Source organism: Carya illinoinensis, chromosome 16 (genome assembly GCF_018687715.1).
Source record: "Carya illinoinensis cultivar Pawnee chromosome 16, C.illinoinensisPawnee_v1, whole genome shotgun sequence".
In the NCBI taxonomy this organism is placed as follows: domain Eukaryota; kingdom Viridiplantae; phylum Streptophyta; class Magnoliopsida; order Fagales; family Juglandaceae; genus Carya; species Carya illinoinensis.
This window is the reverse complement of record NC_056767.1, coordinates 27,650,796-27,722,884: the sequence shown is the minus strand read 5'-3', so window position 1 is coordinate 27,722,884 and position 72,089 is coordinate 27,650,796. Positions and strand designations below refer to the sequence as shown.

Here is a 72,089-nt window from a genome sequence, read left to right as displayed (position 1 = left end):
ACCTCTCCGGATATACAATTCGAGGAAAAAGAACATATAGTGAGATCTGCTTTTTCACCAGATGCATTATATGAATGGAATATAGATGGATTATCTGAATATGAAATATCAAATCATTTTCAAGAAATGATTATGGTAGCTAATGTTTATAAAGCCAGTAAGAGGTCAGATCGTCAAGTAACACATGTTCTAGTTACAGGTTTCACTGGCCAATTAAAAGGCTGGTGGGATCATTATCTTACACAAGAACAAAGAATAAGAATATTGAGTGCTTATAAGCATGATGAAAGCATGCAAGAAATTAAGACAGAAGATGGTCAACCTATAGAAGATGCTGTTAATACTCTAATATTTATATTAACAAAACATTTTGTAGGTGATCATTTCAAATTTAAAGAAAGAACTATGGATTTATTAATCAATTTAAGATGTCCTAGATTACCTGATTTTAGATGGTATAAAGATGTCTTTCTAACTAAAGTTATGATCAGAGATGACTGCCAACAACCATACGGGAAGGAAAAGTTCATAGCCGGACTTCCATATTACTTCGCCCAAAAGGTATGAGAATTTTTAGTAAAATCAGATGGTACTATTGATTTTATTAATCTTACATATGGAGATATAATATCTTCTATTAATAGAACTGGTCTGATTATGTGCAATGACATAAGATTAAAAAAGCAAATGGAAAAAGAAAAGACATTTGCTACAAAAGAATTAGGTACCTTTTGTGAACAGTTTGATTATTCTCCACTATTAGCTCCCTCTACAAGACATAAAAAAGGAAAAAGAATTTATAAAACTTATCCAACTAAGAAAAGAAAATATAAAAAACCTTACAAAAAACCAAAAGAAAAACCAATATATAATAAACTAGTAAAGAGTACAAAAAAGTTTAATAAAAAGAAAAAACAAATTATATGTTATAAATGTGAAAAAGTTGGACATTATGCATCAAATTGTAAGGTTAAAAAAAAAAATTAATGAATTAGATATACCTGAAGAAGTAAAAGAAAAGTTACTAAATATTTTTATACAATCAAGTGAAGAAGATGAAATCTCTTCAGAAGAAGATGAAATTTATCAATTGAATCAAGTTTCTCAGAGCAATCTTCTGATAATGAGACAGAAAAATATGAAATTCATGTTTGTAATTGTTTAGATAAAAATAATTGTATCTGTAATAAAACTATTAATGTATTATCATCACATGAAAATATTATATTAGAATTAATAGATAAAATTAATAATCCGTAGGAAAGAAAAGAATGTTTAGAAAAATTAAAATATACTTTTAGTAATCCCAAAATTAACCCAATTCAACTCCCTCATCATATGATTTTCTAGAAATAGTAAATAGATTCCAATCAGAAAAATAAAATATTACTTTAAAGGACTTACATCAAGAAATTAATGAAATAAAAAAAAAATTTGAAATTTGAAAGTTTCCAATACTAAACTTAAAGTTTCTAATGAATAATTATTACAAGAAATTATACTGTTAAAAATAGATAAAAATAATGACACTTTTAAAAAAGAACAAGAAGAAAGCTCAGCAAAAATTACTAAAAAAGAATTAGATAATTTTATAAACATATTTAATAAGATGAATTTTAAAAAATGGTATACTAAAGTAACTATTTCCATTAATGAAGAGTTCTCTTTTTCTGTAATAGCTTTATTAGATACAGGTATAGATCTAAACTGTATACAAGAAGGGATAATACCCTCTAAATATTTTGAAAAAACAAAAGAGACATTATCTCAAGCTAATGGAGCAAAATTAAACATAAGTTATAAATTATCAAATGCACATATATGTAATGGTGGAATTTGTTTTAAAACAACATTCATTCTAGTAAAAAAATCAACACCAAAGTAATATTAAGAAACCCATTTCTTACTTTACTTTAACCTTTCTCTGTAACAGAAGAAGAAATTTCTACTAACGTATTAGGAAAATAAATTCAATTTAAATTTTTATTTCCTCCAGTCTCAAAAGAAATTAATTCTTTAAAAGAAACCTCATTAACTAAAGAAATTAATTTTTTAACAAAAGTTAAAATTAAAAGAAAAGAAAAACAAATAAATTTCTTAAAACAAGAATTAAAATATAAAAGAATTGAAGAACAATTAAAAGATCCTTTATTAATTTAAAAAATTAATAATTTTAAAAATATAATTGAAAAGGAAGTATGCTCTAATTTACCTAATGCATTTTAGAGTAGAAAACAACATATAGTCAAATTATCTTATGAAAAAGAATTTTCTGAAAAGAATATTCCTACTAAGGCCAGACCCATTCAAATGAATAAAGAATTATTAGAATTCTGTAAACAAGAAATTAATGATTTATCAGCTAAAGGACTTATTAGAAAGAGCAAATCACTATAGAGTTGTGCTGCTTTTTACGTACAAAAACAAGCAGAATTAGAAAGAGGTGTTCCTAAATTAGTTTTAAATTATAAGCGTTTATATAAAGTTTTACAATGGATCAGATACCATATTCCTAATAAAAAAGATTTATTATCTCGACTTTATGCTGCTACTATATTTTCAAAATTTGATATGAAAAACGGATTTTGGCAAATCCAGATTGCTGAAAAAGATAGATACAAAACTGCATTTACAGTCCCTTTTGAACATTATGAATGGAATGTTATGCCTTTTGGATTAAAAAATGCTTCTAGTGAATTTCAAAATATTATGAATGAAATATTTACGCATTTTACTCATTTTTCTATAGTTATATAGATGATGTATTAATATTCTTTTCATCAATTGAACAACATTAGAAACATTTAAATACTTTTGTTCAAATTATTAAACAAAATGGATTAGTAGTTTCATCATCTAAAGTTAAATTGTTCCACAACAAGATTAGATTCCTTGGACATGATATTTATCAAGGAACTATTACCCCAATAAGTAGGGCTATAGAATTTGCTAATAAATTTCCTAATGAAATAAAGGATAAGCAACAACTACAAAGATTTCTAGGAAGTCTAAATTATGTTGCTGATTTTTTATCAAGCACTTAGGCTTTTATGTAAACTATTATTCAAAAGATTAAAAAAGAATCCACCCCCATGGACAGAAGAACATACAAATATTATAAAACAAATAAAGGCTCCTGTTAAGAAATTACCATACTTAGGACTCCCATCTCCTGATGCCTTTAAAATTGTTGAAATAGATGCCTCCGATCTTGGTTATGGAGGAATTTTGAAACAAAAATTATCAGATGAAAAGGAACAGATTATTCGATTCCATTCAGGATGCTAGAATTCTGCCCAAAAGAATTATAGTACTATTAAAAAAGAAATTTTAGCTATTGTATTATGCATTTTTAAATTTCAAGATGATCTTTTGAATAAAATTTTTTTACTCCGAATAGATTGTAAGTCAACCAATGAAGTTTTAATAAAAGATGTTAAAAACTTGGCTGCTAAACAAATTTTTGCAAGATGACAAGCTATTTTAAGTATTTTTTATTTTGATATTGAGCATATTAAAGGAGATTCTAATTCTCTTCCTGATTTTCTATTCCGAGAATTCTTACAGGGAAAATCATGTCTTCCTCAAAATCCAAAGTGAAATTCAAATCCTCCTATGCCAAATCACCTTCTCCTCCTTATCCTTCACCCTGTCCTTCTATCACACCAAAACCCTATATAGTATTAGGGACATTACCACAAAACATTAGACCATCCTATAATCTATTTTCACTATTATCCTCTTTAAAATTACCCACATACTCAAAAGCTGTTTCTTCTTCTAGTTCTACTCATTCTCAAATTATCTCAAAAATTACTTGACGCTTTTCTATTACCAGATTGGCATTATGTTCTCCAAAACATTACCAAGACTCAGAACTTTTATGAATTTACTTTAGTAGACACTGATTCTATTATTATCTCTGAAATCCCCTGCTCTCTATAATCTCAACCTTCTCCACCTGCAACTCCGATTATTGCATTCTATAAAGTTACTATTAAACAGGTTCTTACCTTAGAACAATGGGGAAAAAGCCCATATTTGACAAGAAGATTTTCTCAGTCATATGATTAGCAAGCATGGAACAAAAGCCCTTATTTCGATTACTATGATTATCAGCAAGCATGGAACAAAACATTCTTATGACAAAACAAGAATTTACGCCATTCTTAGTTTCTCCATTTTGATAAATTATAGGAAATTAAAACTCTACTACGGTGGTTCCTATTATGGTGGGATCAATTTGGACTAGAATCTCTCATTTTTCCTCCACCTCTCCATGAGAGTCTTCAAGTTTTTACATTACAAAATGATTGTCCACCTTCATTATCACACTGTTCACCACTTCTCACTTTCTTTCTTAAAACCAAATTAAATTGGATCATGAAGTGGGAATATTTCATTAAATCTCATCCTTTTCTCAAAAACATTATGTTCTTAGCCTGCCAAGTCTCTATAAAATAGTGGAAAAAGTATAATTATGATCATGTTGTAAAAATGTTCTCAAAGATTACCAAGGCCCCTGAGGTTCTTGTTCAAAGAAACAGATTCCAAGCTCAATTAGCAACAATTACTAATAAAAAAGATTTGAAAAAATTAGTAGAAGCAATGTCACAAGTATCAGACAGTGATGAGGAAGAAGACCAACAAGTCAGATTATCTCCAGCACAGCAAACAACATCATCGCCACTACAACAGGCCTCTCCTTCTCAACAGGCCTCTCATTTTCATGACAACTCACCATGTTATTCCTCCCAAATGATGGATTCTCAATATCTGTATGAACTGGAATTGGCAAATTATAACCCTCAGATTATGTAATTTCAAAAAATTATCGTCCTTTCGTCCAATATCAGAACACTGTTCAAGATGCTCATCAGTCAAGAATCATCCAGCTGTCTAGTTACTGTTTAGCCGCCCATGTTTAATAAATGTAGCCGCCTATTTACTGTGTATGAGTTATTGGCAAGAGTCACTATACATGTTAGTAATATTATTGTAAAGTACTATTTTGGAGTCTATAAATAGGCAGTTTGTAAGTGAAGAAAGGCATTCAGAAATTTCCATCTGAAGCCATTCCTAGTCCTTCTCTTTTGTTACTCTCAAAACTTCTCTTTTGTAAACTCATTTTCATGTCTTCTGCCTTTCAATCCTTTGAGAATTAATCTCCTTGTAAGTATTATGTTTTCAATAAAGTTAATTTTATCTTATATTGTTCTTTACTTTTATTCATGTCCTTATTTTCTGCACTTCATACATTTGATTATTAATATTTATTCTATTATCTGTTAATATATCTATTATATTATCCATTATATATCTATTATATATATCCTAGTATACGTAGTTTTATATATAATATATATTATAGTTATTATAATACATAATATATTATATATTATAATATATATATAACTATATATATTACATAATTTACACCAGACATTCGAATGTCATTTGTTTAAAGTTCGGACGTTTCATATTAATGTCTGCACGTATAACACAATACGTTTGAACGTATATCTGTATACGTTCGAACGTTAACTGTATATAAAATCCTGCCTGACGGTAGGACCTCCTCATTTCTCACACAAACCACTCCGAATATCATTCCCTCCGCCACGCACGTCGTAGTCATACGCCACCGCAATCGTCACTAAAAGGTAATGTGTCCTCCCAATCTCATGTTTCTCTCCAATTTAATTGGTGGGTTTCAAAAATTCAAAATGCACCCTAGGCCAGATTTTCTTCTTGATTTTCCTGCCATCATTGGTTGTTAAACGGTAAAATACCACCGTAGAAACATTCCCCATAGTCTATAAATGTGTTTTATGGTTTATTTTTGCTTCGAAATGTGCGGAAATGACTGAGTTGACTTAGCCACCCTGTCTCGTAACGTTTGAACATTATAAAGAAACGTCTAAACGTGTGACGTTATAATTTATTTACGTCCGAATGTTACGTTGTAACGTGCAAACGTAAATTTGAACATTCAAACTTTTTTATCCAACGTTTTTAGAGCACGTTGGATAAAACATCCGAATGTAAACCGTTCGTCTACTTCTGTTAGAAAAAACGTTCAAACATGTGACGTTTGAAGTTCATTACGTTCGAACGTTAAAAATAACGGTCGGACGTAATCAACCGAATTTATACTATTTTTTATCAAACATTTAAAGATGATGTTGGATAAAATGTTTGCACGTAAATAAAAAGTTCGAACATAAATATAGGATGTTCGGATTTGATTTACGTTCGAATTTTTATCTAGATATGTTCGAATATATTTCTGGGTAGAAGTTACGTTCGAATTTACATTCAGACGTAAATTTGTTCTGCCAGTTTAGCTATCATCGTTCGAATGTTAATGGTTTATGTTTGAATACCTAAATTTACATTCAAACGTACAGTCATTGTACATTCAGACGTAAATTGTTTCTAATTATGTTAATTTTATCGTTCGAATGTCAATTGAGTGACGTTCGAATGTATTTTCATTAAATTTATTTTATATTTTCTCGTCTTATTATTATTATTTTGGGTATTTAAATAGTGAAATTGTTTAATATATTTACTGTCAAAATTATGTAAATTTATAATGATGATATTTTAATTGTGTATAATCCATATATGTCGTAATATGTATATATATGTAATTCTAATGATTTTTTTTTATATATTTTAATTTGTATTTTTTTTCTCAGGATATAGCTTACTATATGACAACTAGGAAACGAGGGATTGATGGAGGCAATCCTGACATTGCTCGACTGGGGGTACGAACTGTTATGGGTGAACGAGAAATACTTATTAATGAGTTCAATGAGCTCAGCTGGGAGCGGAAGATGCTAAGAGACGTCTTCGTCATGAGAGGCTGGGGCCCAATATGTACATTGAGGGGAAGATTTACCCCTCAATAGTTCGAGAGTTTTACATTGGGATGACCACCATACCTAATGATGCATCATCTCATACCCTCACTTTACGCGGTGTACAGTTTGAGTTCTCGATGGATGTTATCACTGAGTTACTCCAGATTCCGCATATACTGCATGAGGCGACAACTGCTCAAGTTAGTGACATAAAAGCTGCATTTGCTCCTAGCACATTTGAAGCAGATCTAGCCACTTCTGCTTCATCTACGGGCCCGGTTGATACTATGCCTAGTGAACAGGGAGATCGGCCCGAGGGCGAGGATATTGCTCCTGAAGTTAGTGATGACGAGCGGGATTAGGATTTCTACATTCTCACTGGCAAAGACTGCACGAAGCTCGACAGGCCGAACTCATTGAACCAGAATCAACTGCTGCTTTTCTTTTGCATGTTGTAAATTTTGTTGTAACAAATGTAGACCCTATGGCATATAAGACCACATTCAGTCGGGCTCGCGCATAGTTTCTGGTTTGCTTGGCACTTGGAGAGCCCATTGACTTGCCACTCGTTATATTTGAGCGGATCCGTTACGAGGTCAGCATTGTTACAACGGACAATCTCCCATACGGAGTCATCATCAGCCGCTTATTACTAACCCGAGGAGTGCCACTCCAGGCGAAAGAGATGATGCTAAACCAGATGAGCCCCATCGACATGACCACACACTGTCGAAGCATTAGACAGGGGAGAGGCTCAGCTCGGCGTCAGTCTGGTCCTATATCAGATCTTGTTCCTCCGACCGAGTCTGGGGCCGATGTTGCTCGCTCGTCTACGAGTACTAGTTAGCAGCCAACGGTTGCATCTGCAGGGGATGTGCGACTTGCTTGGGTTGATGCAGTGATGACATATATGAAGGCACACATAGACTGACAGATAGATAGACAGATTGCGCATATAGATTAAGATGTCGCAAATCTTATAGATGTGCTAAATAATAAGGTTGAGACATTGACTGAGGAGTTTCGATCTTTTGTAAACCAGCAGTTCTGAATGTCATTTGTAAAAATTAATCATATTTTATTTTCTATTTTCGATATTTGTAATGGACAATATTATTTAATGTATATATTGTAGTTTAATTTATATTCTCAATTTTCTTTAATATTAGCTTATGCAACCTTAATATTAAACAAATATATATTATGATTAATTTCTGCAAATTAACATATAACGTTCAAACTTTACAACTTTACGTTCGAACTTTGGCGCTAATAATTGTTACGTTCACACATAAGTACATATAACGTTCAACGTTGGCGCTAAATTTTTTTATGTTCGCACGTAAATATACATAACGTTCGAACGTTAAGGTGATGTGCGAATAAAATAACTAAAACGTTCGAACGTTAAAAATTTCTTCCCCAACATTTAGTGATAGTTCCCACAAACCATCACAGAAAAAGCCTTTTAGTGACGGTTTGAAGACTATCAGTATCTTCAATCCGTCACTACAACAAGCATATTTGTTGTAGTGACATATCCTACTTTGGGTTCTACTCAAAGAAAGAAGTGGTGAATTCAATACATGAATTAATGAGTAATGTTATATACAGTCATAAAGTGTGTAACGCACACTCTATTAATTTAAAAAAGAATAGAGTATGTTATTAAAAAAATAATTTTTTTATATAAATCCTATATTTATTTACTTATTTTCATATGAATGCACGTCACTTACACATTCTATAACTGTATTTAACATTTTTCTAGATCAAAACAGTACTTATAGCATTTAGATTTGTTTCTGTGAATTTCACGGATGGCAATTCACTCTAAAAAAAAATTATAAGACCACTTCATCATGTGTCTATTCGGGAATATTGGGAAGAGTTCAAATTTCGGAAAGAGTTAATTAACATGTGAGATAATATTATTTACAATTAGTCAAATGGAGATGAACAAATTCACACATGGATCATGTCACATGAAATTATTCTTATAGAGTGGGAATTATTGGGATCCCATATGCATCATGAATACCGAATGATGTGGGGTCGAAAGCACAAATGCAAATTAAATAGTACATTAATAAAGTGACGAACTACTCATCCTTATTAGAATATCAAATCATGAATAATTCTAATCTAATAATATTGAAAAATTCTATACACCACACAACTATCTCACGTTCATCTCACTACAGAAAATATGACACATTTATCACTATTTGATGACCATTTATTAGACGATTATTTTATTAAGATATAAAACATATAATAAAACCTACCCCTTCCTACTAGCTTAAACTTTTTGGACAAATAGTGATTTCGCATAATATTAGAGCAGAGGTTCTGAATTCGAACTCTAACTCCACGCTCTAGCTATCTGATTTAATCAAATATTTCACATGTTGGGCCACCTATTGAGAGAGAGAGTCTGACCCATACGTGATGAGAGTGTTAAGATATAAAATATATAATAAAATTTACCTCTTCTTATCAGCTTAAGCTTTTGGGATAAGTGATGATCGATTTCACATATTTATCTAATGATAATAAATATGTCACATCTTACCTAATGGGATAGTGGTATGGTAGTGTATATTACTCAATTATATTAATCTTGCTGTAAATGTAATTAAGGGTATAATTACTTCGAGAAAATGTACGTGACGTGCATGTCTCTTGAGAAGTAGCATGCATGAGGAGATCCTGGTTTTTTCTTGGAACTCCAAATTTGAAATTTAGCATGGAAACGAACACTTTTACACCAATGGATTCAATAGCGTTCAAACCACCAATGGATTCAATAGCGATCAAACAAAATAAACATGAAGTGATGTATGCATGGGAGTATCTCTTTAATTATTAAGAACGAATTAATGTCTCTTGAATATTATTCAATGAAATCATGAAGAACGAATACAGAATCAGTGCCTTGTTTTCATTGCAGATTTACTTATTGCTTAAGTTTTTTGTTAAGATGAAATATAAATAATTAAATTTACTTCTTCTTACTGATTTAAACTTTTGAAATAAATGAAGTGGCATAGACCGGCGCTCCCAATCATGAAAGGCTTTGCTTCTTTTAGCCAGACGCACAACATAAAATGGTTATCACAACAACCACCTTGACGACTAGAGATCATGAATTACGGACGATTTAGGCCTCGTTTAGAAAATTAGATTGGAAGAGAAATTGTGAATTGTAGTAAAATAATTTTTGAATAGTATTAAATGGTTTGAGTTAAATGTTTTATTGGATATTGAAAAATAAGAGAGAAAAATTTAATAAAAATATTATAAAATTAAGAAATTATTATAATATAATTTTTGTTTTGGAATTATATTTAAAAAAGTTAATTTTTTTTTTTTTGGTGTTGTTTGTAAATTTTTTAAAAAGTTATAATAATTAGATAATGATTAGATGAAAAATTAAATATTTAAAATTAAAAAATATTTATATTTATGACATTTAAAAATGATATGTGATGAGTCGATGAGCTTCCAAACAATGTCTTAGTCGAATTTTTCGAGGAAATTATGAATGAACAATGACTACTACTCCAAGACTAAGATCCGTTTGAAATTTAGATTTAACTGAGTTTATCTTAATTTAATCTAATTTTAAATTGAATTTAATCTCTAAATATTTATCTCTTGTTTTTTATCTGAGTACACGTGTCCCTTCCAGGGAATACCTCGATCTAACGGGTAGAAAAAGAGGTTCTTTTTGCGGTGCCGGAGAAAAGTCACCCTGGAAGATGCTCCACACGAGGACATGAGTGATGAGATGAGCAAGGGGTGAATTGAATTTCTCGAGTTGATGCGACTTGCAAGAGGTCATGGCTAGTTTTATTTTTTTATTTTATTTTTTATTTTTTAAAATTCATTTAAACTCAAAGTCTGTGATAGTTAATTTTTTTTTTTAACTTAATACTTTTTTTATATACGGGACATAATTTTTTTTAATTTTTTAAAAATATATTTTAATTCATATTAATATTTAAATATATTTTAATTTATCTTAAATAAATTTCATAAAATTCACTTTATAATTTTAACTCATTATTATTTATAAATAATTCAATTCATTTCAACGTCAGAATAAAGATGGATGCATAGGTAAGATCACTCTGCAACTGGTCCATATGGTGCTAATTTCTAACGATCACTAACTGGAAAAAAAGTCCTGTTGCTCACCTGATTTTTTGGCCACAAGTTTCTTAGGGACTAAGGAGGGATAAAAAGTCATCCAAGTCTCTTCCACAGACAACGATTTATACATATAATATTGAAATTTAGTAAGAAATATATATATACATACATACATATATATATATATATATATATAAAAGATATCTTATCTATTTCTAGATTTTGATAGACCAATTACTGGCTTTTCTTGTGGAGGAACGAGAAAATGCGCTTTCAACTTGCCGATAACATTCTCCTACCAAAAGACCAAGATTAGATAAGAAGGGGGTGCTTGGTGGGGGTATTATAAGGAAAATATATATAATTAAAAAAATAATATTTGTAATCTTATATATATATATATATATATATATTAAAAATTCATATAAAAAATTACTTTTTAATAATAAACTTCACGTAAAAAAAAAAAAAAAAAACTTTAAGAAGGACCTAACCTTACTCTCTAATCAATTGCTCAAATATATAGAAGATAAAGCGTGTGAACGACACCATGGAAGACTCTGTTTGGTGCTGGACAGATTATTAGATCCCAAAGATATAATAAGCATTCGTTTGGAAAAAGCTTTTATCCTAAAGTTCTATCTCATCTCATTTTATTTTATCTCATTTTATTTCCTTTCTAAACATCACTCAAATATATATATTTTCAAATTAATTATTAAAACTTTTTCAAACAAATCATTATACTTTTAAAAAAAAAAACAATTCAACCTTTTCAAATCTCAAGACAAAAATAATATTAAAAAATTATATTATAACAACATCTTAAATTATAATATTTTTTTTATTTCATTTCTCAAAACTCCATAAAACATTACTCAAACTATCTAATTACTATTCACAAACTATTTTACAGCTATTTACAAAATTCACATCTCATCACACTCCCTAAGTTTGTCCTAAGCCTTGTTTGCTCTATAAGTATATCCATTTGTAAGATTTTTTTTTTTTTCGTATTTATATACTAATCAATGTCACTACAACAAATTCAGCTTTTTGCCACAAATTTTTTTCCTGCAGAAGAAAAATTGCAGCTAATACATATGTTTTCTCACAAAATTCAATTCTCCAAAAATGTCAAATGAATTTGTCAATAAAAATGGGTATTTTCAGCAACATATATTCACCGCAAATTGTTTTGTCACAATAAGTCAAATTCTTCACGTTTTGTGTTTGTTCTAACGACATTCAGTAGTCACTGAAGGTGGTTTCCATTAATAAATCACTAAATCTTTTTGTGACAAGTAAAAGTCGTCATTATAGTCGAGTTATATAAATAGCCCCTACTTAGCGCCCGCGGGACCTTTTCCCTCTCTTCTCGTCAGTCGCGCTACCCTCTTCGTACATTCTTTTTCCATACCATATTTTGGGCAAAACTCACAGCCCTAGCTCCGAAAATTCCTACTTCTCATCAAAGATTGTAAATGCAATTGCTGCCGTAATCCATCTGTGATGAACCAGCAACCACTGAATCTCAGTCAACGGTGATGGCACAATCCAGCTTTTCGATTGATTTTGCTACCTTTGATTCGCAGTAGTATGGGAGATTTTATGGTTTTTAGCTGTCTTTGCTAGGTCATCCCCTTCCCTTCACTGATCCTTCCAAAAATCTCCCATATGTTTCAGCTCCATTTACTGTGAGCTATCAACAATTCGTGCATGGAAGGTACGGTTAGGTAAACAAGCTTTCGTTTTTTGGTTTTTTGCTGCCCCTATTATGCTATATTTCTCTATTTGTGAGGCTTCAATTTGTTGCCAAGTAAGATGAAGGGATAAAGTGGTATTTCTTGCTAGGTTTAAATCACACGATCGTATATCATGGCATTTTATATACTTGAGAAATTTATATAATGCAATAGTCTGGGACACGGCAGATGTGAGAAGCTTTTATAACTGTTTTTTTGATTCAGTTAATTTGTGAGTTGTTGTCATTGTATATTTAATTATTGCTTGAAATGCTGAGTGAAGATCCGGATTACCATCTATTCTTCACCGTTCTATTACTTGTCTATGTTTTTCTCTCCTTCTTCACTGGCATGCCGTCTCTTTTCATTTCTTCACTTTTTTCTCTTGGCTTCAGAATTTTGGTTCCTACAACTTACAAGGTGGATATCTTGATCAAACCTGAACCCTCTGTATATATTGTTCTTCTTGATGCCTTGATTGAGATCTGATCAAATCTTTAATCTTAGTGGTCTGTTATGGGGGTTCGTCCATTTTGTTTCCTAAATTACAGTTTTTGTTTGGGAGATTAAAACTGGACTATATATATTTTTGTACCTTTATTGTTTTGCTAACAGTTCTCGAAAATGTTTGTTTTGGATATATATATATATATATATATATATTTACTAACATGTCAGTTATAACGAAGTGAGGTATTGTTTTCTTGTTATCTAGCCTCATGAAGTTTCCCGTTTGATTGATTGCAGAGTAGCATGCAAGGGTTCGGCGTCGATATCCCTGGTTCCAATTTGTTATACCCTTTGTGATTGCTTGGGCTCTTGCCTCCATCATCGACAGTATGATTACATTCTATCAGAACATCCTAGTGTAATCGGATATAGTTATTCCCTTTTATCAGTTGCTACAAGGTTATAATTATCTTCAGCTGCCTCATTGATTTTTAATAATTGCTTTGTGCTTTCTGTTAGTATTTACATAATGAACTTAGTACTTCTATATATGTGCTTCTATGATTGATAGGATGGTAGCCTGGGTTTATGTAAATACTATTTTATTGAGAAAGTAATTTTATTGAAGGTGAAAATTTATTTATCCATGTCATTTTTACAATTTGGTGAACCTATAGTTTATATTAAGCTACTCCTTCAATTAAACATGATTAGTTATGTGCATTTGAATGGACTGTCACCATTTAGTCTGCCTTTCTTCTGCTTATATGTCTGGAGTCGTGTGATGGTTGCCAATTGGCAATTTAGGCAATCTCATTTCTGTTACTTAGCCTTTTGGATTGTCCCATATAATTTAGTCTGACAGCAGCCTCTGGTATAACCCTCATTGTGGATTTGACTCTCCTTCACATATAGCTATAAAACACCATCTGCACACATTTCTCAAAGCATTACATGTTTTGTTCTGTCATGGTAACTTATGGGCCTTTGACTTCTAAACCATTTCTTACTTCAGACTTCGCTAATGATGGAGTGTTGAATGTATCATGTTAATTCGACTTCCATTTGTTGACATTATCTCTTGATTCTTTTTTTAATTTATAAAATAATGACTTCCAAGATGATACAGTTTTTTTTTTTTCTTTTATGCTAATGCATTTGTGGAGCCTAACCTATTCTTAAAGTGTGTATGCACATTTGCATACACACTAAAGGCTAGCCCTTTTTGCCTACTTTAAGTGCATGCTATTTAATATCATTGACCTACTATGACAAGTTATTTTTCCCCTGTTGGCTGTTTTTTTTTTTCCTGAATTTTATAGCCTTCTAATCTTACAAAATGTTTTTACCTACCCACTCAACGAGCCAGTTAGAGGAAATGTTGGATTCATTTAGAGCAACAATGTCAATCATTGTATAGAAACTTCAGTTTTTATTGGCTAGGTTAACTATTAATTTATTTAACTAATATGTGAAGTCTATTTGTAACATATTAAAAAAATTGAAGCAAATAGGCATGCAACTTGTGCTCATTTTATTATTATTTAGACTTTAAGATAGGCAGTCCAATCTTGACAAATCTATTTAGATGTCCATGTTCTATATAGATTTGTTAACATTCCACTTGCTAATGGAATCTGTTTATCATCATCTACCGAATTGATGTTCCACTCATCACTTCACAAGAAATTATCCTTAAGATGGGGAAGACATACAAGTCTTCCGCTATTTGCATACCATCCTATTTATTGAAGAGTAATATGTAATTGGTTACCATCCTTATAATGCTAATAGGCAGCTTATCTTCTAAACACCTCTATTTACTTTTTCTTTTCATAAAACATTTGCTGAAAAATTTCAAAGGAGAGCCATCATTGAGAGGACTGACTGAATGAAGTTGGAAGCTTATATTCTCTCCCTTTGATGCAGTATTTGACTCTATAGCTTTGTGCACCTCAAAGTAATGCTTGGTCTATTAAGATAAGCATTTAAATCACAAGTATGTGTGCACATATAGACTGGATATTTATATATCCAAAACAATAGCCTACTATAAAATGATTACCAAGTTGATATGGTATGATGGACCTTGACATGAAGTAAAACTCCATCTGAAGGCTATATCAGAAACATAGCCTTCCCAATCTTGTATTTTACCACAAAATACAAAGCTTGGAATGCTATGGACAATTCCAGAATACCCATTTTGCCAATACTATTCCTTTTTCGTATATAATAGCTTCTACTGTGCCTATATGCGAGCACACCTATGTTTAGTATCATCATGAACTGCTTCCCCATTTGTAATATGGACTGATTTAGCAAAATGGAATATGACGATGAACTGGGACCTATATGATTTTTTCAATTTAAACAACCCACAATACATATGACCAACAATGCCGAAGCCCAGTTACATCACTACTCACTCATTGTTTGTTTATCTCTCCCATAAAAACATTGCTGAAGAGCAGCAACTAATAGTGCTTCCAGTATACAATAGGAGCCTATCAACTCTGGAAACCATACAGCTACTGGTAAATTTTCCTTACATGATGAATATTTTTCACCTCATTTTGTGCCATGTAGTGTGTGGGATTTGATAGTGGTCAAGGTAGGCTAAACCCTTTGGATTTTTTTTTTTTTTTTTTTTTTTTTTTTTCAGGCTTCCACGAGTGGCTGTGGCAATCTCCAAAAATGGATTTTAGCTCACCAATTATTGCTAACAGACTTGGTGTAAGTTCTCACCAATTATAATAATACATAGTGTTTTGCGTCTGCTAAAATATTGTACGTTCCTACTACAATATATCTGATTAGGGTTATTGAGGTGTAACTTGGCTTTGTAGTTTGGTCATTGTATGAATATGGGGTCACCTATATTTGGGTTAGTAATGTGGGTTTGCATGCATTAGATTCAGGATTTCAGTTATCTACTTCTAGTTTTAATCTAACTCATCAATGTAGTAGAGTTAAACTGCCTTTATAACTACTTCTATTGTACTAAACTGTTTGGAAACATTGGATGTTGTGTAATTTATATATTGGTATAGCTCCTGCAATACCAAGAATGGCACCCAGTGGGTGTATGCCCCTTCCCGAGACTGATATGAGGTATGAATCTTCATGGAGTTGTAGTTTTTTGTTGTTTTTCCAAGTGGTTGTATGTTTGCTGTGATAACTAACACAACAAAGATATGATACTATGTTTTCCATTATTCTTTTTCACATTTGTTGTGACAAAGGTTAGGTTGTAAACCAGACATTAGGAGCTACTCCTACCAAATCTGTATGGGTTTTAAATGGTATACATGTGTCTTGGCTGGAAGCCTAAACTGATGGATTGTTATGATAAACACTATTTTTTGGAGATCCGGGCATGGTCATTTGGAGACATGATAATATGCAGCAGCTTATATTGGCAGCCTAATGTAGTGCCCTTATCCCTTTGAGAGATATTTATGTAGTTATGTACCCACATATATATATATATATATATATATATATTTCTGGCAATCCCTTCCATTCGACTGGAATTGCTCTTGATTGGGTTGGGCCAATCCCACTTGAAATAGAAAACTATCTTGTTGGCATTGGGCTTTAATGTTTCCAGCTTCATGAACAATAATCTTAAATTATTGAAACATCAATTATAACATGCATGACTCCCAGCTAAACTAGGACTCAAGTTAAAAAATATCCTCATTAAATCACTCTAGGGTGCTGCGAAAGTAGAAGAGATGGGAAACAGCAGCCAGGAAAAGTGAGTTTCAGATGCACTATATCACAATTGCCAGATTTTTTCTCTCTTAATGAACATACTTTCGCAGTCTGCAGTTGCAACGCCTTTATGGGATAAATGTTTTGTCCCTTTGGACATACATTTATTCATTACAGATCAGGGATTGCCTCCATCCATTTGCATTCATCATCATAATTGAGTTATAATTCTCAATAGAGTGGAGTTCATAGTTAGCCTCTTTGTTTTTAAACTTAGCTTTGCTAAGCAGGTCTAGTTAAGCACCTCCTTTTAATGTCCTCAATCAACAAGCCATACCATAAGTAGTTCCCACCATTTGCCAACAACTTTAATAATCTCCTGTTTGCCTGGCTATACCCTCGAATGTTCTAAGTTAAATCACAAGCAATTAGTAACTTGGTCGTTGAATACATTTGCCGGGTTTCATGCTAAACTAAGCATTAGAATTATGTTGTAATTTCCAATTTTGTCAGCATGGATTTGAGTTATTTGGCTTGGTTCATATATAGAACTGAGTGTGGGCTTCGCTTACAGCCCACTTTTCCCTACATTTGCTTCTTACCTTGTTGGATATCAAGGTAAGTAGCAGATTGTTGATGTCCTAATACTATTTATTCATAGTTTGCAAGTCTTCTAACAAAAGGTTATCCACACTAAAAAGGTTTTATTTATGGACTTATACCTTGTTATACGTAAGCCAGTGTGTGCCTCAGGATCTTATTATTAACTTTAAAATCGTTTCCTCCAATTTTGTTTTTGTTAAAAAAGACTATAAATGTTCAAATTGATTGAATCCATATTTGGCTGAGTTTTGTTGTTGTCTTGCCCCCCTTTTTAAATGGGCAATGATATTTCACATATTGTCATGCATGCAGCGAGGGAACTCTAGATCACTCTCATTCCTCATCGGCTGCTATTGGGTTTGTTATCTCCTCTTTGGTCTCCAGTTTGTTTATTGTTTTGTTTTTGTTTTAAAGTTTTTTATATGAATTTCGTTGTGAGCTTTTGTTTTTGGTTTGCCTATGTACTTGTACATTCTTATTCTAGTTTATAACGATGTTTGCTTCCACTCAAACTTTCCTTCATGAGAATGCTTTCTGTGCTAGAATATGGAGGGGCATTCCCACCTAATGATTCTAAACTAGAGAATTAATACTGAGAACACCGAGTGTGTTGTCTCTCGTAGGTGCATTAATTATACATGGCAAAATGGACAAATCTTGCCTTGTACTATTGTAGAACATCTGAAGCTTCCCATTCAGCTATTGTTCTAAACAAACCCAACCCCTCTAGCTTCGAGTACCTACACCCAAAATGCTATTAGGTTTCAAAAAATATATGCACTTGGAGGTGACTCCCACTCTCCAACTTAAAAAAAAAAAAAAAAAAAAGCAAACCTTCTATTAGTTACACCCATTGTTATATATGAGCAACAAGGCGAGTGGGAGTGAAGCTTCGAACAACTAAACTCAAGCATCTGAATGCTTTCTAGCTTTCCCTTATCGTAGTTTATATTGAATTTGATAAACTACTGCTGATGACCAGCCTTAGACATAGTTATAGATTATATGCAGTAATCTATAACTCTGGAAAATTATTGTTGACACAAAGTGTCCCTTCCATTTTGTGTCTATGCTCCTTAATGAATCCCATTGGTTTTTATGCTCATTTGTGCTTATGTGCACATGAATGTCATACTATTGTGATTTAACCTTTTGTGTTTACCTGATATTTTTTCCTTGCTAGCTTGCATATCAAACACATGTAGGGTTTGTAATTGTGTAGAAGATTATATAATTCAGGCATTTTCATGCATCATAGATAGGTTAGTGTGTGCCTTGCAATAAACTTACTTCTCGGTCGTCATCATCCATGCAACTTCCCTCTGCAACATTTTTTTTAACTGTTCTACATGGCTGAAAGTTGTTTTATCCATTTAAATTTGTCAGGACGTAATTGAAAAGTCATATTCATCTTAAGTTATATCAAGAAGATTTTGATTAGGCTATTTTTTTTTTTACCAAGAATTTAATGGATAAATCTTGGATGCATATTGAAGATAGATTGCGGTCCCATGATTATGCCAAATAAGTTAATCATTTCTTATCCATGGTTCAATCTAATGCGCCAGCCAGTGACGCCATTAGGTGTCCCTGTTGGATATGTCGTAATAATTTTTTCCAACCATTTACTGTTGTGAGGGATCATCTGTTCTTGCGAGGGATTGATAGAAGTTATAATCAATGGATATTTCATGGAGAAGATGATCCTTTTCAAGTGAACCAATCAGATGATGAGGATGATGGAGATGATTTTGGTGAGTACATTGATGACGTTGATGAGATGTTAGATGACATCCGGGTAGGATCCTTCGTGGAAGGGGCAACCGGTTTAAATTCTGATGGCAGTGACAATGATAATGCAGAACCCAACGTTGGGACTTCAAGACACCATTCATTTGAACAGTGCGTAGAGGATGCACGGCGTCCACTCTATCCATCGTGTACAAACTACTCAAAGCTATCATTTATGGTGAAGTTGCTTCACATCAAGACTATCGGTGGTTGAAACGTAAAGTCATTTAACATGGTGCTAAAGTTATTGAAATCTGCTTTCCCGAATGCTCTCTTGCCTGAAGACTATAATGATGCATGTCAGCTAGAGCATGTATTGGGATTTAGTTACACCAAAATACATGTATGCCCAAATGATTGTATCTTATTTGGGAAAGAAGATGCTCAGAAAGATTAGTGCCCTACTTGCATCTAGATGGGTCTCAATGACAAGTAAACACCGGGTACCTCAGAAAGTGATGCATTATTTTTCATTGAAGCCTAGGTTGCAACACCTTTATATGTCGAAGAAGACAGCACAAGTGATGCGATGGTATAAAGAGGGGCGTATTGATGATTCGAGCTGTATGAGGCATCCAATTGATTCTAAAGTGTAGAAAGATTTTGATAGGAAACATGATTGGTTTGCCAAAGATGCTCATAATATACGTCTTGGACTTGCGAGTGACAGATTCAACCCGTTCAATAACATGGGCAAGCCTTATAGTATATGGTCAGTTATACTTTTGCCTTACAACTTGCCACCTTGGTCTTGCATGAAAGACCCATACTTTCTACTGACATGTTTGATACCTGGTCCTAAATCATCAGGAAATGATATCGATGTCTTCCTGCATCATTTAATTGATGAATTGAAAAAATTATGGGAGGTTGGTATTGAGACATATATGCATTCAGTTCCGATATTTTCCGATTACATGCATCTTTACTCTGGACTATAAATGATTTTCCTGCATATGCCAATCTTTCTGGGTGGAGCACCAAGGGGAAGTTGGCATGTCCTGTATGCACTGTAGATACTGATTCTACATGGTTGGCCTATGGGCATAAATATTGTTATATGGGCCACCGTCGATGGTTGGCCCCGAAACACCCTTGGAGAAAGAATAAACGTGCTTTCAATGGTGCCAACGAGGTTCAAGGTCACCCAGCAAAACTTACGGCCCAAGCTGTTCTTGAATCATTACGCATGGTCTCCAATGTGCAATTTGGAAAAATTTTGCCGAAGAGGAAACGGGCACCACAAGAATTAAATTGGACAAAGAAAAGCATCTTCTTCGATCTCCCATACTGGCAAGATGTGGAATTGAGGCATAACCTAGACATAATGTATATTGAGAAAAACATATGTGATAGCGTATTGAGCACCTTGCTGAGTATTGTTGGAAAGAGTAAGGACACTACAAATGCGCGTAGGGATTTGGAACATCTCGAATTGAGGAAGGAATTACACTTATGTCTGGATGGTGATCGTTGCCGAATGAGTCTTGCATGTTACACACTAAACCATAATGAGAGAATATCCTTTTGTGAGTGGGTGTCACAAGTTACTTTTCCAGATGGCTTCGTCTCTAATATTGCTCAGTGTGTGAATATTCGTGAAGGCAAAATTATAAGAATGAAAAGTCATGACAGCCACATTTTTCTCCAACGGTTGCTTTCGGTCGTGATTGGTGGTTTTCTGCGGCCCAACATCAAGCTAGCTTTAACCGAGTTAAGTACATTTTTCAAGGAATTGTGTGCTCGAACATTGACTTATGAATCATTGTATCGGCTCCAGGCAGATATTCCTATCATCCTATGTAAACTTGAGATGATATTCCTACCTGCATATTTTGATATAATGGTGTACCTTGCTATTCATTTACCGGACGAGGCATTACTTGCTAGACCAGTGCAATACAGGTGGATGTATCCTTTTGAAAGGTACCTGGAGAAGTTCAAGCGTTATGTCCGGAACAAAGCCCGTCCTAAGAGTTCAATTGCTGAAGTATATGTTCATGTTGAGTGTTTGACGTTTTGCTCAATGTATCTCAATGACATTGAGACCAGATATCAATGAATTGGAAGAAACTTAGACATTTCAAAACAGCTTAATGAAGAATCTTTCTCTATATTCTCACAAAAGGTACGTCCGCTCGGGGAGGCCAACATTCACATGCTATCCGAGAAATTATTTTCAAGAGCCCACTGGTATGTTCTCAATAATTGTGGCGAGATCGAGCATTACCTCGAGTAAGTGGTTAACATTTTGTGTAAAGCCCAGAGTACTGATCGGATACAGATTACATCGTGTACTGATACGACTATATTTTGCAATGAGCATTATAACATGATTACACGGGAAGTCACAACCAACAATGCGCGCAGGCACCAAGCTCAGTTCCCTGGGTGGTTTAAGAAACATGTACGTATTTCTATTGATTCATACAACCTTCTCGAAACGTACCCCGGTTGATGTGCATGTCATTTGAATTCGACATAAAAGATGCTACACACTAGTAAAAAAAAAATAAAAATAAAAATAATACAAAATTGACGAAGCCACATGTTTAAAACCAATATGTTATATAATTGTTCTAGCTATTGTATAATTTTATTGGTTTTGTCTTTTGATTGGAATATAGATTCAAGAGAAGCATGTGATGGATCCAGCCAGTGTACCAGATGAAATATATGCACTTGCATGTGGTCCCGACAAGTGGGCTGCGTCGTATGCTGGTTGTATAATGAATAGAATTAGGTTTCAGACAAAGGATCGAGAGGGGCACCGACGAACTCAAAATAGCGGTTTGGTGGTCCGTGGTGAACATCAATCAAATCCCATTGACTTATATGGGGTTTTAAATGATATTATAGAATTAAGATATATGGGTTGGCATAAGGTCTATTTATTTCAATGTGATTGGTGGGATGTTAGTGATAAGCGAAAAGGGATTCGCGTTGGCGACCATCTAACAAGCCTGAACACTTCTAGAACGTGGTATAAAGATGAGCCTTTTGCTCTAGCTTGCCAAGCCCAGCAGGTGTTTTACTTAAAAGATATTAGTGTGGCGGGCAATTGGTATGTGGTCCATAAGATAAAAAATAGGAATGTATACAACATTCCTTTAGTTGCGTCGGTTGACGATGCGAATGATGGTGCAGAGTTTGGTGACGATGACGCTTTCTAGGAAGATGAAAATATTGCTAGAAACGTGCCGCATGCCCAATGAATCCATTGAACATGGTAGATGAAGAACGAGTAGTGATTGACCCTTCGACCATATTAGAACATCAACCATCTGCTTTACTTGACCACGAGGCATACCTCGAGGATGATGGTGTTGATGATGAGCTGGGAATCGACGATGTCGATTCTAATAGCGACGGAAGCGATGAAGGCAGTATTGCATTTGCCGATGATGTAACCTCAGACTCAGAAGATGGTATGCCCTAACTAATGTTATTATATGGTTTTCTCACAATGCATGTTCTCCTTCTTTAGTTATTATTACAAAAAAGTTTTATTTTTAAAAACTTGCTCAATGTATCAAAAGGAATAAATAAGTACACTGAAGGTATAGAAGAAAACACCTTCACCATAATAAAGCACCCGTAATGGTTTATAAACAGCCTTTATAATTAATTAACAAACCTGTACCCACAACCCCCAAAAATTACACTGAACCTCAACCCCTTATTTCTTGGATAACTAATGTACTGATCCAAACCTGAACCCCTTGTGGTTCCCGTCTTCACATGACCCTCTCTCTTGAGTTGACGTGTTTATTAATGTACATACATTAATAACAGGATAAATATGTGTGCTTTGATATAATCGTGAGGGTTGAATGTGGTAAATGGCCATTTGCAGTTTGATATTTATGTGGCATGTCATCCACAACCAACTAGAGTCAGTGACCATTGCCGAAGAAACGAGGACATCAGCTGCTGGATTTTTAGCTCATCCTTCTTGTTGTCAACCTCTTACTCATGTATAAAGCTCTATCTTATTCGTTATGCTCTGATGAAAGGTGTTGAGCAAAGTATCAGAACAAAGGTTTGGTGTTTCCTTCATTTTTGTAAGAATTCCCATCTATGCATCTGTATGCACGGGAGGTTTGTGTATAATTGGGCAATATTATGTTGCTCCACTTTATAGAATTAACAAAATGACTTAAATGTGATAGTCTCCAGGGGACTATTTGTTATGTTGTTAGGCAAGGTATTGGTTAAATATATTCATCTGATTTAGCATATTGCATGTATCTTGGATTGATCATTTACTTATGTTAGGAATATATTAATGAAAATATTGCTAGGTTCATTGCTATCTCAACAATGAGGAAGATATGCATTTTAAGAAGATCATCTAGGGGGAAATGATCATTAAAATTTTGTTTTAGGGTCACGTATTCACTACTTATATTGGCCAAGTGTTTTTAATGAAAACAAAGCATTGATATTTCTACACTATGTACTTATCAAAAAAATAAAAAATTATTTTCTATTATTATTAAAAAACTTATCAAAGAAAAAATATTTCTACACTATGTATTGAGCATGATTGATTTGGAAAATGAATGTTTACTCTGTATGCATTCCAAAAATAGAGAAACTGATGCAACATCTTGCCAGCTTTCACATCAGACAAGGGAAATTGCGAGCTGCACACAAACTCTATAACAACAACTGAGGTAGTTGTTATAGAGTCAATAAAGGCGCTCTTCTACATAAACATACTAAGGAGTGGTATTCCAGATCATATAACTTGTCATATTTTGATAACCTCTTTCAATAAAAAGCCAACGTCAAGTGTGATTGCTTTTGTTAGAATGTGCCCCGTGAATCTGATCCTTTTGGGCCACCGTTTTGAGGTGAAGTTTTTAATCAAACACAATAGTTGAATAAACAAAGAATTCACGTAGTGTTGGCTAATTTGTAGCTTATATTGTATACTAAATACTCCTACTTGCTTCTTTGTCAAGTTTATATAGGGAAATTACTTTGTGTTGAACAATTTATTCAACACAAATTGCTGACTACTAATTTATTCACATTTGCTGTTTCACTTACAAGTTGTTTGATGTGATTCTAATAAGTTGAAAATGGGATGACAGGTATCAAGGAATTCAACTAAAACAAAAATTCATTTTACCACAATCTGGTTGCTTCATTTCCAGCTCCCTGGCATGCTTCAATGAATATAACATACAGCATAAGAGGTATACTTGAAGTCCGTCGAACATCCATATCAATCCTCCAAAAAGTATGGTGTAATGCACTGCCATTAGGTATTTCTCATCAATCCAATAAACTCCAGCCAAGTAAATGGGATAAATGAAATTGTGGACCAATTAATTGGCTAAATTGATGTGGGTGCCGTAATATGTTAGACATGATTATTTGATAATAGCATAATCTGCCACTTGGACAACAGAATTGATTGAATATATGAGTTACATGAAGCCTACAAAGTAGCAAGCACATGGTTCTAAGCTACTCGGCTTATGTGCAAAACCATAATGCACTCATATCACTTATTCACCTCAGTAAAGAATAGAGAAGAAATATGATCATATATCAAACTTCCAATTGATTGACAATATCTTCATTGCAAACATCGATTGACTAAATGCTTTAAGAAAACATATGTGTTGTTTCAATGTCCATCGATGGGGGGATTTAGATGGATAAATCAATCAAAAAATGGCAAAATTATAGACTACCATTTTTTTTTTATTCTATATGTATGGTGCAGCTATGCTAAAATGCTGAAAATATTAATCTCCTAGTTAAGGTTTGCAACGAGGACCAATCCACACAAAGAGGGTCTTGCAATGCTGGTTATATAGCTGCAGATTATATTGTAACACCTGTTCTAAAAGTTGACACATATAGCAAAAATAAGCTGACACCTATATTGAGCAATAATTTGTCACTTGTATATAAGCTGGCACTTACATGTTTTAGCAAATATATTAACCTGCCACTTCTATATAAGCTAACACCTATATTGCTCTAACAAAAATAATATGCCACTTGTATATAGGGATTGACAAAGATTATTCTCTATAAAAAATAATCTACTTGAAATAGAAAACATTGCAGAAAGATGAGTTGACCACAATTATCCCCTTGTGATAATTAAGTGTTGACCAAGATAATCAAATATATGTTTACACACTTAGCGAGTTCAAAGCAAAATAGTTGATGTTAGATTAGTCTAAAAGGCAGATAGGGGATGATGCATTTAAAAAAATATGACAAAAAAAGTGGGCGGGAAGAGACTGAAAAGAGGCGGGGTGTAATGTGTTTAGTTGTCAACTCATATGCAGTAATCTCTTGTTTGCTCCTGCCAACACCTAGGAGCTCGTACCCAATTGCTTCAAAAAGTGAAGGTCTAACTTGCTCACATTAGAGAGAAGCCATATCTGAATGTTTCTGAGAGAGCAGCAAAACCAAGCATGATATCAGCCAACCATTCTAAAGGTGAGATTCGACCAATATCACAAAGCATCGGTTTCCACTACACTTGTGATCATCCAAGCAGAGAGAGGAGCAGATTCTTCTACCTTCATCCACAAAGACCTTGGGCTAACTCGGTCTGCCTCCTCTCCTTTTCCTCTCACATGTTTTGGTGTTAAACATCTAACTGTCATTTTTCTCTTTGTGCATGATTTTTGTTAAGTTGCATGCATGGAAGTAATGCATGCAACTAACACAAGGGTTATACAAGTAAATGGGATATATTGTGAACACATTTCTCATGAAGAACCATTCCATCTTTTTATTAAAGAGATGCACATTTTCCCCCCTGTTGTCAGCTCTAGACTAGAAATTGTTGGACCTTTTGTATGGCAGTTTGATGTGAGGGGGCACTGCTCTCAATCTCTTGGCTCTCTCTGAGTTTTTCATAATAGCATAACAAACTATTATGAATGCATGCTTTCTTCCCCTTGTTGGGTATTTAATCCACAATTGTCAACACATTTATATAGAACAAAGAAAGCTTACTTTTTTTTGTTTCCTCTTGCAATATCTAGTCACATTTTGGTCTGGAAATGCGTTTTTTTTTTTTTTTTTTTTTTTTTTTTTTTTTTTTTTTATAGAAAAGATAGTCATGGAATACTGCTCTCACTCTCATTTTTCTCTCTGTAGATACGTTATAGCTTTGAAGGTGAGTAATGCATGCTTCTTAAACTAGGGTTATATAGTAGGTGCATATTGTGAACACATCTTCTAACAAAGTGAATTAGCATTTTTATTTTGGTTGTTCTTATATCTAGACTGGGAAGTAAAAAGGTTTTTTTTTTTTTTGGCAGTTTGTAGTGAGACAGGGGATACTGCTATAACTCTCATATCTCTCAGCCTAGTTATACTTAGTGTTTGAATGAAAGGCTATGCATGCATGTTACCCTAGGGTTATACATGTTTCAGACTACTTTGATGCAAATCTCAACTTTGCTAAATGTCCTAATTATAATGCATGCATGTTTTAATCTTGCTGCTGATTTTTCCTGAGACCATATTTATGCTTGGCATGCATAGCCTTTTTGTAGCTTTACCTAGAGAGAGTACTGCTCTCACTCTCATTTCTCTGTCTAAGTTTTTCTTACATTCAACCACACGTAAGTAATGCATGAAACTTACAAGCATAGTTATGGTCTCACTCTGATTTCTCTATCTGAGTTAGAGTTAATAGAGTTGAATGTAAGTAATGCATGCTTCTTACTCTAGGGTAGGATAATAGTTTCAATATTGTCAACAAATCTCAACTGAAGCAAATTATCCTAATATGCATGCAAGTTGTTTGATGCTGATTTTTCATGTTGCCATATATAGACTGGAATGGGCATTTTTTTGTGTCAGCTTCTAGATCTGGGCGGACCACTGCATGAACTCTCATTTCTCTCTTGGTAGATTTTTACAGTCTAGCTTTGAATGTAAGTAATGCATGCTTCATCCACGGATCTTCATGATACATAGTTTAAATATTGTCAACACATTTCTCTATAAAAAAAAAAAAAAAAAAAAAAAAAAAAAAAGATTAGTAATTTTTTCCCTAGGCCAATATCTTGACTGGATTACAAAAGGTAATATGTGGCAGTTTGTAGCTTTGGGGTACAGACCCGTACTCTTATTTCTCTCTCTGCATTTTCCTGTCTAGATTATCAATGTAAGTAATGTATGCAATCTTACTCTAGGCTTATAATAGTTTCAATATTGGCAACACATTTTTGTAAAGAAAAAGATTAGTAACTTTTTTCCCCTGTTGCATATATCTAGGCTGGAATACAGCCTATTTTATGTGGCAGTAGATATGGAGGGACTAAAAAGTGCTTAAATCTGATTTCTCCCTATGAGTTAACCTTAATAACTTTGAATGAAATGCTATGCATGCTTGTTAGTCTAGAATGTTATACTAGGTTCAATATTGTCAACACATTCCAAATAAAAGCAACGAATAGTACACCTTTATTTATATCTTTTCCCTTGTTGCCGTATCTAGACTAGAATACAGCTCATTTTTATGCGTAATGTAGTGAGGGTGTACTGCTCAAACTCTACTTTCTCTATCTGAGTATTTCTTTTCACATTTAGATGTAAGTAATGCAATGGTCTTACCCTAGGGTTCTAATAGTTTTAATATTGTCAAGTCAATGACAATATGATGCATTAGATAGCAGTAGCTAATTTTTCACTATTTACTATATCTAGGCTGGATGTTTGACTTGGCTTGTGTGTGGGTGTATTTGTAGTATTGACATTTCAACAAATAAGACAATGGTGAGATGGGTAAGAGGAAGGCTCCCTGGAAGATATGGACGCGGGGGGCATACTTCATGGCTTCATCATGGGCCACCACTGCTAAGTGATACGGAAGCAGATGAAGTATTTGGTGATTCCACTCAACCTCCAAATGTGGGTGTAGAGGAGGCCAGGGATGAAGCAAATCATGATATTAGGATTGTTACTAATGCACATAAGTTGAGTAACTTTTATCGAAAACCCTTTGTAGTGTTTGTTTTACTTAAGATGAAAAAAGCTTTCAGCTGGTGTTAATTTAATGTTATTGGTGGATAGAAGGAACTAATGCACCTTCTCGAAAACGTGGTCGAGGACCAGCAAAACACACATTGTTTGAGAGAGTCAGAAAATTTGGGCCGATACACCTGATTATTAAGGACGGACAAAGAGGTTCATCGTGTGAAAATTACAACATATTTTTTGGACGGGTGACCACGATCATGAGACTTCATGCCAACATGATCCAAGCAAGCTGGAAAGCTATGCCAAGAGAGGAAAAAGAAGAGCTCTTCAACCGTGTTAAGGTAAGACAATGCAAGAGTGTTGTGTTTGAGCCCTTCTATATGTTTTTTGGTAAATCTGAATATACATTTTCATTGATGTTGTCATCAACACAAAGAGATGCTCTTGTTAGTGAAATGCTTGACTATTTGAGCTTATCGTAGGCTGATTTTAAATTGGATTGGACACAAAGTTTGAATCATGAGTATGTGACAAACACAGTTGCCAGGAAATATAAGGCATTTCACTATTTACTGTGAAAGCAATACATAAGGTATGGGTCGAAAGAAGCGGCACTCTCTGGCGGGACATCGTGGGTGGAGAAGCTCGTATGGGAACACCCATTTGAAATGTGGTCAAGTGAAGATTTCGAGGTATATCCACATCTCTACACTAGTACAACTCCTTGAATAATTTAGCAAAATGGAAAACTGCCTTATATATTCTATATTTTTTGGCATGACACATACTGAAATGACTCAAGTTCTTGGGTGCTAGTGCAGTTATTTAAATGTGAAAAAGTGAGTTGCTGGAAGTGATTTCTATCAAAGTAGCATACTGGTTGGGTTAAAACAGAGCAAATGGTTTTATGAGTTAAACTTTTGGGATGGTACAAAACATGCTGGGATATACCATATGTATGCATGCTAGGGCGTTAGATAGACAAGTTTACACAATACTTTAACATTAATGTGTTACAACTTGCATACCTCTTAAAACAAAGTACCAAAAAGAGAGGAGTGTGCTCCTCAGAAAATAGAGTTGGCATGCAATCTGCTTTCGGACAATCTACATTTTGCTATTTGTTGGTATGTGTATAGCTCAATCTTGTGTAATATGACAAGTGATACAAATTATGCATGGTTGTTTTTAACCTGTTTTTTGTTAAAAACATTGTAAATTGTGTGGAATTAAATCCAGAATAGTCATGTAGAATATCAAATACAATTAGGTTTTAATTGTTTGCTTGAAAATATTATAGTTGACAGTAGTGTGCAAGGAAGTAATAGATCAAATGTAGTGCCATTATAGGTTACACCCATCCTTAAGGAAAATTCGTATATAAAGCCCACAAATAATATAAATACTTCACACTTTATTTATAAAATTAAACCTAGCCAGAATTTTCCTTGCTACTACAGAATCTGAGTAATAGTTTAAAATTACACCTCATTAAACTTTGCTTGTCAATACCTCACAGAAAATGTCAACGAGAAACCAGAGAAATAGACGAAAACAAAATGTGAACCATACAGGAGGGAGAAAGCCATTCGTACGAATATTGGAGGAAATTGTTAGTCTAGATGAATTTCTGATTCATCCAACACCACATATGCTTTCTTATCCACCCTAACAATTTAATTGGAAAATTTGTTGATGGTCTAGAATAAAGAAGACCCGAACTTGATACAATTTTACAAAGAAGTGCATTGGTCAAAAAAGAAGGGCTGCTTTATAACTGGCCAAGCAAAACAGAACTACGTAAGTCAATTCTAGTTTCTATTGAGTTCATTTTGTGATGTTAAAACAGGTATACAATCCAAAGTTAATGGTGTTTTCCTATCTATGGATGTAGAAACTAATGCTTGAGCGATTGGATGAGACTGAGGTGAATATATAAAACAATAATGAGAAGTGCAATGCAGCTTTCAAGGAGGTTTTAGGATATAGACCAGGCTATGCAACAGGATTTGGACACTCGGTTATACCTGAACCTTCAATAACATTGCACAAAAATAGGGACTATGTTAGGATTGTTAAAGAGAATGAAAGGAACAAGAATGAAGCTGATTTGTACAAGAGCCAGTTAGAGGTACTGAGAGATGAGTTGCATAGTTTCAAGAATCAATTTAAAGACTATGAGAAATTGATGAACAATCGTGTAGCTGACCTGGAATGCAATCGAAGAAAGTCTCATCAGGAAACTCGCATGAATGCCTACGCATCCTGGGTATTTTGTTTTTTTTGGTTGCCCAACTTTTGATTTTTGGGAAGTCCTAGTTGAAGTTACAAGTAAGGTTAACATTTCAGGAGTAAACTCTTTTGGTCCTTTTTGTTGTGCACCTATATGGATGTGGCGTCAGTCTCTAGTTGGTGTCTACATTAACAGTTAGCTAGTAAAATATTGACAATGGAAATACTTGCTGCCATGCATTCTACCAAAAAAACCTTGAGTAAGGTATGCAATTTCCTCACTCTTCTTACAAGTTGTAATTGATGATTGACTCACATATTCAGAGATATTTTTCCCCCATCCATTTAACAATTGAAGAATGGTCATTTATGGTTTTGCTTGTATATACACTCAAACTGTCCATGGTTCAGATCAATCAAATTCTAATAGTTTGCGTGATTGGATAAAAATACATGCAATTGGTGGTTGAGAGTACAGTCACTTTAATGATGGGATAGAGTAGTTAGTAAGTGTCAAAGAATGAGTTGTTTGGTCATTTAGTCTGCCCTGCTATTTAGGAAGAAATAGAAAGGTAAAAATGTTGGATTTGCATGATGCTAAAAACAAAATATATGTGCTGTTTTCCTTCATGGTATTCCTGACACTCTAGATATCCCTGCTTTAGGATTAATATAAATAGTTTGCATGAGTTAGATAAAAATACATGCAATTGGTGGTTTTTGAGTGGAGTCAATTGCATGATCCTAGAATGACAATAGTAAGTATCATAACTATTGTCATTCTGGGGGTAATTTATCAGCTCTGCTATATTGGAAGTAACTCAACTCACAAAAATGGATTAGCATGACTCTATGCCAAAATATATGTGCAGGGAGTATGAAACCTAGCAGCAAGAGGAGGTTTGAAGGAAATGTTGAAACGATGCATGCATGAGGCCAACCTTGCCATCTATGTGGACAATTGGAGGTTTGTTTTTTTGTTTTTTTGTTTTTAGTGAAGATCCCTATAGATAGCTTTGATCAGGGAAGAGATTAGAAACCAATCAATATATATTATTGATATATAATAGTTCTGTTTTGGGACATAAAAATGGGACTCATAGAACTTGTATATTGGCTGGGCATGTCAGATTGAATAGGATGTCATGGTTGGCATCATCATGTAATTAATGAGACTAGAATTGATGATTATGTGATATGTGTTGAAGTGATCATGTGCACTTTGTGGTTTATGTTGGCTGGATATTAACTAACTGAACAGGGTGCATTTGGATGGAAATTGTATGGATATGGAGAACTAAGTGATATATCAAATAGATGATGATTTTTACTGGGCGAATGTTTGGGAGTTTTGCCATGGGAATCATATCATTTCTGTCCACTTGATTTATCCTATATATTTTGGAAAGGTACTACAGCTAAGGGGGAAATCATCCAATTGGTGTATAAAACCAAAATGCATGTTGACAGTTTTGGTTTTATACTGATGGGCGCACAATCGATAGAAATAATAGCTAGTAAAACTTTGGTATTTTTGGTTGCAACATGCATGGGATTCATTTTTATATTTTATATACTTGAGCATTAATTTATGGATCAAATTATGGTTTAGGTCATCGTTGAATATAATTATATAAATTACAGATATATGGGGCAGTTGTGTACCGATTGACAAATGGTAAGGTATAGGAAATTAAAGTACGTAGGTTGAAATGCTAATTAAGTTGCAACGCCTAAGTTACAGTTTATGTATTTATGTACATGTTGGGTTTTGTGGGAAATGAGGATTTCTGGCAATAATGCATCATCAGTACCCTTCAATTTCAGCCAATAAAATGTAGCTAGTCCTATTTGGAATATATATATAGATATGCATGCAATTTGCCTAGATTGAGCTATAGCAAAGAAAATAATGGCCAATAATAGTTATTTTTGGCTTTGCTGAATTACCAACCAATTCTTGATCTGGAGAATATAGGTAGTCGACGATAAGACAGACTGGATGAGCCAACGTTCCTACTAAAAAGTTTTTCCCAGAAAACATAGTTGTCAATACAAACCTATTACATAGATTTGTAGTTGTATCAAAAGATGATTGATGTCAGTCTGAACTTATCAAACTGCATAGTAATTAAGTTATTGAGGCAAATCAAAGTTGCCAATCTTTCATTTTTTTGTCGACATAAGTTCCCGATAAAATATATTTCCTACAATATATATGTGTAGTAAGTAATCAATAGCTAAGTTATAAATTGAGGACATAGCATATTAGTGGCAAGGTTGCATTTTGGGAATTGAGTTTCCTGTTTGAGATTGGGAGGGTATTATAGTCGTATTTCTGACAATATAAATGACTTATGGCAATGGCATAAATTGCCAAGATATGTAAGTATTTACGTCAAAATTTCGGATAGCCGAAAGTAATAGTAAATTGGCAATTTATTATCTACAAAGATGTGGCGGTACTTTTTTGTGGCTTAATGGTCATTTGTTGCAAATTTTTCCACATTTACTGTAAAAAGTTTTCGCAGCAATAGTATGTATTTGTTATGGTGTGTAATGATATGGTTCGTGTAAAAAATTTTCATGTCAATTTATTTAAAAAAAGTGTTGATATTTTAACTTCAATATAATAAATCTTGAATTATAATGTTAGATACGATTTTAAGGTATGCAAGTCACAAACACTCTTTTTTTAAGGAGTGGGGCTCACGATGAAAAAGTTGAGTTTTTCCATATAGATCTCAAATTTATCTTACTTTATCTTCAATGAAGTATGCGAGACTTGTACACTAGTTTATAACTATATACAAATAATTTACCTACAACAAGCAGTAGGGCTATGCAAATTTTCGATTATTTTAATTTCGTCCAACCCTACTCTGATTCTGACTCTAATGGAGTTGGAGTGTTCGGAAATCAAAATCGAAATCAGAGTAGTTCCAAAAATATTTTTAGAGTTATGAGTCGGAGTTGGAGTCGATCACTCCGAACTCTGAATTTTTTTAAAAAAACCATGAATGCAACGTAGTATTCATCAACCTTCCAATCAAAGCAATATTCATCAAGTTGAATGCCAATGTTGTTCCTGGGCACCCTCTTCTTCCAACCCCAAATAGAACAAAGTTGAAAAATGTTTTTCTCGTTTCTTTGCTTTAACATTGGTCTTTATCTTTCTCTTTGAAGAAAACTAAGAACCTCTCTAAGCAAACTCGTTAGAGTCATCTCATGAATCATCATCCCTCATGATGGCATAAAGATTGATAGCCACTACATTTTTTTTTTTTTTTGGGAATATCAAACCCATTGGTTTTGCAGCATTGGCGGCATTCTCGTATTGTCACAGGGCCAGGTGGGTGTAGTCTTAGTGTTTCCTTCACAACCACTTGCAAGTAAGGGAGATTTGCAATATCTTATTCTTTAACTATTTAGTTTTTCCAACGACAGATTCTATTTCTTCTCTGACCTTCTTCAATATGCAGGGATGATTAATCAACTCAGGCATTACCCATTGCATGGCTTCTGCTGAAGTTTCAATGCCAGCAATGAAGAGATCCTGGCATATATAAGTGATAAGACCAACAATCAATTGAGATGATCATGAAGTTCGAGTCTTTTAATTCATAGACTCACTCTTCGATCGGAGCTCCGAACTCCGACTTCCGTTTGGAGTCAAAGTCGGAGCCAAATTTTGCCTCTGACTCCTGTCAAAGTCAGAGGTCGGAAAGCACTCCTCTGACTCCGTCAGAGTCGGAGCTCAGGCCTGACATGCAGTGTGATGCATAGTAGATTTATAAATAGCATGATAAATTTTAGGTTATGTTTGGAGACTGAGGTGATCTTAGATGATCTGATTTGATTTATGAATGATAGTATTTTGTAAGTTTCATTGAGATATGATTGAATGTATGGAGTATGTTGAAATATGTGTTTGAATATACGAAATAGATTGAGATCATATGTTTAATGTTTTATGAAAAGTTAAAAAGATAGTAAGTCTATTAATAGTTAGTTTGAGATATGTTAAGGTGAGTTTTGACATTCAAACATAACCTTATTAGCGTATGTTATGGAGGAAGAGGCTTGCCTACTAAAGTATTACTTAAAGAATAATGATGTTGTATATATATATATATATATAATATGGTGTTGTTACGATTGAAGGGGTAACCTCATCTCATGCATGTAAAATGATTGGAATACAAGTAAAACATAAAAAATAATTTTTTAATTATTTAACGTCAGGTTGAGAATTATGTTCATGTAAAGTTGTAAAATAGTTTTACCAATTCAATTGGTTGATAGTGACATCCTAACACTCGGAGGTTGTTTTTGTTTGTTATGAATTGATTTAAGGTGTGGTTTAAATAATGAAATTGAATGGAATAATCTTAAGTTAAAAATTAAATAAAATTTTATTTAAATATTATTTTTTAATAATATTATTATTTTAAAATCTAAAAAATAAAATTATTTATTGTTTTATATGTAAGAATTTTAAAAAATTATAACAAAAAATAAGGAGAGAGAATAATCTCGCTATCCAATCGAGATTGAGACGCATCCAATTGTCTAGGAAGGAGTGTGATATTCCGCAAGAAAACAAAAAGGATGGAAAATTCAAGCATGACCCCTAGTGTCTAGCGGTAAACGTTGTATTCGGTGTGAAGGCATTTACTTTCGGCAGCCATAATTGTACGGTACTGATTATATTTCCCTAACTGGGGAAGGTTTTTTCTTCCTTCACAGCCGCCATGTCCGTGTATATATATACAACTACATGCAGAGAGTGATCCGTTAACTTTACTGTCCTGTTTTATCTCTCTTCATTATCTCTATCAAATTTCAATGCCTGAAGAGGGTACCTGCTAATCACCTTTCTTCCTCCTCTTCTTCTTCTTCCTTTCTTGATTTTTCATTCCTGTTTCTCTAGCTCTGTTTTTTTTTTTTGGGTGGTTGCAGAGGAGGCTGGCGAGCAACTTCTGGTGGTGATCCGCGAAGATGAAGACCGGACGAAGTTTCGTATATGTAATCTGACCAAGCAATTGGAACCGGCGGGGGTTCCGATACTGAACGGGGTAAACTTGGACGTACCGGAGGGAGTGATCCTGGGGATCATAGGGCCGAGCGGGAGTGGGAAATCGACGCTGTTGAGAGCCCTTAATCGGCTGTGGGAGCCACCTCTGGGTACAGTCTTTTTGGACGGTCGTGATATTCGGGAACTAGATGTGCTTAATCTTCGCCGTAAGGTCGGCATGCTCTTCCAGCTTCCTGCTCTCTTCGAAGGTAATCTGTCGATAAGTGTGGTACCGTTTCCTAAGACATGTGATCGCTCACGGATATGAACTTTTTCAGGCACGGTAGCGGACAACATTCGATATGGACCACAATTGATAGGAAAAAGGCTGACTGATGACGAGGTTTTCCAGTTGCTGAGGCTTGCAGACCTTGATCCCTCTTTTCTGGGCAAGCCTGGTGGAGAACTCTCTGTGGGTCAAGCTCAAAGAGTTGCTCTTGCTAGAACCCTAGCTAATAAACCAGAGGTAATTACCGTAATTATAACCAGAAATGCTTAACCTAGTTTGTTCTCACAGATAACATAATATGAATTGAGATAAGTTTGTTTTAATATTATTTTTGTTTTAAATTTGAAAAAATTGAATTGTTTGTTTTATTTTGTGTGGTGATTTGAGAAGTTGTAACGATTAGATAAGATTAGTTATGTTAGATTATAAAGTTCTTTTTATTGTTAAGTAGATTTAACATTTTAGGTAACAAGATGTTTCAATTATAAGCATGATATTTGAAACATGTTACGATATAGAATCTGATGGTGTGCTCTCTCTGTTGCTCAAAGGTTTTGTTGCTGGACGAGCCAACAAGTGCGTTGGATCCAGTATCGACAGAAAACATAGAAACTGTCCTGGTAAATCTAAAGAAGAAACAGGGAATGACAATTATAATTGTCTCTCACAGCATCAAACAGATTCAGAGGATTGCTGATATTGTGTGTCTTCTTGTGAATGGTGAGGTTGTTGAAGTGTTAAAACCTGAACAACTCTCAGAAGCCAAGCATCCTATGGCACAAAGGTTTCTTCAACTCAGCTCATAGAGTCTTTTTTTTTTGAACTATTGGATACTTTTCTTTCTCAGATCCGCGTGGTTATGGAGTTGTCTTGATGGCATTACCATGTATGAAAACTTCAGCTTTGCTTAATTTTATAGTTTGTAATGACAGCGTGAGAATTGGGGTTCAGAATACCATAAACCAAGTTCCCAGCTTTGGCTTCTACTTGCCTTCACCTGTATATGTTGCAACATATATGAGCACTCACAATGGGTTTTGTAAAACCCATTGTTATGTAAAATTTAAAGAAATGTTGTATAAAAAGTGCATCCAACGGATGCTTTATTGTATTTCTATTTTACATTTTTGTACAGTGTTGCTTCTAGATGTAGAAGTAACTGTACACAAATGTAAACATATTTTTATTTATTTTCTATCTCTTCTTGTACTTTTTTTCTCAAATTAATCTCTCATTGTATTTTTTCTTCTATAAAATATTAAAAGATATAATATTAAAATGATATGAAGAAAAAATAGATAAGTTGATGTATGATATATTGTAAAAGTTAGTATGTAAAATAGAAAAAGTAAAATTTGGTAATGTATTTTAAAGGATAGGATGAAAAATCTATTGAAAGTGCTCTTAAGAGATTACGAGTCAAATTGAGTTTTATAACAACTTGTTCACGAATATTAATCAAAATCAAATTGAGTTTTATGAGAGTTGTATCACCCTACTTTTGATATTTAACTATTCAAATGATACATGACGCATATGGAATATTCTTGTTCATGCAAGAAATTTCCATTTTAAGCCCTTGGCTCATAGAAAAACCTTTGAAAATTGTATGCTCAATGCATTTGATGGTGTTTATTTGTAATTGGGATTCATCTGCACCCTAAATAAAATTCCAGTATTCATGAAATATTTCAAAAAAATAGACGTGCGCAAGTTTACAGACATGATAAATTTACATATCGGTCTATGATTCTATGAAAGGTTAATGTCGTGTTAAGGTTAATCTGGTTATAAACAATTTTGCTCACCAATATGCACACTCATCCAACGTGATTTGTCAGAAAGTAAGACTGTAATAAAAATAGTGCTAATTTGAATTTTGAATATAAAAACGACAGCATTGATACGTAAATCAATATAAAAATTCGTTTGCATATAGCAAAGTTCATTTAAACGTATGCCACACCGACCTGCTATTGATTTTGGTTTCTCATATCATTGAGACAAGTTCGAAGAAATTCAAGACTCCAATCACAATTGATGGACATTGTTAACGTGAACATTTAGAGATTCTTCTCGATCTTCATTGTTTGGATCCTTCATCCAATGTTCCCTCCCGTTCACTGTAGGCACGACTGTATAGTTAGGGGTGTGCAAAAAAGGCCTTGGGCCGGTCCATCCGATGCAACCGAATTGAGCCCACCCGACAAATGCTGGGTTCTTTGGATCCAAGTCACCTACGGGTTGAGAGAAATCCATATCGGTCAAAACCGATAGATCCGCTATACGCTTTCACTGCACAAGCTCTTTCTCTCAGTTTTAGAAACCCTAGCCATTGCCGTTCGACTTTGCCGTTCGATTTTACCGTTTGACTTCACTGTTCGTCTTCGTTGTCCAAGCCGGTAACTCCCTCAATTAAACGCATTTTCCCCTAAACTAAGCGATGATTTTGTGCACTGGATCCTTCCTCTCTCTGTTTGCAATAAAAAGATGATCCTCTCTCTATTTTTAGAGCTTCGTTTCTAACTGCATTGATATGGATATCTGCATTTGGTTATGTCATTTTTATTAGTGTTTACTGAAGTTGGTTTTAATTCTTTTTCCTGAAGAGTTACTATTGCTGGTCAAAAAGAGCTTCACAAACCTGAGTCTGATCGCTCCTGCATACATCTCGAGTTTGATATTTCAGGGATTGGCATTACGTAAGTTCATGAGTTCATAGTACCTCTACTTATAAAAAAAAGAAATAGTACCTCTACTTACATATTTGGATGCCTGATGATAAGTTGATGATTATATTGTCAAGCATAATTTGGCACTCATGGACCGGGCTATGCCCAAAATAACAACCCCCCCCCCCCCCCCCCCCGGCCCAAAAAAAAAAAAACAAAAACAAAAGTTGCTTTGAGCATTTTTTTGCAATTTTTTTTTATTCCTTGGGAATTATAATTAGATTCAGATCATGGTCATTTAGCAATTTATTTGTGATATTTTGTGTACCACTTCACAAATGATACAATTTGACTAGTAAATGGATTTATCACTTGGGCAATCGGAATGCCGAGGGATTTTGTGTTTATATATATATATATATCTCTTGTAGGCCTGAAATGGAATCTTAGATGATTATGCTAAAGCTTAGCATCCAATCGTGATATCATGGCTTTTCCCTTTCATACCATAATGTATAAAACAATAAACCCTTTCATTAGAGAACCAAATGCAGTTATCCATAACCAAATTCAGTGCTCATAGTTCATTTGGTTCTAACTGCATTGATATGGATATCTTTCTTATCTGATCTTCAAGACAGAAAAGTCTTTGATATCTTCTACAGGTTGTCCAAACCAAGACCAATTCTCTTCTTTACAGCTAACATCATTAACCATTTGATCAAGGGCATCCCCTCAAATATTACCTGCTGAAGACCTATGTTGCCCCGATGACTAACACAAGAGGGGGGGTGAATTGAGTTATATTTAAAAAAAAATAACAATTATAAATCAAATATACAATATAAAATATAAACAAAATACGAAACAGTAATAAATATAAAGAGTAAGGGTAAGAGAGAAGCAAACTCAGTATGTTAACAAGGTTCGGCCCTACTGCCTATATCCTCGCCTCAAGCTACCCCTTGAGGATCCCCAAATTCACTATTCAACCTCCTTCAGGTAGAGATAAAAACCTATTACACTTTTGAAGAACACTGCTACAAAGGATCTGTGTAGAACACCCTCTACACTTGCAATCACCTTACACGTGGTGATTTAACTATTCCTTGTGTAGAACACTTTCTACACGCACAAGGGTTATACACACCATTTTACTGATACAAGAGCTGATAGTGGATAGGTTATCAGAAAACACTCATTAATGAGTGAAATAAGAACAATACAGCGCAAACTATATCTCTCAAAATGAATAAGGATTAAGGCTCAATGCTTAAAGAAGAGAGAATGAAAGCTTTGAATGAATGATATATGCTCTGGATGTTATGAATGTGAAGCTCTCAAATGATCTATTTATAGGCATATGAGACTTCATATTCAAATTTAAAATATTCACATGTCAAAGACAACATCATTCACTTTTCAAAAAATTCAAATAAAAGGTTCTTCTTTTTCAATTGTCAAAGACATCATTCACTTTTTCAAAAAAATCAAACCTAATCTTTTACTTTTGGCATATGACAAAATGAGCACACTTTCCTTTTCAAAAAATTCAAACCTAATCTTTTACTTTTTGCATATGACAAAAGGAGCACACTTTCCTTTTCAAAAAATTCAAACCTAATCTTTTACTTTTTGTATATGACAAAATGAGCACACTTTACCTTTCAAAATTTTCAAACAAAATCATCTACCTTTTGTATAAGTCTAAAAAAACATCAATCACTTTTGAAAATATTCAAATAAAACATGCACATGTGAAAGATGACAATCAATCATCTTTAATATTTTCAAAATTCAACCCTTTAATCAAGGCATGCACATGTAAAAGATGACAATTAATCATCTTTCAAAATTTTCAAATTTAATTTTCAAAAGTATTCATGCACATGTGAAAAATGTATTTTAATGCTTTATGATAAAATATTAATTTTCAGCATTAATCCTAATTTCAAATTTTGAAGAGATTTACAACATTACTCTATAATTTTAATGTGAACTTGTTCCCTTCTTACTCATGATTGTTTCCTTGATGTGCTTGACTCCATTGTGTAGACAACTTGAACTTAAGACTTCTTTATTCTTTGAATTCATTTGTTATCATCAAAATCCATGTGTAAATATATAATTACACAAAACTTGAAATCTTGAATTCAACAATCTCCCCCTTTTTTATGATGACAAATACTTGATAGAACCTGAAACCTGTATTAATATTTAAACTCCCCCTGAGAATGTGCGTTAGTTTTTCAAGCAAAAGTATAAATATAATTCTAAGCATATATAATAAGTTTAAAAAGGATCCGCAACAAGTCAATGGACCTGAAGAAAACAGTGCATTAGTAGACACTGTAGATAGTTAAAAAAAATAAATAAATAAATTTCATCCGTCTGTGACCCGACAAGTGCGACTGGAGATTTGAAAAAATCGTCTGATGTTGTTGACAAACGAGATTGAAGGCTCCGAGTTTCTAAAAAATGTCATTTTCACCGATCGGAAAAAAATACATTGCTCTTTGACTTGGATGATAGCTTGTCTTGTTCTTTATGCTATCTCTATAAAATCAGTCCTGAAGTTCATCCAATCCGCATCAAGTTTTCTTCTCATCTCTATAACTTATCCACATTCCTTCAACATTCTCGTTTTAAGCCTTCTTTTCTTTTCTCAATGGCTCATTCTTCTAACATTTCTCTAGATCCATCCATGAGGCATTCTGCATCTCAACCTCCTGTCCTTTCTGCAGCTGCCATTGGTGCCATGTTGCAGTAAGAAAATAATAATCTGACTAATAAGTCAGATTCTGATGCTATTTATGACTTGGTGAGTCTTGGGACTCGCTACTCTTCCTCTATTGTTGCTTTTTCTCATCGGCTACAAGTAAAAAATCATGAAGTTGAAAAGCTCAAAGAACAAATTGTTGTACTTCAACGAATTGTTCAAGAGTCTCACACAAGGGAATGAATCATTCGGCAGAAGAATAAACAGTTGAAATCTTTATTAGATTCTTCATTCCGCTTACCGGTTCCCATGGATAAGAATAACATGATATTGTATGAAGAGAATGAGCGTCTCAAACATAAGGCTAAGAATCTCAAGTTTATGTAAAAGTATTTAAAAAATCTATCTCTAGTTTTATTGACTCTAGTCTATCTTTTAAGAGATATTCATAGCATGCATTACACCTATTTCTCTTCTGATCATACATAATCTATCTTCTGATAAAAGTTTTGTGAAAATATCTGCTAACTGATCGTGTGTGTTTGTGAACTCTAGTACTATATCGCCTTTCTGCACATGATCTCGAAGAAAATGATATTTTATTTCAATATGCTTAGTTCTAAAATGTTGTATTGGGTTCTTTGAAAGACTTATAGCACTTGTATTATCACATTTGATTGGAATGTGATTATACATGAGTTTAAAATCTTCAAGTTGTTGTTTCATGTAGAGAACTTGAGCACAACAACTACCCGCAGAAACATATTCTGCCCCAGCAGTAGATAGTGCAACAGAATTTTATTTTTTACTAAACCAGGAAATTAGTACATGACCTAAGAAATGGCATGCTCCACTAGTGCTTTTTCGATCTATTTTACAGCCAGCATAATCTGCATCTGTGTAATTGATTAGATCAAAAGATGTGTGCTTAGGGTACCATAACCCTAGGTTAATTGTACCACTAAGATATCCAAGAATGCTCTTAACTGCAATTAAATGTGATTCTTTTAGAGATGATTGAAAGCGTGCACATAAACACACACTAAACATAATATTTGGTCTACTGACTGTTAAATATAATAAGCTACTAATCATACCTCGATATATCTTCGAGTCAACTGGCTTACCGGATTCATCTTTATCAAGTTTAGTTGATGGGCTCATTGGTGTTCCAATTTCCTTAGTATTTTCCATCCCAAATTTTTTCAATAATTCCTTAATATATTTTGATTGATTCATAAATGTCCCACTTTTTGCTTGCTTAATTTGCAATCCGAGAAAGAATGTAAGTTCTCCCATCATGCTCATCTAAAATTCCTCCTGCATAGTCTTAGCAAAAGCTTGACACATATTTTCATTAGTAGCACCGAATATTATATCATCAACATAAATCTGAATCAAAAGAATATCATCATTTTCATATTTAATGAAAAAAGTTGTGTCTATTTTTCCTCTTGAAAAATATTTTTCAATCAAAAAACCACTGAGTCTCTCGTACCAAACTCTAGGAGCTTGTTTAAGTCCATCAACCACTTTTATTGGAATATAAGGTCCATTTACAATATATTTCTAGATTTCTCTACCTTGACCTTGAAGAAATATTCTCATTCTAACTTTCCAAAATGAGTAATTATCTCCACAAAAAAGTGGAGGCCGACTACTAGATTGACTTTCACCAAATGAAGCTGCAATGTTAGTCATACGATCTTAACTCAAAAGATAGTTAATCTTATAATAGAGCTCTTAGCTCTGATACCAATTATTACTGATCATAGGCCACACCTATGTCACCTAACAATTGTACCTACCAGACTAGCCGGCCATCGTCTCGACTGGCGCACCGTCACTCATGGTCGGAGAGTCTTGCTTCGGTGACACAGTCACAAGCGAGAGTTCCCATGAGTGATCTGCCTGTATTAACAGTATAGGTCAACTAGCTCTGCTACTAATTGTTGCCCAGATGACTAACACAAGAGGGGGTGAATTGAGTTATATTTAAAAAAAATAACAATTATAAATCAAATATACAATATAAAATATAAATAAAATACGAAACAGTAATAAATATAAAGAGTAAGGGTAAGAGAGAAGTAAACTCAGTATGTTAACGAGGTTCGGCCCCACTGTCTACGTCCTCGCCTCAAGCTACCCCTTGAGGATCTCCAAATTCACTATTCAACCTCTTTCAGGTGGAGATAGAAACCTATTATACCTTTGAACAACACCGCTACAAAGGATCCGTGTAGAACACCCTCTACACTTGCAATCACCTTACACGTGGTGATTTAACTATTCCCTGTGTGGAACACTTTCTACACGCACAAAGGTTATACACACTCTTTTACTGATACAAAAACTGATAGTGGGTATGTTATCAGAAAATACTCCTCAATGAGTGAAATAAGAACAATACAATGCAAACTATATCTCTCAAAATGAACAAGAATTAAGGCTCAATGCTTAAAGAAGAGAGAATGAAAACTTTGAATGAATGTTATATGCTCTGGATGTTGTAAATGTGAAGCTCTCAAATGATCTATTTATAGGCATATGAGACTTCATATTCAAATTTAAAAAGATTCACATGTCAAAGATAACATCATTTACTTTTTCAAAAATTCAAATAAAAAGTTCTTCTTTTTCAATTGTCAAAGACAACATCATTCACTTTTTCAAAAAAATCAAACCTAATCTTTTACTTTTGGCATATGACAAAATGAGCACACTTTCCTTTTTAAAAAATTCAAACCTAATTTTTTACTTTTTGCATATGACAAAAGAAGCACACTTTCCTTTTCAAAAAATTCAAACCTAATCTTTTACTTTTTGTATATGACAAAATGAGTACACTTTACTTTTCAAATTTTTCAAATAAAATCATCTACCTTTTATATAAGTCTAAAAAAGCATCAATCACTTTTAAAAATTTTCAAATAAAACATGCATATGTGAAAGATGACAATCAATTATCTTTAATATTTTCAAAATTCAACCATTTAATCAAGGCATGCACATGTAAAAGATGACAATCAATCATCTTTTAAAATTTTTAAATTTAATTTTCAAAAATATTCATGCACATGTGGAAAATGTATTTTAATGCTTTATGATAAGATATTAATTTTAAACATTAATCCTAATTTTGAATTTTGAAGAGATTTACAACATTATTCTATAATTGTAATGTGAACTTATTCCCTTCTTACTCATGCTTGTTTCTTTGATGTGCTTGACTCCATTGTGTAGACAACTTGAGCTTGAGACTTCTTTATTCTTTGAATTCATTTGTTATCATCAAAATTCATGTGTAAATATATAATTACACAAAACTTGAAATCTTGAGTTCAACAACCTAGCTCCAAACTAAACTCTATAGCTCTTTCAAGTGCCAAGACAGCAAGAGTACATATAAATCTCCTTGGCAAACCTGCAGAAGCCACAAATTCACCATATGCATCCCAGTTCCTTAATACTATACCACCTCCCATAACAGACTTTTTCTAAGTAAGATAGTAGTTTGGTTAAAAATAACAAGTACAGAGGATGGGTAAAGGATGAGTAAAGATGGTTAATTATTAAATAAATATTAAGGTTGTCTGGTTAAAGTTTAGTTGGGTTGAATATCTGTTTGAAATGCTTGGAATAATTCTTCAGCTCATGCATTGCGAGACTACTTGTTCTTGTTATCCTCCTTTGTTCTTCAGTTTTAAAACATACTTTTTATTTTTCTTGCAAATTACACTGGCTGTCTCTCTTGGCATAAAGTTCTAGAATTTCTCAACACAGTTCATTTTTATTAATAAGCAATTCCTTGTTTTGGTACGGGGACAAATTTATGGTAATGTAAATTTAGAACAGCTATGATTATATAATATTGGTGGCCTTGAAATCATTTATTATTCTTAAATTAATGCCATAAAACCTTGAAATAAACAAATAATCATAATTATGATTCTCACTGCAATATTTATGCCATAAAGTAAACACTTGGAAGCTTTTCTTTCTTGTACCAGTTTTATATTTGTATGTGTGCGGCTGGATGCATTACTAATATCTTGATTTTTGTATGTGAAATTATATGTCAGTTCATATATGGATTGTTTCGAAAGTGACACTCATACCAATTTAAGAGATAATGAGACGGCTACTCCTTTGGATAACCGATCACAAAAGGTATCAAATATTAATTTGTCTAGTAACACAAGTCTCCCTCCTCGTAAAAGGAGGGCAAATAAGGACCCCTCAGTAGTGTGGAATCATTTCACTAAAATAAATAGATGCCCTTTAAATGACCCAAAAGCAGAGTGTAATTATTGTCACAAGCTTTACTCTTGTCATCCCAAAAGACATAGTACATCAAGTATGCTGCAACATCTTGGTATTTGTAAACAACATCCTCATAGAATCAGACTTACGGATCAACAGAATATGAGTCGTGATGGGCCTCTTGAGCGAGTTGGAGATAGTGATGTTAGTAACTCGGCAAATGCACATAAGTTTGATTCGGAAACTGTACGAATGACAATTGCTGAAATGATCATTTGTGATGAGCTTCCATTTAGGATAGTAGAAGCCTAGGGATTTAGGAAGGTATGTAGATCTCTTAAACCAAGGTTTCAAGTGCCATCTCGAACCACTGCAGCAAGAGACTGTATTAAACTGTTTAAAATGGAGAATGAGGAGTTAAGGAAAATTTTTAAGACGGTTGGGCGAGTTAGTTTAACCACCGACACATAGACGTCAATTCAAAACTTAAATTATGTGTCTTACTACACACTTTGTTGACTCTAAATAGAAACTACACAAAAGATTTCTAAACTTTTGTATGATCCCTAATCACAAAGGAGAAACTATTGGAAAGTGTATAGATTCATGTCTACAAGATTGGGGCATTCACAAAATCTTTACTGTTACAGTTGACAATACTTCCTCAAATGATGTTGTCATTGAGTATTTGAGAAAGTTTGTAGGAGGTTATTTGTTTGAAGGGAAGTATATTCACATCAGGTGTTGTGCCTATATAATGAATCTCATTGTGAATGATGGGCTAAGAGATTGTGATGATTCAATCGTGCGCAATGCAGTTAGGTATGTTAGATCATTTCCCACAAGAATGGAGAAATTCAAAAAGTGTATAGAGAAAGAAAAAAATTGATTGTACAAAATTGGTATGTCTTGATGTTTCCATGAGATGGAATTCAACTTATCTAATGCTAGAAGTTGCAAAAACATATAAAAAAACCTTTTTTGCGATTGGAGAAAGAGGATGATTCTTTTGTTCGTTATTGTAGTAGTGTGAACTTGGGCCCCCCTAACTCTAATGATTGGGAGAGAGTTAGAGTATTGATAAAGTTTTTGAAGATTTTTTATGATGTTATTGTGAGACTTTTTGGCTCTTTATATGTCACATCTAATGCATATTTTCAGGAGTTTTGTGGCATACAATCACATTTGTCAAAAATGAGTCAAAGTAATGATGCAGTATTGAAATGTATGGCGGAAAATATGAAGATTAAGTATGACAAATATTGAGGATCAATTGAAAAGACAAACTTGTTGATATTTATTGTTGTTGTTCTTGATCCAAGATGCAAATTTAATCTTTTGTATTTTTTGTTCAAAAAGATATATGGTGGTAATTTAGTCGAAAAAATAATTGCAATAGTGAAACACTTGATGATGGACATTTACTAGGAGTATAGTATTATGTATGGGAGTTCAAGTGGAGTTTCCTATTCTGAGCCTTCTTCCTCAGTTGATCCTACTATGATTGATTCTGATTCTCAACAAAGTTTTTGGATTGAATATGAGCAAGAAATTATTGAGTCTAATTTGATGAACAAATCAGAGATTGATCAGTACTTAAAACATGAATGTGAGGCACGAGCTCCAAATTTTGATATTTTGGATTGATGAAAGATCAACGAAATAAAATATCTTATTTTGGCCAAAGTTACACAGGATGTAATAGTCATTCTTGTTTCTACAGTTTCTTTTGAGTTAGCCTTCAATGCAAGAGGTCGTGTGCTTGACCCATTTCGTAGTTCACCATCTTCAAGAACAGTTGAGGCATTTGTTTGTACATAAAATTGGTTGAAGGATTCAATAGCCATTGATCTTCGTGTCTCATTGGATAATATTGAAAACTTTGAGGCGAAATTAGGTAATGAATTTATTTCTTATTTACATATTTATTAAATTTTTTCATAATATTTATTTTTATATCATTTTAATCATGATGTGTTTTTTTGAAATTTGGTCCAAAATCAAGCTTTGCTTATTATGATAAAATTGAGGAATAACTCAATGCTTATGCTCTATATGAATGGTATAATTTTTATTTTCACTCATTTGTATATAATTTGCATGAATTAAAAATTCCAATTTGATTTTCCCCAATGTTAGTTTCTAAACCTTTGATATTGGATTTATAGATTCACTTGCAAAATGATGGATTAAAATGGAATGTAAGTAGTAGCTTTGAAAGCCCAAGGATGAGTGGAGGTTTTTGAATTATAAAGGATTCAGGGGAATTTTGTTGCTGCCTTCTCAAACTATGGAATTGGTTTTTAATAGGTTTTAATGGCTTTAACAGTAATTGTATAGAAAAAGATGTTTATTTTATAATTTTTTTATTGATAGTTTTGTACTAGTATTTTGCTCACTCCTTAGTAATGAATTGATATTGATTCGGATGGAAAAAACAATAAACAGATAATCAACTCACCTGCAAGAACCTTCAGATTTATTTTAAAAAAAAAAAAAAATCCATCCATACAGAACCGCATGTACGGACGGGTCGGGTTGGGGCGCTTTGCCATCTGGGTCAGATCGGATCAGGCACAGATCCGACTATTTTTAATCGGGTTGCATGCCTATGTATAGTTAATTGTGTTAGTATAGATGTTGCACAAACCAAATCAAAGGATGAACTTCCCAAGGAAGAATGAGCTCCTGAATTTGTAGAATGCCACCAGCATCCAAAGTTTCCCTGGAAAAGCATTACTCCAACAAGAAAAAATTCAAACCAATTAGGAGTCCGCTTCAATAATAGAAAGAACCTTCTACAATAACAAAATGATTTTTGGGGGCTCTTACCTTAACAGATTAGAACAGAAAGAACCTGCTCTATTAACTTGAAACAAATATACACTGATAGTTTCCAAAGATGAACACATACAAGGTCAGCAACAGAACCTCGACATTTTGGGGAAGAATGTGAGCCATCTGTTTCGCAGCACCGCACCAAACAGAAAATTTAAAAAAAAAAAAAAAAAAAAAAAAAAAAAAAAAAAAAAAAGCTCCCATGGAATTCCATTGGAGAAACATCTAGATCAAAATCTTGCACTGTATGAAACAAGTTATGCCCTAGTAGGTTAGGACCGTTAGGTTGCCATCTAGGTCTCTGTCGGGGCGATTTCAAAATTCTGGTGACACGGATACCTCTTCTCAAGGTTCCATGCAACAAGAGAGAACCAAAGAAGGAAAAATGTCAGTGTACATCAGTGCCCCCAAGAAGTTTATGAGTCATTCGATAAGCTTTGGTATGGGCACTGGGCGCTCTACATAAGCTCTCTCTCTCTCTCTCTCTCTCTCTCTCTCTCTCCTTTTTTGATGATCCTGCTTAAGCTCGTTACTGTAAATATGGTATGCTCTACCATCGAAGGTGCTAACCTATTTTAATATATCCTATTGACTATCACTTATGCTTTCTAAACATGTCAACTTAATAGATAACACAATAAACTTACGTCATATCAAACATGGACTTGGAAAAAATATAATCAGCTACAAATACTTCTGGGCCACATAATATCCATTTATTTGCTGGTACTTTGCATCCCAAACACTAGAAAATACTCCCAATAGAACTTAATAAGCTACAGAATCTGTATTTTCTCTATCTTGCACCTCAAATTGCTTCAAACTCCCAAGATGATTCCTTGGGAGATAAAAGGCATATTCATTAGGGGTGAAAACCGACATATCGGTTTCGGTTTTGGACAAAAACCGAGACCGCACCGATGGGGTGAAAATGATGAAAATCTCGACCGAAACCGGCCGGAGAAGGGGGAGGAAACCGTCGTCCTCGGTCTCGGCGTAACTCCGGTCGGTTCGTCGGCGTCGTCGATGGCTATGTGCGCCGTGAGAGAGAGCGAGAGACCACGGTGAAGCTGCAAGATTTTTGAGAGAGATAGAGAGATATGACGCCGCGAGGTGAGCTTAGAGAGAGAGAGGGAGCTGGCGATGGAGGTGGCCTTGCGTGGCTGCGCTGCGTGCACCTTGAGAGAGAGAGAGAGAGAGAGAGAGAGAGAGAGGGGAGCGGCGGCTGGTGAGAGTGAGAGATACGAAGAAGAAGAAGAAGAAGACGACGACGAAGGAAACGGCGCAGTGTTAACCCTAGAGTTAAAACGGCGCCGTTCGTTTAATTTTTTTTTCCAATACTAAGCCATAAAACGACGTCGTTTCACTTCTTCAGTTTTAAGTGAAACGGCGTCGTTTCATATATGTATAAATCAAAAAATAATAATACTTAGACCATCGGTCGGTTCAGCGGTCCGGCCCAGGTTCAAACCGGGACCGAACCGCTGGACATCGGTTTTGAATAAAACCTACCGTGCGCCGACCGGTTCTACTCCGGTTCCGGCCGGTTCCGATCTCCGGCGGCCGGTCTGAGTCGGTTCCGGTCGGTTCTTCGATTTTTTGTACAGCCCTAATATTTCATCCATCTAGGTGTCTCTTACTCTTTGCTCAATTTCAAAACATTTGCTCAGTTTCATATGGTTAAGAATTAAGCCTTTCTCTGGGTAGGAGGGGCTGGCTGTCACACGTTGACTTCCATCAAATAAAGACTCCAATGACAACCATAGTTCTCAATGCACCAAATGAGATAAAAGGTTGAAGAATCCATTTTCTTTACCCTGAAATTCATTAATGTAAGCAGCATCCTAGCTCCAAATTAATCGGTGTGTATCCTCTAATAAACCATACAGTTGCTCCTAATTATTTCAGCCACTGGATAGCCGATAGCCAGCCACTGGGAACCTACAGAATTCAAACCATTTCTACTTTCAAAATTCAGTCTACTCAGTATGGAAGGATAAAAGACCCACATTTTAAAAGGAAAAAAATAAATAAATAAATAAAATAAAACAGCTATCCAACTGGATATATGATTTTACAGCAGATATGATTTAGAGAAAAACTAGTTTCTCTATAAGAATTAGAGATATTAACTAAGTAAAATTTTACCAGATATGATTATGTTTTCTAGTACATGTCTAGTATCCAAAACTCTAGTCATGAGGCAATACTCTATAATATAGCATGCCATTGTCGTGAACGTCTTCCATATAGCACCACTGGGTAGAGTAGTATCAGTAATTCTATTACCATAAGATGAGACCAAATGTTTCAATAGCAATAGCCTATGCTAAGGAGAAGATAATTCAGTCATCGAATAAGAATAATAACCAAGAATCAAACAACATCCAGATGAAGCAAACAAGTACCCTACAAAGGACAGGAGGAAAGTGTACCTTAGCTGTTCCGTGAGTATCAAGACCAGAGGTCTCAGTATTTCAAACCCACATGTCAGATGCTCGTAAGCCTTTTGCCAACGTTCCACATGGTGCCAAATAGAGTATTGGAGATGCCTTAAGCAACTTCAATAAATCCATACTGCTTTGAAAAAAACGCCCATAAGTTCTTAAGAACTAATGCATGTGCCATGGTCATTGTTTCTCAATGCAGACAAATAACATTATCAATTTCAAACAGTAAACAAGCCCATTCCTTTCCATCATTTCAGTTTGAATGGTTAACATTCTTCTGTACATGACATTCCATTCCATTAATTGCTCAAATAATTCCCTAAAGGCTACAGTTTGTTGTTCTTTAGATTGCACTAACCACCCCAAACCCTATCAAAATGCCACAAACTCTAGCAGCAGCCACCGATGTAGATTCAGAACCAATGGCATTACATTTTCCCTTCTTTAGTTCAGATATAATACTACAGCAGTTTGTCTATCTACAAGTTTGACAGTTGAAGCCACCCAATTTTAAGCACCCAAACACCTTCATCTTAAAATATTTAAGATATGATCCTCCAAAAACTTCTTAAATAAAGAACTTAGAAATGACTACGTCTTAACCAAGAATTATCAAAGGGACATACAACAAAACGAGACTCACAACATTGTCATTACCTATGGCTTTCTCTCAAGCATCATTCATGTGCATCAACTTTTCCATGATTTCCGCATTTTGTGAAGCATAAAGATGAACAAAAAAGGAATGGAATGACAATAGTAGTAAATCCCTAATAATGGTCTTAGTTAAGAAAAGAATTGACCTACAATATTTGTCATATACACATGTAATAATTATCATATATACACATGCCCATGCAGATATAGTAATTAAAGTAGATGTCAGTTATTTTGAGAACTAGAGTCCACAAACCTAATAAATTAAAAACATAGTCCTTTCCTTGCATGTCTTTAACTTATAATCAACGTTAGTCGAGAAACATTAAAGAAAATACATGTAATGCAATAAATGCACCAGAAGTTGCATCGACTTTACAATATATTGTAACTTATCAAAAAAAAAAAAAACTTTACAATATATTGTAAATACAATACTTTTCCAATCTTATAGGAGGCTACTTGCATGGTGACAAATTTAGTGATGATTAAAGCACACTTAAGCACAGAAACACCAAGGTTGAAGCGCTTCCTGGCCAAAAGCAAAGCAACTTTACAAAAGTGCACTTTTTGGCGCATATTGTGTGGGCTTACTGCTCAAAAAAATGCACTTTTGTAAATTTTATCAACAACATTATAAAATATTAGTTTAACACCAAGAAATGGTATAAACAAATATTCATAAGTATTTCGTTCATACTGAAGATCATTTATGTACATAGCACATGTTGTCATACGTAATGATGTTGTCATATGTAATGGCTTATCAAAAAAATGTTGCTATATGCAATGTTTATGCTTTGAACTCGATATGATAGTCCAAGTTAGCTTTCTAGATGAATTGATATTTGATTGATTATGTTAGCAGAGAAGTCAATACCTGCAATTCTTACGCTTCTTTGGTCATCAACTTTTGTAATATTTTGATTCAACCATGGATTGTAGCTCGAGTATGACAACTATGTAAAATATTGCGTTTTAATTTCATATAATTAGTTGTACTTGATTTTCATGTTGCACTATACCCTAATAGACTGAGTTAATAGGCTAAATGTATTACCATCACAAGAAAATTTTATTAAATGTTGCATTTTAATTTTATGTAATTAGTTGTACTTGATTTTCACGTTGCATAATACCCTAACAAACTGAGTTAATAGGCTAAATGTATCATCATCTTGTTTTAAGCCAGTTTTTTCAACTGTGTTTAATTGACTTTTTGTTATTATGCATCATCTTTCAATGTGCACCTTACTTCAATAAAGCATTGCGCTTTGCACCTAGGCTCTAGACGGCATTTGTGCTCAAGTCCACCTAGTGCTTTCACTAATAATTCAACGTCCCCATCCTACAAATGCTTGCACACAACACGCCAACCCACACAAGCCCTTGCAGAGAGGCAGATGCCTCTATTTCCACCTCTCATACCCATATGTGGCAGTAGGTTTGCGAGATGTATCAATTCCTTCAGCATCTACAACCCTACAAATGTGATGCTTGGGAATCTAGATTCCTAAGAATGGGACTAAATTCGCATTTACAAATAATTGAAAATACGATAGGATTCCCTGCAATAGTAATCCACATTTGGTTTATTCCTAATAATCGTGGAGGAACCATTTGTTTTCCCCCCAAAATATCCTTCTATATTTTAGCTGAACTATGAAGGTTTTATTTTAAATATTTCTTTGTTTTTTCACTTCAACAAGTAAAAAAAAAATCAAGCATGATGTGGTGTTTGTGGGTCATCTATTGTTACATTGTGAGGTGGCTAGGCTTTTGTGGGATGAGATCCTTAACCGGATTGGCGCGGCAAGGGTTATGCCTGGAAGAGTAGTGGATATTTTTAAGTGTTGGACAGGTCTGGGTAATGTACACATTGCCACTCTGTGGAAAAAGATCCCTAACTGTATTACGTGGTGATTGTGGGTGGAGAGAAATAATAGGTGTTTCGAAGACTGGAAGCGTTCCTTGGATGAGTTGAAGAGATATTTTTTTAACACTATTTTTCTGGACTTCAGTCATTATATGTAATGGGGACAACTTTCATAATTTGCTTGTATCCATCATTAGTTCTTAGTGGTAATTAGGCTTATTCTGTCTTCCCGTGTATTTGGGCTATGCCTTTTTCAATTATTAAAGTTTTACTTATTAAAAATAATCAAACATTAACATAAAATTTCTAGATCAAATAGTAGCATGAAAGTTCATTAAACCAAATGGTGTCCAACAAAAAGCATTAAAAAAAAAAAAAAAACTCAAACAAGTTAATGAAAAAGTTAAAAAGCCATTCGCTAAGGATCAATGTCATGTATGACATAGATAAAGAAAACACCAATGCATTTGCAAGAACTTGAACCAGTCATATTTGTAGTCACCGGGAAAATTAAAGAAATAATCGGACTTATGTATTAGCTATCAGTAAGTGGATCCCCCTTTCATAAACCCGTCAAAATATATAAGAAAATATAAAAAATAAAGTATAAAAACACATCCAAATTCAAGGGATGCAAAAAGGCTCAAAGAACATAGGTATAAAACAAAACTTAATTTCTTTGAGGAACTTGAAGTATATTTGCTACATTTGTATAGGGAGCTTTTTTTTCCCCAAAAGAAAAAAAGCAAAAAAAAAAAAAAAAAGAAGAAGAAGAACAGAAACAAAACCTGCAAACTAGTTTTTGTTCTTTCATATGGTTGGGTATTCCCTTGTAATCCTAGTTGTATTGTACCATTACATGTAGTTATAGCATTTCATAAACCATGAAGAACATTCTTTTTTTTTTTTTCTTTTCTTTTTTTTTTTATCGGCAAACAAATTTTTATATCTTCCAAAAGAGAAAATCTTTGAAGAACCTTCATTCTGAGGCATGAATCTCCCGCATTATCGATAGCAGCATCTCGTCCCCCACAACAGATCGCAACTGGTTCACAAAAACATCTCTGGCCACCTTCCGAGCCTGTTACAACCCATAAGCACGTAAGAAAAATCCACCACTTCTATTCCCAGACTCTATATGCTCGTTGCAAAATGAGAAAGCCGCAACTTACCCTATATGTGTCATACAAAGTCGTGGCTGCCTGAACTTTTGAGGCAGGGAGGAACTTATTCATCTTCGAAAATAATTTGGAAAATGGATACTTCGCCGATCCTCTCAACTGGCCTGAAAATAATAGCAAAAGTTAAACTTTTAGAACATGGAAGCCCGAAACAAATAAATAAATAAACACCCGAACAAGATTGAAACATTGATACCCGGCACGTGATCAGAAGATTTGTAGCTCACAACACACTCTGGTAGGATGTGGCTGTTCATGTTGGTGCACCATACAACATAGCGTTTAGGATTCGTCGGATTATCGGCACCTGTATCAAAATCCAAACTAGAAGGATGGCATTGCTGAGACCCCGCTTCGACCTTTTCGACACTTCCCAATATAACCCGGCACAATACCACATGCTTTTGCCCATCATCGTCAGACTCCGATTCCAGTGCACTGAAACACAGCCAACCCAACCACCGTCAACAAGTTCTCGCTAACTCACCAAAAAATGAACTTGAATTCAGAACATAAACAAAAATTACCTAAAATGGGGGAAGCCCACAGGAGAGAAGTATATACCAATTCCATTAGTTTCCGAACCTGAAACCTTGCTTGGGACCGAAAACCCATGAGCTAAAACTTTCGCTATGACTTTGGCTGAAGCTCCATACCACGCGTGCACGGTATTTGACGCACCTCGAGCAGCTTTGGTGGCCTCATTCTGCCTCTGAAAAACTTCAAGACGAGCTCTCTCCAACGGCCCAATGCGCGTACACTGGTGAACTGCGCTCATGGTAGCGCCGTGATCGATCTTCTTGATCCCAGCCATGAACAACTTGCTAATCGCCGAGTAAGCTTGTTCTCCTGGGCTCAAAAGCTTCGCATTCGGCCAGCTAGATGTTTCTGAATCGGCGGTCGTTAAACGCGGCCGTTTCGAGGAATCCTCGTCCCGCTTTTTCGTTGAACTTACCTCAGTCTCGTCCTCATTCGGACCCAACTCATGTTCCACCCCCTTTCTCTTGCACGAAATCCCACCAATTCGAATATCGATCTCAATATTCTGAACTCCCAAATTCTCCGCCGGGCCGTTCTCATTAGTGCTATCCAGATCTTCGCTGACGAACACTTTGGGGAAAAAGAACTTACCATTTTCGTCGATCCAAGCAATCGACCACTGACTACCGGACCCCAAATCTATCTGCAACATGCGAAGAAAATCAAAGATATACTTGGTCCCTCCAATCGACGCTTCGACCATTGGCCTGCGCTCCAAGAACGACGATCGAAGACTCTCGAGAACCTCGTTCGGGAAATCGATCCACGAATCATCCCGGTAGAACATGAACCGCACCGGTGCGCCGCTCCGACTGAAGTTGGATTCATTCTGTGTCCCCGTCCGGGCAGAACAACAATCTGATTGATGCTTACAGCAATTGGTTACCAAAGACGACGATGAAGAAAGATTCAGTGGAACCCTAACCCTAATAGGTTTCACCATCTTCCTCTCTACGGCTGTGGGGCACGTCGTTCGGGAAGCCATGGGATTCTACAGCCTTCGTCGGTCTAAACTCTTCACGAACAAGAGATTTGAGAAACAAAAACTGCTAGAATCAGAAAACCGTCGCACACTTCCGGTGCCTATAAATAGGAGTCCTGCGGAAAGATCTACTTTAAATCTAAATTACAAAAATGTCCCTCCTTACAGCCACATTTTATTTTAATCATTTTATGATAAAATAAACCATAATTTAGATTTTATTTGAGTAACTTAGATATTTTATTTGAAAGAATTATGATGAGTATTTTGGGAAGAGTTGAGTAATAGTTTGTAATGTCCAAATATTGTCTAATTATTTTGAAAATGAGTAAAATTTATTATTAAAAATTTAAGTTTTTTTTATTTAAATTTTATATTTATTTATTTTTTTCAAAATGATTATGTAGTAATTACACATTCATAATTATAAATATTATTATTTTTATATTATATTCTAATATGATGTGAAATTATTATATATTTATTTCAAAAACTTGAGATAATGAAAATAAATAGATTTAATTATTTATATTACAATTTTAATATTTGAAATAAAATTTTATGAAAAAATTAATTATTATTAATAGATAATGTCGCACAAAAAAGTAGAGTAATGATAAGTCGGTGATGTTGTTTCCAAAGTTAAAACCATTTCTACAATTATATTTATTAATCTTTTCTCTAATTATTAAATATTTATTAGTCGGTGGAGGTGATACATTATTGCAAAGCTAAGAAGGGTACGTTAGTACTTTCGCAGTACTGACTTTTCTTGTTTTTGGGTCAAAAGCAAACTTGGGGGCTAAGTTTTCATTTCCGGCTTTCAATAATGCCACGTAGGATGAACGCCGACTTCGCTGACACTGTTTTACTTCGGAACAAAGAAATAAGAGAACAAATACCCTTCGAAGAATAATTCTATTCATATCTTTTTACTTTTACTTTTTACTTTACATCCCACATTTTACGTAATTATAATTTTATTTAAAAAATATATTTTAAATTTTAAATTTTAAAAATTAAATTATAATAAAAATATTATAAAATATAATTATAACAAAAATAAGTAAATATATAATCCACGTAAAAAAATTATCTTTTAATAAAAAATTTTAATTTTTTTAAAAAAATATACAAAACTTGCACACTTGAAAAATATTTACAATATTATTAAATAATATTTTCTTAATCATTACATAAAAAACACTATACAATAAAAAAAAATTCAGATTGGAATAAATGAATAGGATCTCCCAACGGAATCCCTATCATTCTCCCTTTAAGATTTTATATAATATATGACCCACGTAAATTCTTCTTATTTGATAGTCGATTGAATCTATTTTTTCGAATAATCATTTTAAAAGTTGAAATAATAATTCTCTATAGTGAAATAAAGCAAGGTAATGATTATGAAATTAAAAAAATCTATTCTTCTATTAATGTTGGCAAGAATATTTTGTACCATTTTATCATGCTTAACCTTCACGCTTCTTAAGCATGATTTTTAATTGTAATCCATCTCAACCAGTGTGTGGCGTGACATATTTGGTATATTTTCTTTTTATCTTAGTTTCTGATTCTAATTTATAAAGTAGAATGAAAATGTTATTCCGACATTTGAGTTTACTGCTCAGTTGCACCACTTAACCTAACTTTACCACGTCTTATTAAAAGAAACAATCAAACATAACATAACAATCCTTTTTTTTTTTTTTTTAAATCAATTATGAGGCACTTTCTCTTTGAATCCATTTCTCATTCAATTTTTTTTTTCATTAACATTAAGACTATGAAACAAAGTTATAACGTTCTAATAGAAGATCTAAATCACACGATCTATATTTCAAAAAGACTAGTCAACGATACAATTGAAATCCCATTATAACCTTATAAAGAGCAAGAATTTCTTATTTCCAATCAATATGAGATCTTATATACTACTTATCCTCAATCTTATCATATGAGGATATCACAATTTACCCCTTAATATTTCCAATGTCCTTGTTGGGCATATCTGTTGTAGGTGGCACAGCTTAAGTTTCACATTTCTAGTTGGATAGTCTCTGATATCATTTGTAACGCACTAATAAAAGGCCCAGACGACGTGACCTATACTTTAAAAGAATTAGTCAATGATATAATTGAAACCCCATTAAAACCTTTTAAAGAGCAAAAACTTTTCATTTTTAAGTAATGTGAAATCTCAAACGCTACCTATCCTCAATTTTATCATATGGGGTATCATAAAAGTTGTGACGCCTCCAAATTCTGTTTGGGATCGGACGGACATTTGAAGCGTCGAGACATGCAACACAACGTTACCTGCCCCCGTTCATGACATATAAGATGCAATGTTCCTAACATGCATCTAACATTATGCAATATTCGCAGCGGATAATTTTTTTCTTTAGCAATACTATGCACCAAATTGAAAATATCTCAAATGCTTAAAACATACTTCATACATAAAGACCTATTGAGTAGATCACAACACTAGTCCAAAATGGTTATGATCTAAAAAATACTAAAGATGCAACTCCATTGTACAAGTAGTAATTTACGTTAACTACTATATTAACATTGACGTCGCACCGTCGCTTAGTCAACTGTGTCTAGTTGATCAGCTCCTGATTCTCCTTCAGGTCCTGTAACAAGATCTACCATTCGGGGGGAATGGTAGTTGGGACTACCAAAGTGAGATTTGATTACAAATCTCAATAAGTTAACAAAAAATTTCCACACAAGCTAATGATGCATGCATGACAGTAAAAGCATAAATGCATAATCAAATTCATAAGTAATTAAAGCATAACTTGGCGTACAACATAGCATAATTGACATAACTTAAATTGAAACATGAACTAAACTTGACTTGACATGAATTTGATCTGAAACTTGACTTAACATGAAAAATACATACTCCACAGTTGTTGTGGCCCCATGTATTCTACGTGTAAATACATACTCCACAGTTGTTGTGGCCCCATGTATTCTACACAAACTTGACTTAACATGAAAAATACATACTCCACAGTTATTGTGGCCCCATGTATTCTATGTGTAAATAAATACTCCACAGTTGTTGTGGCCCCATGTATTCTACACAAACTTGACTTAACATGAAAAATACATACTCCACAGTTGTTGTGGCCTCATGTATTCTACGTGTAAATACATACTCCACAGTTGTTGTGGCCCCATGTATTCTACAGAAACTTATTCTTTAACTACTTAAATACATACTCCACAGTTGTTGTGGCCCCATGTATTCTACGTGTCACAATTGCTGTGTCTCACGTAGTGTATGCGCTATAATTGCTGTGACCCCATACATAAGTAATCAAGATGAAACGTGACTGGAATACGAAATGACTGAAGCCCTGACGTAACATAACGTGACTTGAATATAACTTGAAATACATGACCAACTTGAGATAAAAACATTTCGTAACATGGCATAACATATAATAGACAACATATTTAACATGACATACTTGCAACAATGAATATTACATGACTTGATATACATGTAATATATGGCATACTTAGCATGACGTACTTGTAAGGTACAGTAATACATGACAGAATATATTATGTAACAGATATAAATTGATGACAGAATAAATTCTGTATAATAGACAATTACGTGATAACTTGGCATGGCATGACATATATGATAACACACATATATACACTGTAGTTCCTTTACTTAGCACACATACACAGTAGACTGCTAGTAAGTTAAAAGTTAACTTACCTCGATCTCCGCGTTTCTTATAAAACTTTAAGTGCGACCACGAGGAACTGTAATTAGTGATTCTAAAAGTTAGAACTAAATCACTAAATATTTGAAATATGGAAAATACTAACTTAAAGAGTAAAATTTTCATTTTACTCTCTACATGTGGGAAAATGACCGTTTTACCCATAACTTAAGGATTTTGCATACTAACTCCAAAAGTTTCTAAAATTTACATTCCTCATGTAAATTTTGTCCTAAACTTAAATATCAACTCAGAAAAATTTAAAACAAAACACAATTATGAAGAACACACTATGGCCGAAACATCCATAGGCCATTTCCCTTGATTTTTGTTGCAATTCCTTCCAACTTCAAAACTCATGCTTAAACCAAAATTTTACAACAAACATCTTCCAATCCTAAGTTCAAAACCATACTTAAAACATCCATTTAGAAAAAGCTAATAATCAACACCAAACTTTTTTGTAAAAAGATCCAAGCACTTGAATCACAAGTTTTGACCTTAAATCAAAACATCTCCAAGAATTTCAAAAATCAAATCTTACTTCTAACATATTCATAATATCATTCTAATATCAACCATGCTTTAAATCATCAAACTAAAGTCACCAAAATCATAAAATAACATTTGGAGTTTTTGGTTTTACACTTAGTCCAAAAACATAAACTTTTTTCTCAACTAGTTTTGATAAATCTCTTGATCTATGACTTATAAATATATGATCTTCAAACCAAACCATCACATGGTTTAAAAAGATGTCCTAAAACATATATAAGCTTCTAATTCAAGATCACATGGTTAGAAATTAACCAAAACATAAATTTATCCAAGAATATCCACACTTTGGCTTATTTGAATATCTCTTTGCATAAAATTTCATATCTTTGAAACTAACATCAAATATCTTCAAAATAATAATATAACATGTATATAAGATACTTAGGATCCTCCAATAAAATTATTAAAGTCATTAGAATAGGTTTAGACCACCAAAGAGTTAAACTTTTTCAAAACAGAAACTGTTTTTCTTCTTCCAGTTTCTAAGTTTCTAAATCTAAGAAAATCTTTCATCAAAACCTTTAATCATGCAAAAATCCTCAACCAATAGTCACATATACATGTTAACAATACTCCATAAAAATTTCGGACCAATATCTATCCATTAGCTTGGTCAAAAACTCCAAACTATAACATATTCTCCAGTTTATCTCCTAGAATGACCTTTCTATAGTTTACACAATATTTGACTGACCAAATGATCTTCAAATGGGGCAAATAAGATATCCATGTAAACTAGATTCAAAAAGGAACAACTTATATGAAGGAGATTTTATGATAAAACACTTACAAAAGTTTCGAAATGGGTGTGCAAAAGACCTCCTAAAAACTATCCGAGAGAGAGTGTTTGATATTCTTTCAATGGAAAGTGTAAATGAAAATAATTTCGTGGGGAGAGGTGGCTGGAGATACTTATGGATGAGATATGGAAGATATGAGGCTGGAGTTGAGAGTTGAGTATAGTTTTCTCCTATCCAAAATATCTATAAAAGATTATCTCATAATATTCTATCCAATAGTATCTACAAAAAATCAACTTAAGATATTTTTATCTAATAATATCTATAAAAATCAACTCAAAATATTTTTACCCAATAATATTCATGAAAATTACCTCAAGATATTTCTTTTTATCCAATAATATCTACAGTTTTGAACAGAAGTTTTGTCCGAAAATATGAAAAAATGTTATTACGCCATAAGACTTTAAATAACCCTCCGAGTCTAATGGCACAAACCATAATACATTTTGACACTTCTAACTATCTCCAATAATCAAAAACACACTTCTAATACCATAGTAAATAATAACACTAACTATGTAATTAGACAAAAACCTATACGATTAAGGAATTCGTGAAAACTTATAGGGTTTTCACGAGGTTCCTAAAGTTAATAGAAATTTCACAATTGAATTTCTAGCGGACTGTTACAAAAGTTGTGATTTTTTTGGCACAATAGAATACATAGATATAAAATTATAATTTTGGATATAATGAAAATTGATCGAAACTTCTAGCTGGATTATTATTTGATAATAAATGGTACATTTTGGAGATTTATTATTTGATAATAAATTTATTAAAAATAAATTTTACGTTTTTGTATATATTAATTTTATCGTATAAAAGTCCAAAAATGAAAAAGCTGCGCAATTCTTTAAGATTTAACGGCTAAAATTGTGAAACGTTACTATTTTTAATTTATCTTAAAGTCTAATACTAAAATTGAATAGCCGAAGGCCAACGGCCTGATGGGATGAAGCCCCACCTCCAAAAGTGATATCTGAGGTTCGATCCCCTTCCCAAATTTTCATATAAAAAAAAATGCTAAAATTGAATAATATTTATTATTTCGTTAGTCCATAATGAAATATATTAGACGTAATTTGTGTTTACAATCCATTTCAATTTATCTCATATTATTTAATTATTAAAATTTTTTTAAATTTTTATATAAAATAAAATAAATGATTTAACTTTTTTATATTTTAAAAGAAAAATAATATAAAACATATATATTATAATAATATTTTATTTAATTTTTAATTTTAATTTTAATTTATCTTAATTTATCTTACCTGGTTTATAAAACGACTAATTAGATAAATAATTTGAGGTTCTTAAATATATATATATAATAAATAAAATAAAAAATTAATAGATAAATAAATAAAAAAATAGCTTAGAGCGGACATTTTACTTTATTCTATGATGACGTCTGCTTCACGGACCATTTGAAAAAACAAAAAAAGTTGACATAAACATGCGAATCTGACATAAAAAAGTCTAAAGAGGATAACCACTCCCATCTTTTTCAAAGGATCTTATCTTTTCGTTTTCTTTACATAATAAATTGCATAATCTAATTTGAGAAATGTTACGAGGAGGCATAACTTCACCCACAATGTTAATGTTATATGTATTGAGTGATTGTTTTATTTTATCAGTCCTTTATTTTTTAATTTAAATTTCAATTTTTAAATTTTAATAATTTTATAATTTTAACGATTGATACGTATATTTATATGAATATGTAAGTAAAATTATAAATAAAGATAATATTTTCCATATAATTTCTCTAAATGTTTCTTCCCACCAAAATGTTTATCGGAATGATAGGTGTTGACTAAAAAATAATTGAGATGAGATGATTTAAGAGAGTTTATATTTTAAAATTTTATTTTTTTCCTTTTTAAAGATCTTTAATCCCATATGAGTTTGCTTGTTAATAAACTGACGGAACGGTGTGAAGTTAAACAGATTAAAACATGAATGTTACACAAGTTTCATGTTAATTTGATTTAGTACGTTACATTAAAAAATTATTTTATTATAAAATATATTTAACATATCTCAAGGACAAAGTGTGGAAGAGAGCCAACTCCAAGAGAGGTCATCCAGGGCAAAATTTTCTTTTGCTCATTTTGAGAAGCCTTACACTGTACACGTTTGTATATTTTATTTTATTTTCTATTTATTTATTTATTTATTTATTTTTGCCCTTTTGCTCATTTAAAATGGAAGTTTGGCACACACGACCAAGCAATGGGCTATTTTCTAACCTCCGAATTTTCGTTAAAATTTTGAATACTATTTTGGTGGCCGTTTCGATTAAGATATTAAAATGAAATATTTTGATATCGATATTATTTTGGATACCATTTACAGAATAGTCTATATATAATAAATTAATTATATTTCAAAATAATATTAATGTGGATTTTAAAAAGTTAAAACACATATTTATAAAACTCAATCATACTTCTAAATTAAGAAATTAGTTTTCAAATGTAAGATATTAAAATGAAATATTTTGATATCGATATTATTTCAGATACCATTTCCAGAATAGTCTATATATAATAAATTAATTATATTTCAAAATAATATTAATACAGATTTTAAAAAGTTAAAACACATATTTATAAAACTCAATCATACTTCTAAATTAAGAAATTAGTTTTCAAATGTGAAAATTTGATTGAAAATTAAGAAAAAATTAGAATTTTTACATTAATTATAAAAATTTACTAATTTGGATTGGTACTGATATGATTGGTATATCAAAAAATGTAAAAATTTGATTGAAAATGAAGAAAAAATTAGAATTTTTACATTAATTATAAAAATTTACTAATTTGGATCGGTACTGATATGGTTGGTATATCAAAAACCATACAATATTGATCAAAAAGTATCCGTATAGCCAATATTTGACCCAATATAAAATAGAAGCATTTTATATACCAATCACTATTCTGATTCTGATACGAGAAATATCAACTATACTGAGTAGTACGGTATAAAATTCCAAACATAGATTTTCATTTCTCTTATCCCAAGCAATCCGTCATTTTTTAACCACCAAATAGATTTAAGAAATACTATTTAGTCTCCTTAATTTTTAATATTATCGTTCAAAGTTATTGTTTAGATATTTTAATTTTATTTAATTTTTGTTTAATAATTAAAAAAAGACTATTAATGAAATTTTATATATTTTTTATTTTTTTTTCTTAATTGACTAGAAATGTTAAAAAATTATTTAAACAAAATGAAAAAAAAAAAAATTCTTCCATTAGTAGTTGGCAGACTAGATCACTCATAAATTTATGGAAAAATATAGTTGCAAGTACAATTGTGTACTAATCTGTGCTCCAATATGATGTGATTGGTCAAAAAGTAGATTTTATTAAAAATAGTGTTAATTTAAATTTTAAGTATGAATAAATCAATATTGATACACAGATTAGTACGCGACTGTACTTGTATGTAGCAAAACTCTAGATTTATTGATAAAAGAAACCAACCGACTCCGTGTAAAAAACTCAACCGCCATCAGCACACCACAAGTTCACAACGTCTTTTCAAGCCATCACTGTCGTTTCATACTGTTGCGCCTAAATTTTAACTCAAATTAATAAACCAAAAATTTAGTGCAGTTTTACCTGCAAATAAAACTGCAAATATACAGGTATTATAGTATCTTACAGGATCGAATCCACAGAGATTGACTTTTGTGATAAAAAAATAAATTCAACCAATGAAACGAAATTACTAAAAGAAACGTGCAATTGAATGTAAAGATGGAGATTTGTAAAATAACTGAATCAAACTAAAATGATAAAATGAATTGATATAGAGAAAGACTAAGGTTTTGAGGATCCGTCTAATAATTTATGATATTGTTTCCAATCGATTTACTTTAATTAAACTAAAATAATGATTCCGTTTAATTAGAAGATTTAGCATTTAGGATCAAGAAAAAAATAGTCGCTTATGATTGAGCGTTAATGATTGATGATTAAAACATTCACAAATCTATTTGAATATCACAGGGATTCCTCAAGCATTCATTGTATTCAGAAATCACAATGAATCAAGATAAATATATAGATAATCAAAAAATCCAATAATAAAATCTTTCAATCGATCAAGCTCGCAGAATAAATTTTATGTGGATCCGAAAATAATATTTAAATCATTAAATTTCACCTCTAATCTTATTATGAAAATTTAGCCAACTATGTTCGTCATAAATGCTATAAAAATCAAATAAATATTCTCTATTAAAAAAAACTAAAATAAAATACAAGAAACACTAGAAAATAACTTAAAAGCAATAAAATAAAATAAAAATGAAACTCAAAAGACTCCTTCAAGCTGAAACCAGTTCTGTCCTTTCCGTAAAAGCAAGAAGCTCAAATTTCTCTGCTTCTTTGTTCTCAAAACAGAACCAAAAGTCCAACCTCTTCAAACTGAACTGCAGAAAAAGAAAATAAATCCTCCAAAGGTCTGGATCAAGAACAACGCCCCACGTCCCTCTCAACTCTAGCCGACCTCCAGTCTCCACGTCTCCCTCTCTCACTGACTTCCTTTCCTTTCTTTTCACAACCCTCTGACTGTTTTTTTTTTCAACTCCAGAAAATTCCCAACTGACCCTTCCCCAACTCTCGCCTACGTCCCTACACGTCCTACTGACCAACTCTCCCTCTCAAGACACCTTTCCTGCATGACACCTCACGTTCACTACCAAGTCAAGCACGTCTCCTTCTCAACTCCTACACGTACCCCTCTCTTCTCACCATCTCTATTTCTGGAAACTCCCCACCGACTGACTCTTCTCTATGAAAACTCAAGAGAAACTCTGACCGACTCTTTCTTTCATTTCATGAATCTAGCACCGACTCTCTCTCCCTTAACTACCACTTCACCTCTCAGAAAATTAATCCTATCCCCAACTCTATGTCCCTCTCTTTTCAACGACCAACACACCTCAACTCTCCTACATCCCCCACGTAACCTGCTCTATTTACTTTCTCTCCCACCAAGAAAATAAATTCCCTTCCACCTACAACCTCCAACTGTATCCCACGTAACTCTCTCTGTCTCTTCTCCCCTTTTTTAATCAATTCTCACTCTCTATACGTCTCCATCTCAACTCCTACACGTATCCCTCTCTTCTCACTATGCACTGACCGACTCTCTCTCCCTTTTTTCACGGCACCTCTTTCTTTCTTTTTTTATTTTTTTCCAGCCCACATGCCTTCACATTTCAGCTAGCCCCATTTCCTTCTGTCTACTAATTTCCTTTCTTTCTTTTCACACCAACCGACTAATAAATTCAACTCATGCACCAACAACCGAAGCTATCAACTTTATTTGATTTTGCTTGAATATCAACTACTACATTTTCAGCATCGGAGGATTAAGCACTTCCAGTTCGCTTTTGCTACACCAACCGAAGCTATCAACAGGCTACCGTCTCTTACATTCACACTCCACCAAAAATTTTCGTCTTTTTTTTTTTTTTTTATCTCTTGAAGTACACCGCTTCCTTCATGTGAATTTTATTTGAACTGAAAATAAGAGATAAAAATAGCACTCAAATACAAATTAAAAAAAAAAAACTAGATTATAGAAAAAAAATAGATTATATATGTGAGGAAATATTGTTAAATTAAATCATAGTTATAAAATTAAGCAAAAACATGATATCAATCAATTAAAAATCACAACTCGTATTTATGCTTATTAACCATTTCTTCATTTAAAACCAATAATATATAGTGTCACGAAGAATTTAAAATATATTGATTTTAAATAGCTAAACTATGCAATATTTCAGCTCAATCACATACACTCGTCGTTAGGGGTGCAATTTCGATTATCCTTCCCATTGTCAACTGTAGAATATTTGGACTCGCTCGATGAAGAGCCACACCAACTACAACCACCACCACCACAACCACCGCTGCCATGACAGTGGTTTATTTCCTACTTCTTTGAAATTGGATAATTATACGTTTACTACTATCTTACCACCCATTTATTATTTTATAGTGTATTTAAATCTTTTATTTTTTTAATTATTTTCTTTGTAAGTATTTTTTTAATTTCTTTAATCATCAAGAAAAGAAAAATACAATTTTACTAATGATCACTTCTTTAACTATTAAATAAAAAATTTAAAAAAATAAAAAGAGTAGTAAAATAGTGATAACAGGATAATAAGCCTATCATTATTCTTGAAATATAAATTTTTTAAAAAAGTCTATCAATGGTTTTCAGTTTCTAGAAATGTTTGTCATTGTATATAAGATGGGATGAGTTATAATAAAAATTTGATAAAATATTGTTAGAATATTATTTTTTAATTTTTTTTCTTAATTGACTAGAAATGTTAAAAAATTATTTAAACAAAATGAAAATTAAAAAAAAATTCTTCCAGTGGTGGTCGGCAGACTAGACCCCTTGTAGATTTATTGATAAAATAAACCAACCGACTCCATGTAAAAAACTCAACCGCCAACAGCACACCACAAGTTCAAAACGTCTTTTCAAGCCATCACCGCCATTCCATACACTCGCTGTTAGGGCCGTGATTTCGATTCTCCTCCCTATTGTCAGCTGTAGAATATTTGGACTCGCTGGATGAAGAGCCACGCCAACTACAACCACCACCACCACAACCACCGTCGCCATGACAGTGGTTTATTTTCTACTTCTTTGAAATTTGGATAATTATACGCGTATTACTTTCTTACCACCCATTTACTACTTTACAGTGTATTTAAAATTTTTATTTTTTTGATTATTTTCTTTGTAAGTATTTTTTTTAATTTCCTTAATCATCAAGAAAAAATTAAAAAAATATATAATTTCACTAATAGTTACTTCCTTAATTATTAAGTAAAAAAGTTAAAAAAATAAAAAGAATAATAAAATAGTGATGAGATGAGATGAGTTCTAATGAAATTTTAATAAAATATTGTTAGAATATTTTTTTAATATTATTTTTATTTTAAGATTTGAAAAAATTAAATTATTTATTTAATTTTATGTATAAATTTTAAAAAAATTATAATAATTAAATAAGATGAATTAAACAAAATTATAAAAACAAATGAGTGATTTACTTTCTGAGTGGAATTATATTAAAATAATGGTTTTCAGCTTCTTTATTTGCTGAAGGGGGAAGAGAGAGGAGCAATGAAGATGATGAGATGGGTACTCTTTTTGAAATAAGAAAGAAGAGAGGAGACAGAAACGAAAGGGGCAAAGGAAATGAGTTTGTCATTCGAACCGTGACGTGGCTTCAGATTGGATTTGGTGTGCAGTGGGAAAACCGGGCTCGAAATAGATTTAGTTGGATTTGAATACCGAGAAATATAGAGATATTTTATAAATAATAATAAAAAATAGATAAAAATATTAAGTAATAGTAAAAAATAAATAAAAAGTAATAATAATGTAATGAATAATAGTTAAGTATGTTGAGACGTGTTAGATACACTACACATCATATTTATTTTATTCTTATTTTTTATCAAATATTTGGCATATAGATAATGAGTAGAAGAATTCAATTATTTTAAGAAAAATAAATCTATTTTTTTTTAAAATATGATGTGTAGTGTGTGAGTTTATAAGTAGCAAAACTCATGATTAATTGATAACTTAAGCCAAAACTAAAACAAAGATGCAAAGGAGGTACTTTTGGAAACTCTAACACTTGATTTTAAAGTGTATGATTACCTTTGGATATTGAATTGAGTTGTGTTTTTTTTTTTATAAATACTAATAATTTGAGATCATTTTGAAGGGTCTACTTAAGATGAATTTATATATATTTAGATGTTAAAATAAATTTAATTGTATTTATAAGAAGTAAAAAAAGATGGTAGGTTTTACATGTAAAATAGTCTTGAGTTAAAAAAGATTATGAGTTCTATATGTAAATAAATCTTAAATTGAATGATATTTAATAATTTATAAATTGTGTGTTTAAATATTAGACTAAACTTAAATTTATAGTCAATTCATCTAAATTCAGTTGCTTTGATCTTATTCCAATGGGTAAAGGTTAAAAACTTATCTTTGATACAAAAGGAAATATATGTTAAGGTGCCTTCTTCTTACCAGTTGATGCATATAAAAATCGTGCTATGTCCGTAGTGTGGAGGGAGATTTCAGCATGGCCAATTAAAAATAATTTATTTATTTATTACAGTCTTTTGAAATAGTTTATTTGATTGTAAAATCATCATTATATTCCTAAATAATAATTTATTTAGGCTTAGGAGGACGTCAAAGTCATGTGTAGATCATTTGAAAAAGAAAAAAGCTACTAGCCTCCGGTTTGCCTAACGCACGCCACACTCCTTACATGGTGAACCGGATTCGTCTCCATGTCACGGTTTATTATCACCCCTCCCGAGCTGGCCTTAGACTCTTCTCCCTAAGCTTTCTCTCTTTTCCATCACCCCTCAATCCGACGCCCTCACCTCAAACTCTTCTCCCTCTTCTTCATCTCCCCTAATTGCAGCAACCCTCCACCATTACCTCACTCTTCTCTCTCACCCCTCGCCCTTGCCCTTCACGTCTCTTACCCTTGAACGAAGACTCATCTCTCTCACCCCCATAAATCCTGAACCTTAGAAGAATTCGTCCTTGACGAAGACCCATCTCCCTCACTTCCTTCAGTGCGACTGTTTAGCTCAGCCTCTTCTCGCCATCCCCAAATGTACTTTATTTTTATTTTTCTTTTTCTTTTTAATCTCTACCTTCCAAAATGTCTCTTTCCTTCCTTAGTTTTGTGTTTGTTAGATCTATGTTTTGTCTTTTAATGGTTGCTAACTTTGGGTATTTTCTCATCCAAGAATGGCATAAATTTAGTAGCTTTGTTTACGAAGGCATTAGTCTGCATTTATTCTGAATATTTCCATTTCCCAGCATCCTGTATGTGTATGTGTATGTGTTTCTTGGATGCTTGGTTTTGTGTAAGTTAAGTCTATGTTTTTGTCTTTTAATGGTTGCTTACTTTGGGTATTTTCTCATCCGAGAGTGGCATAAATTTAGTAGCTTTGTTTAATTTGCATTAGTCTAGATTTAGTTTGCATTAAAGGAAACATTCAACAACAAAAAAAATCTATGGATTCAATTGCAACTCTGTCTAGATTCAAAGCTTTCTCTACCATCTTGAAAATAAAGCTCAATACGATTTTTTTTTACCACTAAATTGATATAGGACACGAGTTTTTTCCTTTCCTTCTTGCTTACAACGATGGGCGTCAAGTTTTCTCTACCCTTATTCATCCTGCCTCTAGACTTATTTAGTGGTAAAAAACTAAGATGAGTTTCCTTCACAAATGAACAATTTTTCAAGAAAGGGTAGAGAAAACTTGAATGTTTACATCAATAAAAAGGTCATAGAGATCACAAAGCATGTCCTCTAATGCATCATCCATACTAAATTTCTTTTTAACTCCTTTTTCTTCATAACAAAATTTTGGAAATTATCATCTAACAGTCCAGCTTGCTGCCTAAAGGCCTGAGAAACATATCATGCATTTCACATTAAGTTGTGCAACTTCTGTTTTACACAATTATCAAATGTTTTACACAAATGAAACCGACAAGACACTACATGTTTTTCTAGAAATCAAGCAACTTTTGTAGATTTTGTGTCGATAGAAACTCAAATTAATCCAGAGTTGTTGTACCATATGCTTAAAAAGGTTTATTATCTTTTCAACTCATAACTATTAACTTGTATCCTTTTTGGAAATTATTTTAATTCCGCAACTTCTTATCACACACAATCCATTTGGTCTAGCTAGGTTAAAAATTATCTTGATCAAGTACCATTCTCCCAATGAATTGTAGAGGTCTTACACTTCTATAACAGTGACATTAGGGGCCAAAGCCATAGTAGGTTTAGATTGGGTAATAAGAGTTTAATAATTCATTTTAAATGTCTAACTTTCTACCACATTTGACCTGAATTGGAAATGGGAACACAAGCTGTCATGATTTAATCCTAGTTTGACATCATGACCTAATTATAATAAACTGTGTGATTCTGTACCCAAATATGGAATTCGGTTAAAATGTGCACTTTTTTTTGCTCCCAATGGAGGAGATGGGGTTCCCCACATGATCGTTTTCAGATTTATTTATTTATTTATTTATTTCTTATTGTCATCTCTGGTGGATCAAAATTCCATGTCCAGTCAGAGAGCTTACCATGAACTTTTTGTGCTTTGTTTATCTTTTTCTTCATGTCCCCTAAAACAAGAAAATATTACACTGCTGCCCCATTCTATATTGCTTTATCTTTCTATTGCTAAAGTAGGAAACATCGTCTATATTTTACTTGAATTTTTCATGATATTTTTGCTATTCAGTTCTATATAACTTAATTTTTTTGGCTTAAATTATTTATTTTGGTATGCTAAAGCAAGAATAGAAGTAAGGTTGGCTCAGTACTTATTTATGATAAGTCATGCTTTGATTCCCAGAATGCAATACAATTAACTTGTTGTTAGCATTTTAACTACTTTTGTTTGTTAGCATTTTAACATGCATCTACAACTGCTTTTAATAGGAATAGGGACTTTGGATAGATTTTTACTTGTTTTGTTTAAAAAATAATGTCAAATTGATGTGAACAATAGATGCAACTAGATTTTTTCTTCCCATACCCCTAGTCAATCTGCAAATTGTCGGTTACTTGATTCATGGTTTATATGATGCTTTATGGTTTAAATGATGTTTTATATTCTGCTCCTACCTTGTAATAATTCTGAAAATGAATCGTGCACTTAATAATTCAGTTTTGCACTTAAAGTAGTCATTGCGTTCGATATTGCTTAATATTTTCTAGAGATTATTTGTCAATCATCATGTAGATCAACTATGGCATTGAGTTAATCATCATCCTCTA

At 33.2% G+C, this 72,089-nt stretch overlaps 3 protein-coding genes across 13 annotated transcripts; 2 read left to right on the top strand and 1 right to left on the bottom strand.

Moving 5' to 3' along the window:
* The first annotated feature begins 19,094 nt into the window (after window positions 1–19,094).
* LOC122298991 lies at window positions 19,095–22,512 on the top strand. The gene is made up of 3 exons (XM_043108833.1): window positions 19,095–19,450; window positions 20,237–21,329; window positions 21,967–22,512. The coding sequence occupies exons 1-3, from the start codon at window positions 19,095–19,097 to the stop codon at window positions 22,510–22,512; spliced, it is 1,995 nt and encodes a 664-aa protein (XP_042964767.1).
* Window positions 22,513–35,196: 12,684 nt separating this feature from the next.
* LOC122298440 (ABC transporter I family member 17-like) lies at window positions 35,197–36,964 on the top strand. The gene is made up of 4 exons (XM_043108169.1): window positions 35,197–35,408; window positions 35,510–35,833; window positions 35,903–36,090; window positions 36,405–36,964. The coding sequence occupies exons 1-4, from the start codon at window positions 35,396–35,398 to the stop codon at window positions 36,657–36,659; spliced, it is 780 nt and encodes a 259-aa protein (XP_042964103.1). The 5' UTR covers window positions 35,197–35,395; the 3' UTR covers window positions 36,660–36,964.
* Window positions 36,965–47,972: 11,008 nt separating this feature from the next.
* Window positions 47,973–56,110, bottom strand: LOC122299112 (probable inactive poly [ADP-ribose] polymerase SRO3). Of its 11 annotated transcripts, none has more exons than XR_006239586.1 (7): window positions 55,040–56,110; window positions 54,709–54,950; window positions 54,504–54,616; window positions 54,309–54,412; window positions 50,784–50,925; window positions 50,165–50,289; window positions 47,973–48,471 (listed from the first exon to the last, which is right to left on the bottom strand). XR_006239586.1 is itself a non-coding variant. In XM_043109057.1 (5 exons), exons 1-4 carry the CDS (start codon window positions 56,035–56,037, stop codon window positions 54,311–54,313), a joined length of 1,455 nt encoding a protein of 484 aa, XP_042964991.1. In that variant the 5' UTR covers window positions 56,038–56,110; the 3' UTR covers window positions 47,973–50,925; window positions 54,309–54,310. The 11 variants fall into 11 exon arrangements, 2 of the variants coding, with proteins under 2 accessions (XP_042964991.1, XP_042964992.1); XR_006239587.1 differs by lacking the exon at window positions 50,165–50,289 and having other exon boundaries at window positions 47,973–48,235; window positions 48,343–48,471; XR_006239583.1 differs by having other exon boundaries at window positions 47,973–48,249; window positions 48,343–50,925.
* Window positions 56,111–72,089: the final 15,979 nt, after the last annotated feature.

Bases quoted from the DNA above. Each gene is read 5' to 3' on its own strand.
- LOC122298991 (XM_043108833.1), top strand. From the start codon at position 19,095: ATGGTTCAATCTAATGCGCCAGCCAGTGACGCCATTAGGTGTCCCTGT. The intron at 19,451-20,236 runs GTGCGTAGAGGA...ATATGCATTCAG, and splicing joins AGACACCATTCATTTGAACA to TTCCGATATTTTCCGATTAC. The intron at 21,330-21,966 runs GTATATGTTCAT...ATTGGAATATAG, and splicing joins CTAAGAGTTCAATTGCTGAA to ATTCAAGAGAAGCATGTGAT.
- LOC122298440 (XM_043108169.1), top strand. The intron at 35,834-35,902 runs GTAATCTGTCGA...GAACTTTTTCAG, and splicing joins GCTTCCTGCTCTCTTCGAAG to GCACGGTAGCGGACAACATT. The intron at 36,091-36,404 runs GTAATTACCGTA...TGTTGCTCAAAG, and splicing joins CCCTAGCTAATAAACCAGAG to GTTTTGTTGCTGGACGAGCC.
- LOC122299112 (XM_043109057.1), bottom strand. From the start codon at position 56,037: ATGGCTTCCCGAACGACGTGCCCCACAGCCGTAGAGAGGAAGATGGTG. The intron at 54,617-54,708 runs GTATCAATGTTT...TATTATTTTCAG, and splicing joins ATCTTCTGATCACGTGCCGG to GCCAGTTGAGAGGATCGGCG. The intron at 54,413-54,503 runs GTAAGTTGCGGC...GGGTTGTAACAG, and splicing joins CTTTGTATGACACATATAGG to GCTCGGAAGGTGGCCAGAGA.